Source organism: Micromys minutus (genome assembly GCF_963924665.1).
Source record: "Micromys minutus genome assembly, contig: SCAFFOLD_202, whole genome shotgun sequence".
Taxonomy (NCBI): Eukaryota; Metazoa; Chordata; class Mammalia; order Rodentia; family Muridae; genus Micromys; species Micromys minutus.
The window spans coordinates 215,873-287,961 of record NW_027667733.1 but is presented as its reverse complement, the minus strand read 5'-3'; the positions used below and the strand labels follow the sequence as shown (position 1 = coordinate 287,961).

General features: G+C 39.4%; 2 pseudogenes across 2 annotated transcripts; one reads left to right on the top strand and one right to left on the bottom strand.

Annotated features, from left to right (window-relative positions):
* Positions 1-7,635: 7,635 nt before the first annotated feature.
* LOC308416148 (serine/threonine-protein kinase NLK-like) lies at positions 7,636-16,693 on the bottom strand (annotated as a pseudogene). The gene is made up of 3 exons: positions 16,657-16,693; positions 10,782-11,108; positions 7,636-9,163 (listed from the first exon to the last, which is right to left on the bottom strand). The product of its transcript is annotated as a serine/threonine-protein kinase NLK-like (transcript).
* Positions 16,694-50,765: 34,072 nt separating this feature from the next.
* LOC308416147 (eukaryotic translation initiation factor 4E transporter-like) lies at positions 50,766-63,887 on the top strand (annotated as a pseudogene). The gene is made up of 4 exons: positions 50,766-50,880; positions 58,825-58,891; positions 61,264-62,369; positions 62,582-63,887. The product of its transcript is annotated as a eukaryotic translation initiation factor 4E transporter-like (transcript).
* Positions 63,888-72,089: the final 8,202 nt, after the last annotated feature.

Sequence of the window (72,089 nt, the reverse complement as noted above, 5' to 3'; positions counted from 1 at the left end):
GGATACAGATTTTTGCCAGTATTTATACATACATTTTACAGAATGACTAAGCCTTTCCCAATTAAATATGAGATTATATAAATAGTAACAAAGATATTACTAAAAGAAATTCTTCAATCATATGATTTTCCAAGTTTATAAACTGATGAAGGGATATTAACTTCAAATTTTTGCAAGACCGAATGTTGAACTTTGTCAGATATTACATTGGTGGCTTCTGTTCTCTCACCAGCTTCTCCTCTATAGTCTCTCATTTATTAGATACTCTCTCTGCCACTATTACTATGTTCCTCAGGCTCCTTTTTTCTAACCTCTCAACCTTCTGGGGGTATCTCTCATTATCTGGTGCTACCTGATTAATAAATTTAGATTGATTTCTGCATTTGCTTTTGATGATTCAGGGTTTGTGTGAGTGAAATGTCAAAATGCCTCCATGAGTCTCTCTAAAAAAGCTGCAGGGAGTTCCTTTACTCCCCAACTAATGACATACACTCTGACCAAATTGTAGGGCATTGTGGCCACCTTGTGACTTTTTAGAAGAGCATAAAGGTAGACCTTTTATTTTCAAGTGATATAATCTCAGCCTGGCTATATCAGGGTAAAGCAAACATATTTGGGAACTTCTGCATGGTGCCAGGAACTAGCTTCTTAGGTTCTTATGTGGTGAAATGGTCCATAAAATGTGGAAGATGCAGTCTGTCTTGTGTTAATGTCTATTAAGTCAAAGTTACTTTGTCAAAAGCATCAGTCAAAGTCATCTCATCAAAGTTTTCTTGTCAAGGTTTTCTTATCAAAGTCATTTTGTCAAACTCATTTTGTCAAATCATCATGTAATGAGAAATATAAAACAATCTATAACAACACAAATATAACCTTCCCTGTCTATGAAGCAAAAACAAGACACAAGCAGAAATTGGTACTCATGCAAAACCACTCTAAAGACACCCAAAACACAAGTCCAACTTTTTCTCTCTGTTAGGCAAAAACGAGAAATAACCAGAAAGTGGCACACACCTACAAGAAAAGTACCAGATTGGTGGGCATCTCTTAATTTTCCTGAGCTCATGCCCAACCCAGACAAAGACTTGGGATGTCTCCTGGCCACACTTTGGCCACAGATCTCAGACAAGTCTGTATTAAAAGCAACCAAACAAGGAAAAAAATTAAATGCCTTGTACGGAGAAGGATGTGGTGCCATTGTTAATCTGTGAACAGAAACAGAAAGCAACAACAACTAAAACCAGAAGAAAGTACACCCTATAATAACAAGAAACATCCAGACTGTGGTGTTCACAGAAGACAAATGTGGCACCACTCAGACCTGGAAAAGGATACAGCCCGCAGTAACAATAACCAACCAGAAGGTGGCAGGCATATATACATGATTAGTATCGGGACTGCACAAATGTTTACTCAGACCTTGAAAAATCACCATGGTATCATAAGTCACTTACCTTTTCACAAGTTTTTGTTAGGCTCTGTAGATCTCACACAAAGTTTCTAACATTCTGACAAATTAGCTGCCACATAAATAACAAGATTTTGTACTAATGCACAAGTACTCACCTGCTCAAACCACATAGAAAATTTCTGACCCTCATAGAAATTTCTCAGTGTAACTCAAAGCTAGAAGAGTTACAATGGCAAAAACAAGCCACCAGTTTCTGCACAAATAAATTGTTGTTTTGATATGCAGGTGAGGGAAGGCACAGACAAAGCAAGACAGTGAAAAAGTAAGGCAGGGACAAAGTTTTAGAAAGGCAGGAGAGATAGGAGAGGAGGGAGAAGAAGCCAAGATGGAGCAGGAAGAGAATGGTCTATCTCCTTGTGGCTTTGGATAGCCACAGGAGCAATAAATGTCGTGATATGGATGGATTATTATGGGCAATTTATCTTTTCTAGATAGGCAGATTGTATCATTTCAATTGGACCTGAGTTTATTGTGTAGACATTTTATGGAGTGAGAATTTACTGATATAAATCTGATTGGTGAATTACAAACTTCTAGAGTTTAGATTTGATGGGCTATTGGGAATTATGACAGTAACCACAGGCAGTGGTTATGGAAAATGTGAGCAGAGTCTTCTGCAGAGAGTCTCAGTAAGGTGGCCACCACTGAGATGAAAACATGCTGAAGATGCCATATGGCTCTATGATGCTGGCCATATCGTGGGTTGGAAGATCTTTTTTTAATATATACTGCAACAGGTGGCAAACCAACATTTTAGACAAGAGTCCACTAAAAATTTAAGATTACCAACCTGACAGTTAAAGGGTTTTTTTCTAAGTTAAAGAAGGGTGGTGCCATGATGAGTCACATGATGGCTCAAGTGCAGGAATCTTAAACAAAGAAACAGACAAACTCAGCTCACAAATAAACCAAGTAAAAGAAAAAACAACAACAAAGTCCAAATGGCAAAACAAATGAAATTCCTAAATGAAAACCTAAAGAGAGCTTTACATCCAGTGATATGGCTCAGAGGGAAATGGTACTTTCTCACAAGCCTGAATTCAGGAATGAGGCCCACAGGTATACTGAGAGAAACCACTTCAGGTTCTTCTCCTCTCACCTCTATTTGCATGCCCCCCTGCTGATAAACCAAAGTACAAATAAACTAGTACAGTTATCATGCAAAGAACAGCAGGGGAGTTGATCAGGGATGGTGGTGCAAGCTTCAGGGAACTGATAAAGAGTGGCCCCCAAACTGAGTCTTGCCTAGACAACATAATGCAGTTAGGTCTCATTCAACCAAATACCATTAATGGGAGCTGGGTGTTAAATAGGCAGCTTAGCCCCTTGTCCTGGGCTTCATGAATGAAAATAGCTAAAGTAAGGATTCCAAGCTCATTGTGTCAAAGGGTGGTGGTGGTGGGGGGGGCTTCAAAAGTGCTATGGATGTCTTTTGGGAAGAGTAAGGAGAAATCAATAGTGGAAAGAACAATTTTCAAAATTACATGGGACCAAGAGAAAAGAGATTTTGAGCTGGATGGGACACATGGGCAGGGAATTAGGGAGCCTAGGAGAGAGCGTTTACCTTGACAGGTTAATAGATACCTCAGTTATTAATGGAAAAGCCATGAGTACATCTGGCCATAAATAAAGAGAAGAACTCCATAATTAACAAGCATGAAACATTTCCAGTCTCAGATGGCATGGAGGTCTTTGTCTAAATACCTGATGGTAGGAAAAGGACCTTCTTCAGGTCCAGGCTTAAATGGGCTCAATAGGAGTGGATAGACCCCTGGTCCTGTTATATAGTTGAAAGCTTCTTTCTACAGTTTTTTTCTATAATTGGCCTATGCCCCTCTGAGAAGCTTGTCTAGGGTATTCTTGAGCAATTCCATGCTAAGTGTGGACCACAGTCGATGCTGCTGTTTGGGCAGCATAGTTTCACCACTGTGGTAGAAGCCTTGACCTGCTGATTTTGAACTTCTGTACCATGCTCTTCAGAGTAGGAAGATTGAGACTGGGAGGTTTTCTTCACCTTGTTGTTGCTTATTTGTTTGGTCATTTATTTGGTTTTGTGTCTTCTATCTTTAGTTGAGAGTTTTCTCAGGACATGTCTGAGGGTGAAATCACACAGTTAAGCCTTATTCTATGTCTGGCCATGAAACTTACAATTCCCTGGCTAGCCTGATGCTCAGAGATTTTATTCTGGTAGCTCACTGCACTCTACCACCTTGTGCAGGTGTAGCAGCAGCTTCAGAGTTGTGCCCTTAGTATTTAGCCATTCACATCTACCTACTCCATGCAATTCCTTTCTGGTTTCAATCCTGAGTCTGTAAAATAGGAACTGAGAAGAAACACAGTGAGCCTCAGAGAAACACCTGTTTGCAGCCCAAAGTCAGGAGTAGCAATTTCCTTTCTTGCTTGGCAGTTGTACTCAACTGGCAGAGGCATGGGACTAAAGATCTGGATTCCAAAGGAACTTCTGAGCTTGGCTTCTCCTTATTATCTCTACAGAAATTGGGCTGTTACAGGACACTGGCCACATCTAGGGTTGGTCTTCAATGTTTGCAAATCTTGAAACTCTCTGCCAGGTGTGCCTAGAAAGTAACCTCAAGGGTAACTTTAGCATTCCTTTTTCTCGAGGGACAGCATCAACCACACAATTCATAACACAAATCAGTTGCCTTCCAATCTAGGGCAAAACTTTGAATGACTTACCAACTACACATGTTTAAACAACCTTTCCTTAAGAAAAGTGGCTAACATTAAATTGGGGTGTTTCTTGTGTAAATATCTAATATTTTGTTGTATTTATAGGGTATTGTGCATATTGTGCATTTAAAACCTGAGATCCACAGGGGCCTGAAGAAATGGGCCTAGAACCTGAAGCCTGAGTTCCAATTGAGAGCCACTGATGATATTAGTTCTGAAACCAAACATTGGTCTTCTTGTACAACAACGTGTGTTCTTAGGGCACGAGGCATCTAAGTTCACCTATGGCTTGCTGGGCTTTTTTTATTTGTTTGTTTTCTCAAAAGCACAAAAGATGTTTATTGTGAGCAAACGTCCAGCAGGTTCACAGGTTACAATCAAAAAGGCCACAAGGCTGACTGGCAGAGAGGGAGACAGTGTATATGTGGGGGAACAAGGAGTGTGAGAGACATAAAGGTTGTTTCAATGATTCTTCTGTATGACAGACAACCTATATGTCCCTATGTGAAGCACCTTAACTAATAGCTTTCAATGATGACATGCCTGGCATCAATTTCTATATTTCAACTCTCTCAGGAGGGCATTTCTGGCAAATTCCTTAAACTTAGTCCCTTTATTCCACTCAGACAACAGTCATGACATCTAAAGAAAGTATCAAATGGATTTTCTCCCTTCATTTGCTTAATTATTACATAGTTTTGACTTTGGCACAGGACTGTGTCTTTCTGTGAAGCCAGGGTTGTTTTAGAACTCTAAGTTCTAGCAATCCTCTTGCCTCTGCATCCTTCTAATGCTAGGATTGAGGTCGTGAATCAATATAACTCATGGTTGTGTAACTCCATAATATTAGCAAACCTCAGAACATACTCAATACAACAAGGTATGCTGTGAGCTTGGCCCTGCCCTGAGAAAGTATGTGGGGGAGAAAAACAGGAATCTGAGAGACAGAAAAGTTGTTTTAATGTCTTTCTTTGTACCCCACATTAATCCATATGTCTAACTATCTGGGATTCTCAGAGATTGTGACTTCAGACACTGCTCAGATGGTTGGAAACAAAAGGATGTACAGTGACTGATATCTTGGAACTGGAGCTTGACATGGTAAACAGTCAGATGAGCTGTGGGAAGAGGGCTCTTATGGGGACAGAAGCACAACTTGGCAGTTTTGAGTGACTTCTGACAGAATAGTGTAAATAGGTGATTTTTCATCTTTATGCAGCCTCCTTCAGTTCCTTCTGTTCTTCCTTATCTTTTCCATTGAGGTCCCCAGCCTCAGTCAATAGTGAGTGTCTGTAATTGCCTTAGACAAATGTTGGCAGAGCCTCTCACAAGACAGCCATACCAGTCTCCTATATGTTGGCATCAGCAATAGTGTTGGGGTTTGATGTCAGCTGATAGAATGGAACCCAAGATAGGTGGTCTCTGGATGGCCTCTCCTTCACTCTCTACTACAATTTTTGTCCCTATTTTTTCTTCAGAGAGGGATAATTTTAAGTTAAAATTGTTGAGATGTGTGAGTAGCCCCTTCCTCAACTGGGAGACCTGCCTATGCAGAGGTCGTGGTCTCTTCAGGTTCTATGGCCCATCTATTGCACATTTTAGCTAGTGTCATCCCCAATGGGTCCCAGGAAATCTCTCCCATGTTAGTGTCTTTCTTTCAATAACATATAAAATATGTTAACCAAAAAACTATACAACCCTTTGAGTTAAAGAAAGGCTTCCATGACACCATTGAGGGTACCTGTCTTTCCAATTTAGGATGAAGAAATAAATTTATGTTTCTACAACTGCCAGAGCAGTTAAGTCAGAAGCTTAGTGGTTATGATGGCAAGGAAGGTTTTTGTTGTTGTTGTTTTGTTTTGTTTTTTTCTTCCATTTTTAAATGTCATGTTAAATGTTCTCACCACTGTACTTAAAATCTACATTGTACAAAGTGACCAGAAAGTGTGCCACTGTAATTGACCAACCTCAGAGTGTACCTTTTATACCAGTGTCTTCTCGGGCTCTTTTGGTACAAAACATGTTTCTCATTCAAGTGAATTGAAATGCTTCGGTTGAGTAGATGCTCAGGAGCCTCATAAACAATAACAACAACAACAAAGATATTGCACCATCTTTGTTTAGTAATTCAATGTTTGTTTCTTTCACAGCAAATAATTACTTCATTAAAGTTAAAACTTCCAAATATAACGTAATAGACTTCAAATTGAGTTCAGATCACTCAAGATGAAAATACTCTGCTAAATACTGATCACTTACAATAACTTTAACAGTTAATTGTCCGTAACAAACATCAAGCTTTTCCTAGACCAGTTTTAAGACAATCTGTTAGGACTCCTCATGCAGGTGAAAAACGCTCTTCAATTTTCTTGTCTTTTTATTTTTAATATAAAAGTTGGAAAGGACATTCAAGTTTCAAGTCTCCACATTGAACTTAAAAAAAAGTCATCATCAGCATGTGGAGGTAAACAAGTCAAGTTGTGTAACTCCAGAAGGTAGAGGCCTTTGATTGGTGCTCATAGTTACATATGCACAGAGTTCAGTAATAAGTTATTTACTACTGTGACTCCCACAGCTTTGCCTAAGGACACAAACACATTTGACATGGTCCTCTATGTGCCTTTGTGGCTGTAATTTTTTTAAATTGCTTTTTGTCTTTTATTTACTATTTTTCACTGTCCAATGTAGGAAAAGTCTCACAGAATTTCACAGACCAAAAATGTGCAAGCTAGTTCTTTATACAGCAGTGTTGGGATTCTTTTGAAATTAGCCCAGAAATGAATTATTTACACACATAAAAGATGCATGCTTGGGTCTTTTTTTCTTCTTTCTTTATGTAAGAAAGAGCAAGAAAACTTCTAATAAAAATAGATTATATATATTATTACATATATATTATATCGGAGATTAGGCAGCACACATCACCAGCATGGATTTAATGAGAAGCCAGTTACAGGGCTTGGTCATGAGGTAGCAAGCCCCTCCTGACCCATGGCACCACGCGGCCACGATCAGCTCACGTGGCTCCATGATTAGTCACTGGCAAGCTTTCTAAATTCTTTAGTTTTAGAAAAATTTTAATGTTTAGGAATGGCTCAAATATCAAAATGTATGATTGTCCTCTGTGTGTGAGTGTATACATGTGAACAATCTTGCTTCATTAAAAATATTAATAATAAAATAAAAACATAAACCCCAAATGCCCAAATCTGGTTCAATTTTCATTTGTTCTGAGGTGAGCCATAACATCTGCACTGAATTCTTTAACCATGTGCAACTCTGGGGAAAATATTTTTTCTTCTAAAAGTCTAGTAACATTTCTAAATAGTATTCATATCCTACAAGAATTGGTTGTTAATTTAAAACTCCATTAGTAAAATTAGAGTACAAGCATGATTAACCCTCCAGGATTGCACATCCCAGACTCCAGTGAAAGCTACATTACATCCTCAGTAGTACAGCATCTTCCACAGTCACTTCCACACCAGAGGAGACAGCGGCATCTCAGACGGCTGAGTACAGTGGAACTAATAAAGCTCTTAAAGGCAGCGGACTGCGGGTTGATGCAGAGAGGTACTCTGTTTCCTATCTGCTGTTCCAAAATGAACTGGTGGATACTTTCTTTAACTTGTCAGACATAGCTAAGGTTCTTCTCAAACCTGTCATTAAATTTGGGGTTGGTGACAGGCTCAAAATCACTGGTATAGACTCTTCCCATCGAGGTGGAAAAGCAGCATTTGCACATACACGAATGGCATCTCAGCTGCTCTTCATCTAGGTAGGAGTGGGCTAAGGCATCCTTAGTGGATATTCTTTTTGATGGATCAAATATCAACATCCTGGAAAGCAGGTGAATGGCTTCATGCATGGCCTGGCTGGATAGGGTGTAAAGTACAGGGTGAGATGACTGTTTATGAAGACCCCTGAGTATGTGTGCCTTAGCACCTTCACAAGCTCTTTGCTTCCAGTGATGGCGTGCCAACAGATCTGTGATCAAATCCAACTGCTGAATGGGACTCTGCACCTGAAACAATATTCTTCAGCCCAGTAGTTCTGCAAAGATGCACCCGACAGACCAGATGTCAAAAGCATTGCTATAATGGAAGCTGCCCGTCAGGATCTCTGGAGTCCGGTAATACTGAGTAACAACTTCTTGGGTCATATGACAGGATTCACCCAATTCTTCTACTCTAGCCAATTCAAAATCACAAATCTTTAGTACACAGTTGCTGTTCACAAGGAGATTCCCTGGTTTAATGTCTTGATGTAAAATGCCAACAGAATGGAGATATTTCAAATCTCGCAAAATCTGATAAAGAAAAACTTTGACATGATCTGAGCTGAGTGACTGAGGAGAGACGATAATTTTATGTAGGTCACTCTTCATCAATTCTGTGACAACATATATTTCTTCAAAATAGTCAATGTGTGGAGGCTGGAGTATGTCGAGGGCAGAGAGTACATTATCATGTTTAAAAAAAAAACACAACAGCTGCAATTTCTGGAAGACTCTTCTGCAAGAGACCAGATTCTGGAAGACATTGGGCATCTTTGTGAGTGTTACTCTCTTTCCATCTCTTGGATCTGTTACTAACCAGACAACACCAAAGGCTCCATGTCCAATAGGTCTATCTGGCTCAATGTCCAGCTGCTGTTGTGGATGATGCAAGTGCTGATGATGGTGCGCCTTAACCGTAACAGCTGCAGCAGCCTGTACCCAGCTGGGGCTGCTGCAGGGGATGGAAATATGGCTGCTGTTGCCCAGGGTTTAAACTGTCTGCGGCTGCCGCAGCTGTGGAAGATGTATGCTGCTGTACTGGGTGTATAGCAGCAGCCGACCCCTGATGAAGGTGGTGTTGAGGATGGTGGTGGTGGTGAAGGTGAGGAGGAGGAAGGTGTGGAATGTGGTGATGGTGGTGGTGGTGACCTGCTGCTGCTGCAGATGTTCCGCCGTTGTAAGCTGCTATCATTTTAAGTTGGCTCTTGTGCCACAAAGAGACACTCAAAAAAAAATGCCCTGTGATTGGAAAGCAAACTGGGTCAAGCTGTCATTTTGGCCATTTAAAAAAAAAGAAGAAAAACCACTCACTCCACTTCAAAAACCACAGAGCAGAACTGGTTTTATGTCTTCATCAGTCAATCCAGACAAGTTTGAAGATCTGGGGAGTTAGATTTTTTTTTTTTTTTTGGTGTGTGTGGAAGGGTGTGGGTTGTCAAAAAAAGTTAATAATATATAATAAGAAGAATAAAGAGAGGAAAAGAAAAAGGGAAAAGGGCTTCTTTTCCCCAGAATTCCTACCACAGGTGGATACTAAAACTCCATTCTTAATGGGGGCAGGGGGTGTAGGTTCCAACTTTAACTGTGGGAATAAAGGTCAAACCTCCTGAACCCCTGAACTTCACACACGAAAAGAATTTGCTAACATGCCACCCTTGGAACCTTGTGAGAGGGTTGACTCATCTACCCCTTCCATTCCCACATCCACATTTTTTTCTAAATGTAGGACCCCCTTTCAGGGACTCCCCACTCGAGTCTCAGAACACGGGGTTACCCAATGAAATGTGAGAGACCTTCTTGCTGCAAAAACACGAGATAGTTTAATGACGGAGCTCCGGGCCGATACATATCTCACACAGGAGACAGAGGCATCGACCCTGAACTCAATTAGGGGGACATATTTATAGGGAAAATTACATAAGCAGTTAGCAACAAGCACATAACAATTTCATTGGTTTATTCAAATTGGCACTCTCTGTTCTTGGATATAATTCAACTCTAGACCACTCTGTTTTGGGGCACACTGACCTTCATACTTTGTTTCTCTCAGGACTGCAAGGCCAGCCCAGACTTTATCAAGTCTAGCCGGTCTGGGTTTGGGCCATTTCTTTAAACAAGTTATTTTGTTCTTAGCCTTGAAGCATACTTGTCCTCAAAGCAGGGTTAGTGGGAGCTAACTTGAAACTTTAACTCTTTCACTAAACACTTCCCACCTCCTCAAAAACACATTTAAAAAAATTCCAACCACTCTAAATAAAAAAGATGAGGGAAAATTATCAGGGAAACCAGTTTCTAGCTTCCCTCCCCTCGAACTTTCAGGCCTTCCCACATCTTCCCCTACTCTGAATGACCTGATTTAGGGGGATTGGGGAGATGTACCAAACTTTCCTGGGAAGAATGAACCAGGGAAGGAGGCTGGAGGAAGAGAGTAAGGAGAGGAGGCCACAGGCAGGACAGAAGAGGAGAGGGAGAGAACCCCAGCAAAAGTGAAGGGAAGAAGGTGCAGGGAGGGAATGAAAGAGCACTCAGACACCCAGGTACAGGCAACCGCCCAGGATGAGGTTAGGGTCCCAGGGTCAAAGAATAGGAGCCCCGGAAAGTGGGTAGGGGGCTGTCGGAAGCAGGCTGACTCCTGCCCCCGTCACCGCAGGCTGCTTGTGCTGAGGAGGGTTGGGGAAGAAAGCAGGTGGGTCCCCTGTGCGACAGCCCTGCCGGGCTCAAGGCTGCTCCGTCTCCCCCCTCCCCCCATCCGGCTTCCGTGCCCATGGTTGTTTTCTCCACAGCCACTGTGACCGCTTTTTATTCAGCCGCCGGTGCCGGTGCCGCCTCGGCCGGACTCACCTACCCTAGCAAAGCCGGATAGAGGGTGAGGTTTTATAAACTTTGTCTTGAAAGTACAGTCTTTTCTGACTTGTTCTCCAGGAGCCTTCTGACTGGAGATGAGAGCCCACCAGCACTGCAGAAGCTGACAATTCAGATTCTGCTGAGATGAGGCTTTGCTCATGTCCTCTCTGCAGGAACTTCCCCCTGGGCTCTTCCCAGCACTGCTGAAGAAGGTCCACACTGGCAGATACAAAACGCTTGTGAAGGCAATGGTGGCCTCCTGGTCATTTTCCTGTCTGCCTGTGGGAGCACTGATGAAGACACCTAACCTGGAAACTTTGCAGACTGTGTTAGGTGGAGTAGAGATGTGACTAACAAGAGATTTTCACTCCAGGTATGCAACAACTAAGGACTATAGAAGGGAGAATGTGGAGTACACAGCAGAGAATTTCAGGGAGGTTGGCTTGGTTTTAATTGGATCAGATGCTTTCGATAGCATCATCGTACATGAATTCTTGAAATCCACCATTTACTTGTACTGAGGACAGTTGGATATAGATTAGAGTTGAATGTGTAATAAAGAAGATGTAGCCTCACAGTAGAACAGGCCTATACCTGACTGGAATCATAGAGGCTGAGCTTGACACGGGGACCAGTCAGATGAACTGTGGGAACAGGGGGCTTGTGGAGTCAGACAACTTGATAAATTTGAGGGAATCCTGCCAGGACAGATTACCTAAATGCTTTCTCCTGGTCTTGTAAAGTTTGTTCTTCATTGAAATCTTTAGTAATAAATATAACAGGTCTGTTTGTGGATGTCATTATTGTTATCTGAGTGGATTTAAGTGTCTAAATTTAAAGACTTTGGCAAAAAAGGCCCTCTGGAGAGACTCATAATGATCACTGCGATGCCAGGCCTGTCACAATCCAAAATATTGGATAGGTGGATAAAGTTATCAGCTAAGATGGTTTACATATGGACATGTAGTTTGTACCGTGGTACAGAAGTCATCAAAATAACCTCTATGTCTCTTACCCTCCTTTTCTTTAATCCCCAAAACCTTGTTTTCCTGTCTGCCTGTCAACTTAACTGGTCTCTTGCCTGGAACCTGTGAATATCCTGGCAATTTGGTCACAATAAACTTTTTTCAAGCTGTTAAAACAAATAAACAGAAAAATTATTATTCACATTTTAAGAGCATAAACTCCTTTAGAAAAAGACCACAGTTTGGTTTCAGAACTACATCTTTAGGTGGTTCTTGGCTGTAACTCAGGATTCAGTTTCTTCAGGCCCATTTCTTCAGGCCTTTGTGGATACCAGCTTTTACATGCACAATATGCATAGCACATATGCATATACACCTAATTGATTAAGACTTGGAAGAAAACCCTTCATTTCAAAATCTATTTATTTAAAATGGAGCTATTCAGTAGCAGGGTGCAAGCTTGACTTTTGTGTTGCTCCAATGTTATCCCCACACACCACACAGTCAAGAGAGTATGTGGAGATTTAGGTGTGTCCACTGAGCTACTTGGTGAGCAATAGCCTATTTTGCTCTGGGCTCCAGTTCCATCCTGCTCTATGGATGAGTGAGAGAATACTAGAAATTTTTAGTAGGACAATATCTTCTATTGATCTATCTATCTATCTATCTATCTATCTATCTATCTAGATGATCTATGAGGCCAGAATCATGAAGACATGACCACACAATGACTCAACAAAAAGATAAAGAGAAAATATCAAACCAAATTTTTATATAAATATCAATGGAAAATACTCAAAATAATACTGGTAAAACACATCTAAGAACACATCAAAAATATCATCAATTCTGAACTAGTAGGATTCATCCCAGTGATGCATGAATGGTTCAACATAAAAAAATACAGCAGTATAATGAACCATATAATCAAACAGAAAGAAAAAGGCCACATCTTCACTAAGCAGAGGAATATCATCACTCTGTCAAATACAGGGCTCATGTGGCTCTCCCATTCTTTAGGCTGTCATTGGCCTGCTTATGCACTCATTTACTCTATAGAAGCTTTTTAGTTTCATCAAGTCCCATTATTAATTACTCAATTTATTGCACGTGCTACAGGTTTCTGTTCAGGAAGTTATGTCCTGTGTCAACATGTTCAAGGCTAATCCCCTACTTTCTCTTTCACTAAATGTTGTGTATCCACTTCTATGGTGAGGTCTTTGACCAAGTGGAATTGAGAAATTAGAGCCTGATAAATATAGAACTTGCTTTCGTCTACATGTCGACGTTACTTTAGAGAGGCACCATTTGTTGATATTGCTTTTTGAACCCAATGTCTCTTTTGGCATCCCTGTTAAAAACTTTGTGTCCAAGGGTGATTGTTGTGTGGGCTTATTTCTGGGTCTTCAGTTGTATTCAATTGATCATCACATGTGTTTTTCTCCAAATACCATGCAGTTTTTATTATACAATGGCTATATAGTACAACTTGAGATCAGAGAGATATAGAAAGAGGTGTCAAACATGTTATCCTTCCTGAGAGAATTTTGGTTCTGAGGACTACTGTTGGTACAATGTAAAACAAGTGTGGTAGAAGATGTTTTGTAGTCACTGTGAATCTTTGCCCTAGAAATTTATTTGAAAATAGCTGAATATCAAATAATCTCAAATTATGCTTCTGGAAAATCACATCTGTTCATGATTCTCATGATTCTACTTCTTTCCAGAGTGAAGCCTTGCAATACAGTAACAAGGACCAAAAAAAAAAAAAAAAAAAACAACAACAGAAGAAAATAAAACAAGCAAAAAACCACACTCAGTTTATAGTTGCTAAGCCAATAACATTAAAAAAACACCAAAAATCAAAAAAAAACAAAAACCTCTATCTACTCATTAAGTCTGTATTTTACTAAACAGTAAAAAATGTACAGAAGAAATCTTTTTTTGTCATTATATTATATCCATAAAACAGGGTATAATTGATTTGAGGGCAGTTAAAGAGGAAAAAAAATGTAGATTACAACAAAGTTTTAAAATACAATTATTTGTTCCATTAGGTGATTTAGGATACTTAAAAAAATTCTGTCTTATGTTGAGGTCCTTCATATAACATTAATCACTGAGCATTTAGATACCCAGAAAAATGTGACCCATAGTCATGTGGCAGGCAGGATGGATGCAGCAGTCCATGTTTGTTATCTCAGCACTTAGGAAGTGGAGGCACAATCAATAAGAAAAACAAGAATTCTGGCCCATCAGGTTGTGGGGGATCAGCACTTTGGAACATTTGTTCCTCCTTCAGAAGAGAAAAGTTTTGTTTCTTGCCCCAGGCCAGACAGCTCCCAACTGTCTAACTCTACCCTAAGGACCTGACACCTCCAGCCTCCAATGCTTCTAGCACTTGCACTAGTATGATGCCCACTCTCATAGCTAAATGATGAAAAGAAAATTATACAACACTTTTCAAGAGTAATAGGTTACCTGGCAACTTGGAAAAGAAAGATACAAAGCAGAGTGAATCCTGTGACTTTATTCAGATACATTCCCCTTGCTCTGTGCTCCTTTCCTTTGACTTTGTTTGAAGCATACAAGGTGCCTCCAGGACTAAGCATCTTGAATTTGAATAGTTTGTAATTTCTAAAATCTCCTTCATAGGAGAGTGTGTCTCCATTATCACTTCAGTGTAACAATTCTGTACACAAAAACCACTGAAAAATTCGGTACTCAAGGTCCTGAACGGACACACATGAATGTAACAAATAACTAAAAGCAAAGGGTACATTCCAATTTTCTGAAAATAGAAGCAAAGTATGGTCTACTTGTCATGCACAATATTTCTTACATATTTTACAAGCTTCGTTAGCAAAGATTATCTTTTTGGGCTGCCCCACATGCCTGAGTGTATTCACGAACTAAAAAGAAATATATATGAGTATTTTTATGGACATATTCCATGTTATCATAGCAGTCCACAGGAAGAGGGAACAGCTCCATAATCATCTCCCTCTCCCTTAGGAACTCTGTGTTTTACATAACTTCACTCAAGGTATGCATAGAGATTTTTCTGGCTATAATCTGGAGGAAAACTGTCAGAACTTTCTGGAATGTGTCTCTATCATTTATATCCAGATTAGTAGAACATGCCTATATCAATTCCCACAGATTCAGAGCCTCAGTGAACTAAGACAGCAGGACATGAATTGTGTCCAATTCCTTTTACAAATGAGGCATCTTCAAGCATTCAGAGAATGTAGCAGATACTCTTCAGACACTGGACTTTCTGCTGTGTGAGAGAACAGACTCAGATCAATGGCCTCCCACCTGCCTTCAGCTAATCCTTATAAATAACCAATGTCAAATAACCAAGCTTCTCATGGAACCTTTTCCAATATTTGAACCTCTGATCCCCTTTCCACCTACCTAGTGCCTGCATGGGTATGTACCACTATTTCCATTTTTATGATATGTTCCTAAGGTTTTCTGTGTGCTACTTGATATATTGGGCTATATCCCCAGACCAACATCTTCAGTTCTGTTCTTTGAGCTTAGACTTATGTTGTAGCCCAGCCTGGCCTTGGAACTAATTCTAACTCAGCATCCTCAGTGATCTCATTCAAAGTTATATGCATAGAGAGCATGGGAGTGTACAGATTCTGTAAGACTGTAATTCCAGAACCTAGGAGGTAGAAGCAACAGTACAGGACAAGGAGGAACACGAGGCTCCTTGTATATGGCAAACTATAACATGAGTCCAGATAGTACTACATTGTATTTTTAGGACTTTGTTGCTAGACTGTGTCACATGAGAACATAAAATAATAAAAATAAAAAGGAAGCAAAAAAGAAAAATGGATATAGAAACCAATAAAAAAAAGAGGAGGAGAAGAATGAGAAGAAACTCAAAAATAATATGGGGGAATTGAAAGATGGCTCTGAGGTTAAGAGCACTAGCTGCTCTTCCAGAGGTCTTGAGTTCAATGCCCAGCAAGGTGGCTTATAACCATTATAATGAGACCTAGTGCACTCTTATGGCCTAATGTCTACATGCAGACAGAATGCTGTATACACAATATATAACATAGGAATGGATACAGAAAATGTGGTACAAGGATAAGTGAGTCAAGCTTATGGAAAGCTGAAAAAAAAAAAACATTGTAGCAGGCAATGAGGAAGACAACCAAAAGGCTAAGAAGATATATTGAGCCATTTGACCCTCCAGTGGCCAGTTACTATTCATCAAGAGCAGAAAAGAGACAGGAACCCTTGGCCAGCCTGCTCCTTACCACCTTGTTTGACAGTCCATTGCTTACCTGCAAAGAATTTATATACAGATGAATAGTTTTGCCTCCACAAATACTTGAAATCTAATGTTACAATGCTTTTTTTGTCCATCAATTCTAGGGACCTGTTTGGACATGCAAAATGATGGCCTGCTGTATTTGATGTTTGGTGGATGCACAGTGCAATGACAGAGTACTTTTTTACAATAAGTTTATGGCTGCCATCATTTAAGATGTTTCATGAGCAAGTGAACTTACAAATGAAAGAGTACATGCCTGCACACACACACACACACACACACACACACACACACACACACAAAAGCCTATACACACCCATAAAAAGATTGCTGTATTCCAACACCTTTCCTTCAGATGGAGGAAGAAAGACCTATAATGTGTACAAGGCTCTGAGACTCAGCCATGCTCTGCTGCCTAGTCCTATATTTTTTCCTCTTCAGGGCATTTTCTATGCAGAGACTCACTGGTCCTACAGTAACTTAGAAGGTCTACACAGCTAAGCTTGAAAACACAAAACCATCTTTGAAGTTTTGTGTTTTGAAGAGAGTTTGAAGAGAAGACTCTAGCAAGCTAAATTGACCATCATAGTCTCCTCCCCAAACCTACCTTGGCCAGGTAGCACCAGAGGAAGCCAGTAACCCATGATCATTATTCAGTAACTTTTTAAACACATTACAATACATATGATAGTGAAAGATCCCTAATGTCAAAGGAGGCTAGTGAATTAACCTGGAATAATTTTTCTGAAAAGCAGCATTGTGCACAACTATGAGAGAGAATCTGTCCAGAAACAAAGCCCATGATATCCTCAGCAGCACAGTGTCAGCAGAGGGTTGCACTGTAAGATCTTATGCATCCTTACAGTGAGGGCAATGAAATAAACCAGAAATTTCCAGGGGACTATCTTTGTGCAGGGAAAACAAAAAAGAAGTCTTGTTTTATTTTATAAAAGACCTGTGTGGCTTAACTTTTGTGTTGATTATAAACATGTTTATCACAAATCAACAAAAATGTAAAAAATGCAGAGAAAGCCACCATGTGCTTCCACTGTGAGCAGTTAGACATTGTAGCAATTAGTTGAGGCCAAACAAGACAGGGAGCTGTACCTAGGAGGACACAGGGGATGCAAAGTCTGCTGTCTAGCTAGCTTAACCAAAGCAGGGAATTTCAAGGTTAGTGAGAGGCCAGGGTTCTAAGGACTAAGCCAGAGAATAACTGGACCAAATTAAATGTCATTAACTGACCTCCAAACCCACCCACCAAAATACACATTGGCACATACATTTATATCACACATAAACACACACACACACTCACACACACAGAGAGAAATCATGAATGAATAGTAGACTGAAGAGACCAATCTGGTGAAGGAACACCTGAATTTAATGTGGAGAAGATGTGTAGAAAGAGCAACATTCCTCCACTGTTGGTGGTATTATAAACTGGTACAACCACTCTAGAAATAAGTCTGGAGGTTCCTCAGAAAACTGAACATAGTGATACTTGAGGACCCAGCTATACCACTCCTGGGCATATACCCCAAAGTAGCTCCAACATCTAACAAGAACACATTCTCAACCATGTTCATAGCATCCTTATTTATAATAGCCAGAAGCTTGAAAGAACCCAAACATCCCTCAACAGAAGAATGGATACAGAAATTGTGGTACATATACACAGTGGAGTGCTACTCGGCTATTAAAAACAACGAGTTCATTAAATTCCTAGGCAAATGGATGAAACTTGAAGCTATCATCCTGAGTGAGGTAGCCCAGTCACAAAAGAACACTCATGGTATGCACTCACTTATAAGCAGATACCACCCCCTTCCCAAAAATAAAGCTCAGAATACCCAAGAAACCATCCACAGAACTTATGAAGCTCAAAAAGAAGGAAGACCAAAACGTGGATGCCTCAGTTCTTTTTAGAAGGGAGAATAAAACAGGAGAAAATACAAGGTCAAATAGAGGAGCAGGGACTGAAGATCTACAGAGACTGCCTCACCTGGAGAACCACCCCATATGCAGCCACCAAACCCAAGCACTATTGCTGATGCCAAGAAGTGTTTACTGGCAGGAACCAAACACAAATGTTTCCTCAGAGGCTCTCTCAGAGACATAGATATAGATGGGGATGCTTGCAGCTAAACAGACTGAACATGGTGACCCCAATGAAAGAGCTAGAGAAAGTACTGAAAGAGCTGAAGGTTTTGCACCCTCATGGAAAGAGCAACATCATCAACAGTCGAGGCACTGAGGTGGAGAGAATGATTGGGAGAGAAGCACCTTCATAGAAGCAAGTTGAGGGGGAGGAGGAAGAGGAGTGGGAGGGAGAGGGTATAACATTTAAAATGTAAATACAGAGAATAACCAATAGAATTGGGAAAAAAATTTCTGAATGCTGACATTAAAAGTGTGTGCCAACTCTGACCAGCTTCATTGGTATTTCTAATGAACAAACAAAAATCTTGTAACAGTTCTAACAGTTGTAACAGAGTTTTGAAGTACTATGTGCTACTTCCTTTCACCAGAAACTCTGAGGCTTCTGGCCTGTACCAAGTGAGATGAAACTAAGGGAAGCCTAGTTGATCTTCCTGATGCCATGCCATGATTCTGCAGCAACCCTTTCCTAAATTAAAAGGAGCCTCTATGGAGTAGGCCCCTTGGTGATACATCCAGAATCTTTCAGACTAAGAAATAAGCCAGCTAACATTAGTGAAAGAGGAAAGGAAAAGTCACATTGAAAAATATGTGCCCTAATTGAAAAGAAATACCTCAACTTCTAAGATACCAACAATCCCCCTCTAATTTTTGAGCTTTACATAGTGATACTTGCAACTCCAGGTGGTATTCAAAAGCAGAGTTCTTCCCAGAAAAAACATACATGATTTTTCAATCTTACATCTGTGAGGTAGGTGGCATTATAGCACAGATTCAACCCACCCAGTATAAGGATGCAGAAGCCATAGATGGCAATGCCAAATAGACTCCTTCTTGAAGTTATGGACCCATTAAAATTGAGGTTAAAACTAAGCTCAGGCCACTCCACTCCCTTGCCCATTCTCCTGATTCTTATGTTTGCTATGAGGAGAGTATCTTGGGACAACTCCAACATCCTCATGTCTGGACTTGTGAGCTCATAAAGATAGATGTTGGAGAAGAGATGGCTATGTGGGTTCCTTGTAGTAACACACAGTCCAGGATGACCTTTGCTCACTGATGCCCACTTTTTAATTGACTGCTTATAGTTGAGAAAAGAAGGATGTCCAAGATGATATTTTAAAGAAGGAACAGAAAGTTTATAATTTTATATTTTTCCTGTAGTTGATCCCCTATGTGCTCAAGAAAAAGTTTTCATTGCAAAAAATAAACCATAGATTTTTCTAAAATACATAAATGTGTATATGGAAATAAGGAATACACATTAAGTAAATATTATCCATGTTTTATACAATTAAATTTATAGGAGAAAAATATTGGCCTCTAGGAAACGGAAAACCTGGGAAATTGCACTCTATGTCACATGCATTGTCTTGCGTGAACTTATTATTGAGAAAAGTTGTCCTCATCTATGGTCCCTAGAAATTTGGGTGCTAAAAGTCTCTTACTTATGTCAGGTTGCTAGCCAACTCTCCCCATGTAAAGCATTCATGACTTCCAATGAAGGGGAGAGGAATCTCTAGCTTTGGAAGGAAAGGTTGCCAAAGGGTATTCCCTGGGTCACACGTGAGGTTGTAGAAAAGGGTCCCACAAAATTGATCAATTCGAGGAGAGCTATTTAGTAGATAGGTCATAGCAGTTCCCAGTTACATCATCAGTAACCCCTTTCTTAGACATTCTCTTGTATCTAGGAGAGAACTAGAATCTTCTGTGATGTCACCAATGTTGTGGTGACACCAACAGCCTATGGAATATTCCTTCAGTGTCTTTTGTGTTCACAAGCAGGCATGTTTTCCTGGCTGCACAGGCTAGTTCAGAAGGAAGATCAAGGAGAGAACAGACAGAGGCAGAAGGAAGCTGGCCTCCTGTCTTATTGCAAAAACAAAAAAAAAAAAATGAAATCATTCTGAGGAAGGCACAGTGAGTCCTGGGCAGAGGTGGGGAACTTCCTGGAAGAGTTAGGCTTGAGCTGAGCTTTCCAGGAGTAGTCCTTACAGGATGGAGCCTTGGAATTTCTCCATGGCAGACCAAGTGTCAAGAATTTCTGATGATTAGTTTGACAGAGACCCAGAAACTGACAAGCCTGCAGCTACTTTTCTAGGAGCTCTTTAATTTCCTTTTGAGTGGCAAAGAATGCTAGGAGGAGGCAATGTGAGAATAACAACGTGTCCCTTCATAGTAGGGAGTTGAAGCACTTCATCCTCTAGATTACTGTAGGTTACATGAGTAAGTTCTGATGATGAGAACAGAAAAGGATGCTCCCCTGGTCATATATGGATGTCTCAAACACTTTGGGTTTGAACACACATGATTAGTGCTTGATGGTACTAAGCACTATGAACCCCAGGATTTACCTACACCACATTTGATATGAGATGACAATATCCGCAAATCTTTATGTCTGAGGCAGCTTATGGATTTCAAGGCAAGGTGGCTGTAATAGGGACAGTTGCATATGTATGCAGATGGTGTCCGGGAAGAGAAACATAGCTTAGCAGCCCAGCTTGAAGATACGTTTTTTAATTTCAGGGATTCACCCTAATTTTAGCTCTTTTTCTTCCTCTGCCCTCTTCTTAGAGCTCAGAATGGTCTTCTCTGCCCCTGGGCCATCAAATGTGCAAATTCACTTATGTTTATCTATCTACAAGGTCTGCAAGGAAGGCATCATCCCAAAATTACACCAGTAAGAAGGAGCAGTTGAGAAAATTGGAAGAACTGAAAGTAGCCATTCAGAAGATGACTTGTGAGAGGGATGAACTTTGTCAAATCCTTAGCCTCTACAATTATAATGATTTGAACAAAAGGTATTCATTTGTGCCCAGTATCCTGTTGACTGTATTGTACCCTCTCTATTAAAACAAGATGTCCTCACATCAAAGGAGTGTGTCACCTCTCATCTAGGATTTTAAGAAGCCTTGGCAGGCGATGGCTTGTGAAATAAACTAGGTGCTATGTTCAAACTCTTTTGCACTCAACCTTGAAGTGCTTGCAGTCTGGTTGGGTCTGTCACCAGCTGGAAGGACCTGGTCACACTTGCTGCCTCTCAGTGTGAGAATAAATGCCTGCAGGTCATGACCGCTCTATGCTGATTTTGTTCATGATACACTGATTCTATGGCACCTCCCTGGATTTTTTGGCATTGTTATTTTTTTATGTTTGTGCGTGTGTTGGTGTGTATGTACGTGAATATATTTGTGTGTGTTTTGTTCAGCATCCTGGGGCCTGGCACTTTTGTTGGGGCCTGTGGATTTGTCTGATGCACAGATGGCAAGTCATGATAGTGATGAGTCCATGGAGGCCTACATTGATCAACAGAGAGCTTTCTCCATGTGCTTACCTTAGTGGCACATAGGAGTCTTCTAGAGGATAAGGTATTATAAAGCCTCTTCCCTGTAAGACTAGTTATGTCCTCTGGAAATTCATGGAATAATAGGAACCAAGGATAAAGACATCCTGCAATAAAAACAAGAGAAATGTCATCAGAACTATCTGTTGGACCAAAGCCAGTGGCACAGAATGGTAGAAACTTCTTACAGAATTAGTCTCTTCTTTCAGGATTACCTGGGGAGTTCTTGAACTTCAGCTCCTTCCATTTGGTCCCCTGGCTCTGCTGTCCTGTGCCCTGGATAATAAGTTTAATCAGCACTAATAAGACTCAGTTTGATGGAGCAAGGGTGTGGCATATACTGGGCAGGGTTAGTAGAGGATACAACCTGATTTCACATAGTTCTTGAATCCTGAGTTCAGAGAGTTATTTGTTCCTTCACCCATGCCCTAATACAGGCTGAACACTGAATTCTACTTGCTTAAATCACAACCTGAGATGAAAATGATGGACATGGAGAAAATGACCCACTTGATAATTAATGCCATAAAGAAGTTCAAGGAGATAACAGAAGAGAACAATTTCTACCAGTGAGTCCTATAGAGCTGAGACCCCAGTACTAGGGAGGGAATGCTTCTGTCCTGTTAGACCTTTGAACTAACTATATCTATACTGTCTGCCTCTTAACAGGAAACCTGCCTGGAGGCACGGGCCTTTCATTTTTGCCTCTTGGACTCAGTTGACTTACGTGTGAAGAGTGTATAAGAACAATATTTATTCTTCAAAATTTAGGATCCTCTGGACAGAAAAGTTATGCATCATGATGGGAATATCAATCAACCCTGAACTTCTAGGGCTATAACAGGAGATTTAAAATTTTGAGATCCATGAGAAACACATGGAAAGATTATAACTTTTGAGTTTTCGCTCATCTCTCAGATGGGATTTGCCCTCTACCTGCTGATGGTTTTAGTATACCAGGATTACATGCTCCCATACAGTCTATTTCCTTTTCCTTTATGTACATAAACCTTCTTAGTGTCAGGATTTTCAGAATTACTTTGATTCATGTGTAATGGGGCTGGTCTCTGGATTTGACCAGCCTCTAATTGGTGCTGTGTCTCTAATTGGGGATGTCTGGGGATCATGTCCCTTGCAGGGATGATGGTACTTGGAAGATTAGCAGGCAAATGAATGCTGGCTGGGATTTCTTTGTTGTTCACCATGAGGCACTGCCACCTCCTACGTAAATGTACTCAAGTGAAGAACAAAGTAAGAACCTTGCTGAACGAGAACAGAAAACTGCTGCTGGAGCAGAGTGAACTGCAAGCAGCCATTGAGGAGGCAAGGAGGTTCTGTGAGGAGGCCAGAAAGAACACCTCTGTCCCAATTGCCAAGCAGCAGCAGGTAGGAATAAATATCAGGGGATTGCTAACCTCATGTCTAACCATAAACATACATAAATCCACTGTACTGACCTATGTCACACCTAACACTACATTAGGTTTGAAGCCTATGTGGGAGCCCCTCTTTAGAATAGCACAGAGCTTTGAAGGATGAAGTAAAGTAATTTTTTTTAACAGGGATCATGCAAGTTCAGGAAGAAAGTAGCTTGCAAGGATGAGAGCTAATGAAAATGCCAAATAAATGGTTCTCATTGTCCTCATTTGGTGGGTTTGTTCTTTCTCCCCTCTTTTCTCTGTATGTCAAGATGCTTTGTGTATCTTGGGCCGCTCTGACAGAGCCTGAGTAGCAGCTTGTTAGTCTTGTTATCTTGAATGCTACTGGAGAGTTGGTCTTGTTGTCTCTGAAGCTTGTCCCTCCTGTGGGCCTGTGAGCTTAGGAGTTAGAGTGCTCCTGGGTGCTCAGTTCTCTGGGGGCATGTTGTGGGTCCAAATGATAGTGGGACATTTCTAGCTATGGTTGCAATGGAGAACAAAAGGTATGTTATTTTCTTTTCTTTCCGCTGTAACTACTTTAAGTCTTTTAGCATTATCCCAATTATTATTATTAATTATAGTTACTATTTTTTAAGAACTCTTACTTGTGTAAGCAGGTTGTTAATTTCAGGTTTGTTATATTCATAGTTTATTTTCCCTTAGAATTTTAATGACCAATGAGAAGGATGCAGCGGGTACTGAGGGGATGGAGAAGGAGCAGGGCATTTACAAAGCTGGGATCCTGTTGTCTAGGCATTTCTTAGGCACTGCAGATATGGGCTCACAAATGCATCTTTGCATTCAGATGACATATACTGTTTGTAAAATCAGAATTACCTTTATTCTTGTTTTTTCTTTGAGATATGAAGTAGTTGTTCCTTCTTGGGGCAAACATTTTTTTTTCAGCACTTCACTTTTACTTTGAATTTTTTAAGATGACTTCCCTGTGATGTACAAATTGTGATTCCTTATGCTCATACTGAATCTCCTTTACAGTCTTGACAGCAGGTTGATTCAAACTTAGGGATCTCTGAGTGAGCGTGCAGTGAAACCACAAAACTGAACACATTCATGTGTAGAAAGAAGAAAACTCATGTGGAAGTTCAAAGCTGCCATGATCATATTTCACAGGACAGAGAGAATAGCAAATTTTCTTGCCTGTTATAGACAGAGTGGATGTAGCTGCTGGCAGGAGTATGTAAGCTGAGCAGATTGGTAGACTTACAGTAGCAGCGGGGAAGTGAGTAATGTCCAGAGAAGGGTCAAATACAAATAACTCAGGTATTCCAGAGTGATCAGGCAAAGGAGATCTGAAGAAATTTCTTGGTTTGGGACATGAGACAGCCACTGATTATTTGTAAGACCCCAGTTTAAGGTAATTATCATTTCATAAAAGATTAGTAATACAGGAAGTATGTATGACTCTCCAGAGGTAGAGGGTAAGGTGAGATGTAAAAAAGAAGTAAAGAAAAACTCGAGAATCATGTTTCTTGAAACCCAGCAAGAATTGTTTATATTCTGATGATGAAAACAGCAAAAGAGAGTGAGTGCAGGTGAAATGGAGAGGGATTAACAAGGAGGCCCCAACCATAAGACTGCTTAACGTTTTAGTACCAAAAGTTAGAACCATAACAGAATGCACTTCAAGATGTCCAGAGTATCCTTAAATAATTGTATAAAGTATACAGAAACAGTAGAAATAAAATATGAAAATGTGAAATATATAACAAAGTTACAATAAGATAAATATAAAACACATCAAAACAATAAAATTAGGAAGACAATATTTATAGATTTTCTTATGTAATATATATACATATATTATCACATACATTAATAACATTAATGAAAGTACAACAATCAAATTAGATTTTTGTGTTTGAAAAAATGAAATTAAAGACATCAACTTTTACTCACTGAGTAGAAACACAGTATATACACTATATGCATGATGGCAAGAAAAATAGGAGACTTTCTGGTCATCATTTATGGCAATGTAAAAGTAACTAATGCTTTACAAACCACAAATGCCAGATGTCCCAGCATCCTTCAAACTCTCAGGGTACTTTCTGAAGATGAAAAAAATTTAATGAAAAAAAAGGAGTAATCCCGCTTTAACATCCCGCATAAAAGGGTACTATTTTAAGATTAAATAAAACTTTGCAGTTAATGAAAACACACTTCACATTTTTAACCCTAAATTCTCTCTTGTTTGGCCCCTCAGTCTCTTCATTCCTTCTAGTTGAGAGGTCCTTCAATTCATAGGCATTCTCTTTCAGAGAAGTCTCAAATTTTCTGCCCTCCCTTCTAGAGTAAATTGTCCCTTATTATCTGTATTTAATCATGTGCTTTGTCTTCTTTCAGGACATTGTATAACTGTTTACGCAGCTTCAGAACCATGCATCCTAGTGCATTTATATCAGATTGAATGGGATTATCATTTCAACAACTGCAGATGATCTCCAGAGAACACTGAAATAAAATAACAAGGAAAAAGTTTAAGAACATGGATTCTGTGTCTGTTTTTTTTTAACAAAAAAAAAAAAAAAAAAAAAAAAAAAAGACCTGGAAAATCCCTAAGAATCTGAGTGTGATATGAGACATAGTATAAGGTCTATTGTCACAGAGTCTAATTGTGAAACAAATTAGAAAACTAACAAAGAGGAAACAAATCGAGTCCATCCTGAATCTGGGGAGTCAATAAACTATCCAGAGACCAATGGTGGGGTAAGAAAATGGAAGGGAAGAGTGGTAGTTTGTCAGATCTTGAAGTCAGCCTTTGCTCATACAGGGAAGGGGGAGATGGCTCTACAATTAAAGATCCTGAGAGCACACACTGAGCTGTCATCTTTAAACTCTCCATTATATTGTAGGAACAACTGCACTTGATTAAGTTGCTTACATGTACTTTACCCCTAACACTTCTCACTCTGCTACTGTGTGTCATGGTAGCAGATTTTCTCAGGGGTTCTTATTTTGAGCTGTCATGACACTGTCTTGCTTTTCTGCCTGGTTGTTATCATCTCAACTAAGTCACCCTCATCTACCACAAGACCCCTAGTCGAAATTTAAGCCTCATTGTGAGGTAGTAAGAGAGTGGAAACAATCTATGATGTTACAGATGAAGCTTTTGGAAGGCAATGTGGGTTGGATGATGTCATCAGAATAAATTCCAATGTGTCTATGGTATGATCTAGTCAAATTCCTGTCCATTCTTCCTTCTATAGTTTTGTGGGATGTTCTTTTTCTTGTAGTCATTAACTAAAATAAAATATAATGATCTACCCAGACATGGGACTAAAACCTAATGACTCCTAGTCTCTCTGTGGAAACCAGCTTCTTACTCTGGAGTCACTGGATCACCTCGAGACTGAAATTCAACTTTGTGAAGAATTGTACAGGACTTCTCACAGGGCTGTATCATTTACTACCACCAGCAAAATCTAAGGCCCAACTTTTCATGAAGCCAATTTTAACTCAATGTGAACCCATATGGAATAAAAGCAGTGACTGAATGCTGCAGGTACAGTGCATTAAACTGTCCTGGGCCTCACGTGGCTAAAATTGAACACACACACACACACACACACACACACACACACACACACACACATGCAAAAAAAACATACAGTTGTGTATATGAGCATACAGAGAAGCAAAAGAAGGGACACAGACTCACAATCACTCATAAAAGTATCCACAACCACAAAACCCCACATAGGCACATATATCTACACATACTTAACATGGGTACACACATGCTCTCCCACACCTGCACTTAAGCATGTATGTGCATGCATGTGCATTTATACACACAAAGCATATTGTACAAAGACCTACACACATGCCAGGCACGCAGGCATGTATACACACACACAAGCATATTCACATGTATATAAACACACATCGAGGGAGACTAACACCCACACACATAGTACCACAGAAATACACAAGAACACACCACAAATAAAAGCACAAACAGAAAGAACAAGACACACACAGAGACACAGCCACACAATCCCTCCATTACCCTGAAATGCCAGAGAGAAGACTGGCTTGTTGCAGCAACCTTCCTGCTGCAGGAGGAGGTACTGGGTCCTCTGATATGTCTACAAGGTTCTTAGACTGAGCCAGGCTCTGCTGCCCTGGTTTGAAAGTTATTTCCAAAATAAAAAGTTATGTCCAAAAAATAACGTCAGTCCAAGTACAGACAGAAAAAGGAAAACAGAAAGTAAAATTCTGATGCATCCCTGTCACGAATTCCCAAGTCCACACAGACACAACAATTATCGAAACAAAAACCTTAGGTGTCCCTGCCGTGACCACCCAAGGCCACAGAAAACAAACAAAACAAATAAAACCAAAACAAAATGTCCTACATGTTATTTCCACAAAAGACTGATACTTCCCATACCAGGCAGCAGCTCAAACCAAGCTGCCGCTGGGTTAAGAAGGACCATGCTCAATCCTGTTTCCCAGCTGGATTCTGGAGCATCCTCCAGATTCCCATGGCCTGTGAAGTCCCAGCACATCTGTTCATCACAACAACCACCTAGGGTCTCTCTGAGACCCTAAGACCTCTCACGAGGGACTCTAACCTCTTGATACTAGATATTATCACAAAGGGACTCAAACCCCTCAGACCTTGGTCTCCCAAAAAGACAGTGGAAGCAGACAACAAAGAACAGAGATAACAGAAAATACACAAATATACAAAATAAACAGACCTTTTCGAGCGAACCTCTGATCTCGCCAATTGAGGGTCTGGGAGAAGCGCTGTTCCCTGCCAATGCACCAAAAATGTAAGACCCCCAAGTCAAAGGGATACAAATCAGAAAGGAAGAAGTCAAAATATCACTATATTATAAATAGTATACTTAAGTGACCCCAAAAATTCCACCAGATAACTCCTACAGCTGATAAACAATTCAGCAAAGTATCTGGATATAAAATTAACTCAAACAAATCAGTAGCCTTCCTCTACTCAAAGGATAAAAAGGCTGAGAAAGAAATTAGAGAATCTATACCCTTCCCAAAAGTCACAAAGAATATAAAATATCTTGGTATTACCCTAACCAAGCAAGTGAATGATCTGTATAACAAGAATTTCAAGTCTCTGAAGAGGGAAGTTGAAGAAGACCTCAGAAGATGAAAAGATCTCCCATGCTCATTAACTGGAAGAATCAACAGTGTTAAAATGGCCATCTTGCCTAAAGCAATCTCCAGATTCAACGCAATCCCCATCAAAATTTCATCTCAATTCTTCATGGAGTTGTAAACATCAATTTGCAAATTCACATGAAATAACAAAAAAAAATTTAAAAAGATAGCAAAAACTATTCTCATCAATAAAAAATCTTCCAGGGGAATCACCATCCCTGACCTCAAAGTGTATTACAGATCAATTGTGATTAAAAACTGCACAGTATTGGTACAGAGACCAAAAGGTAGGTCAATGGAATAGAATTGAAGACCCAAAAAATGAACCCAAACACCTATGGTAACTTGTTCTTTGACAAAGGAGCTAAAAAAATTCAACGAAAAAAAGACAGCCTCTTCAACAAATGGTGCTGGTTCAAGTGAGAGTCAGCATGCAAAAAATAAAATTGATTCTTTCTTCACTCCGTGTACAAAGCTCAAGTCCAAGTGGATCAAAGACCTACACATAAAACCAGGTACACTGAGATTATTAGAAGAGAAAGTAGGGAAGAGCTTAGAACATATAGGCACAAGAAAAAACTTCCTAAACAGAACACCAATAGCTTATTCTCTAAGATCAAGAATCAATAAATGGGAACCCCATGCAATTGCAAAGTTTCTGTAAGGCTAAGGACACTGTCAAGAGGACAAAACAGCAACCAACTAATTGGGAAAAGATCTTTACCAGTCCTACATCTGATAGAAGGCTAGTATCATATATATATATATATATATAAAAAACTCATGAAGTTGAACACTAGAGAACCAAAAAACCTATTAAAATTTGGGTACAAAGCTAAACAAATAACTTTCAACTGAGGAATACCAAATGGCTGAGAAGCACCTAAAGAAATGCTCAACATCTCTAGTCGTCAGGGAAATGCAAATCAAAACAACTCACACCAGTCAAAATGTCTAAGATCAAAAACTCAGGTGATAGCTGATGATGGTGAGGATGTGGAGAAAGAAGAACACTGCTCCACTGTGGGTGGAGTTGTACACTGGTACAACCACTCTGGAAATCAGTCTGGTGGTTCCTCATAAACTTGTACATAGTACCACCTGAGGACCCATCTATACCACTCCTAAGTATATACTCAATAAATGCTCCAACATCTCACAAGGCCATATGTTCCACCATGTTCGTAGCATTCTTATTTATAATAGCCAGAAACTGGAAAGAATTCAGATGTTCTTCAACAGAGAAATGGATACATAAATTGTGGTTCATTTTCACAATGGAGTATTACTCAGCTATTAGAAACAATGACTTTATGAAATCCCTAGGCAAATTGAAGGAACTTGAAGCTATCATGCTGAGTGAGATAACCCAGTCACAAAAAACCACTCATGATATGTGGATACTAGCCCATAGGTCTCAAAATACCTATGAAACAATTTAAAGAAAATATGAAGCTAAAACAGAAGAAGACCAGAAGGTGCATGCCTCGGTCCTCCTAAAAGGGAGAACAAAATACTCATGGGAGGAAATAATTGAACAAATCGAGGAGCAGGGATTGGAGAAAAGATCGTCCAGAGACTACCTCACCTGCAAAACCATCCCATATGCAGCCATTAAACCCATGCACTATTGCTGATGCCAAGTAGTGCTTACTGGCAGGAATCTGATATGGATGCCTCCCCAGAGGCCTGAACCATACTGATAGAGAAGAGGATGCTTGCAGCTAACCATCAGACTGAAGATGGGGACCCAATGAAGGTTGATGAAGGAGCTAGAGAAAAGACTGAAGGAGCTTAAACTGTTTGCAACCTCATGGAAAGAACAAAATTATCAACTAACCAAAACCATCACAGCTCCCATAAACTAAAGCACCAACAAATGAGCTTGCATCAAGAGACTCATGGCCCCAGGTGCATATGCAGCAGAGGAGAGCATTGTCTGGCATCAGTGGGAGGAGAGGCCTTTCTTCTAGCAAAGGCTCATTTTCCCAGTGTAGGGAAAAGCGAAGTCATTGAAGGGTGGAGTGGGTAGTTGGGAGAGGGATCACCTACATGGAGGTAATGGGAGGGGGAGGGGAGATGGGATAAAGGGAAAAGGGATAACCTGAAATGTAAATACAGAAAACATCCAATTAACAAAAAAAAAACAGCTTTTAATTTCTTTTTATACCTGAAATAAATTAAAATGACAATGCCTAATATTATTATCATTGTTGTTATTATTTTTATTTTCGTTTTCACTGGAGGATCTATCATTAGGAACTATTATGTTACTTAAAATTATGTACACGGTAGTATAAATGAATGACTCAGGCTAAATATATTTTCTTTCATAATATGCATTTAATATCTGAAAATCATAGAACTGACCTGCAAGACTTAATCTTTCTAAAAATATATAAAAATTGACTATTCATTAAGAATTAGAAACCACTTACCTTTTCTATACCTGCCTTCATAACTACAAGAAGCAATTTCAGCTTTTGAAAGAATCAATTCAAATGTTTTGTCTAGAATCTAGATTCTCCCTTACTGATGAATCTGGTATGTCTTCATTAAAATAAGATTTGATCATTGTTATATCCTTAAATTTAATTAAAGACATGTGGTTTCTATTATTTTCGTTAGTAAATGTTTACGTTCCAAACACCTTATGAATTGCCATTATTTTTATATTTGGTACAAAAAACTAATAAAATTGTTTTTTACTCTTCAGCAATAGTCAGATAAAAACATGCCAAAAACTCAAAAACTATCCTATTCTAATAAATGTAAACCATCCTATTGCTTTGTAACACAGTCCCTGGTGTAGGCAAGAATGAAAGTGGTGAGAGAACTGAACGTAGGAGAGCTATGCAGCTCACTGTAATAGGAAAAATAGGAAACTAGTTTCTTAACATAATTTATTTTTATTTCCTAAAAAAACTTTCTATAGAACTTAAAACTAATATGTTAAAGAAATTTCAAGTTTCTGCAAGCCATTTGATTAAACAATATCTTATTAATCATCTTTAGAAACTTTATTTTTTGTTCTTCATATCCAGAAATTAAGCTGCTGTAACTAGATAATCTCATCTAGATACCATATCCAGATATACATGCACACACATATATGCACATTATGTAAATATTTTTATATACCATGAAACTTCATCTTAAAACTCAAGGGTTTTCTTTTATACACAGGTAAAAAACAGTCTAACAGTATTATTTTCTACTTGTCATGAAAGACATGCACCTTCAGCTAAAAACCTGAGCTCAATTATAATCAGTACTAAGTGCTTTACAGAACACAATCCCTGTATCAATAGAAAAACAGCTTACCGACATTTATAATATCCAAACCAAATTTGCAATCTCACCCAGATGTATAGAAGTGCCCGGCCTACAGAGTCAACTGGATACCTGACACCTGAACCATAAAGAGGTCGACTAATAATTGAAAAGTATATTAAAGTAAAATTTTAGTCATTGTCTTTGAATAATACTATTAGGTTAAAGATAATGTGTGCTTTTATACAACTTTTCCTTCTACACTTAAAAACATACTACATTCCTAAAACACAATCTCAGTCATGTCTCTACAAACAACACTGTTAGTTAAAGAAGACCCAAACCTATCACTTTAGCTGATTCCAAACAAAGCTATTCTGAGTGCACTGCAATAGCATACAGCTAAAAACAACAAAAAAAAAAAAAAAAAAAAAAAAAAAAAAAAAAAACAAAAACAAAAACAAAAACAAAAACAAAAAAAAAAAACTACACACTACCTCTTTTTCACTTAAGAGCCTCAATGCTCTATGAAAAACAGCCAAGTTAATACTGCACCACCAGAAAAACACAATACAATACCTAGCTTCAGTAAGTTGAGCATGAGACTCTTAATCTCAGGGTCATGGGCACTAATTGTAAAAGGAATTAAACACTCCGGGTAGCCCATATAGAACACACACAATCCAGGCATTTTACTAACAAGCTATAAGCCTAGATTGGGCAGGTTTGGAGCTATACTAACCTATTTCCCAGCCATAATGTCCCTTGTTACATACTGTTTTCCAGGCCACGTGCTCAGGGTCCATCTCCTCACATGGTGGCTTCCTCGTCCCTTGTTCCTCCTTTCCTCTCTCCTGAGACCTTCCACTCTATCCTCAAGTCCCGCCTTTCTCCCTCTACTGCCCAATCGCACGCTCTATTCATATACTGACCAGTTTTACCAGCAAGGTTCACACAGCGTCACCTGGGACACTTGAGGGTCTGCTCTTCAGGGGAAACTCTTGAAACCCTGGGAAACTGCTATGTGGGTAGCATTTAAATACAAGCATCACCAGACAAACCCCAACAACAACTGTTCCTTATCTTACCAGTAAACATTGACATCTTTACGTAATATACAACCTGTACAATTATTTTCAGATCCTAGCACCCATAGCTGTGGCTTTTGGTACAATGTATATGTCACATTCTTACAAACTCAAGACAGAAAGTGAGCAGATTAGCCAATGTTTCTCCAACAGTCCACATCTAATCTGTAACAATTTAAGGACTGTCAGTAACAGACCAACAGAGAATACCACTAAACAAAATCAAGGGCCAAAATATACTATATTCCAAAGTTACAACCATGAATTAAGCTTTAAAAGGAAGTCACATGACCTTTATATTTGAAATACTTTTAAAGTAAGAGTCTCATTTGGAAATTACACGAAGTTCACCTTGAAACTAAATTACCTGAGCATGGTCCATGTAATTCCAGTGCCCTCCCCTGAGAGGCAGCACCATAATTTTCCTCTTCACTGGGCTAGCTGTGTTCCACCGTGGAGGGGTTCTCCACCAGAGGAGTGAGCGACTCGATGTGAGATTCATGGAAATGCAGGGGTGCACTGTCCTCACTGGGGGATAAATGAGACAGGCACATAAAGAGAGAATGTGAAGGAATGGTTAGAAATCAGAGGCCAGGACACAAGACAGTGAAAAAGGAATCACTGAGAATAAGTCTATGACTAATACAGTTTTTAAACAGTTGCTCTGTGGAATGAAAACTAAAGTTGCTAACAGGATAGAAAACATCTGCATCCTGGGAATCCAGGAAGGGGTAGAAGGCCCCAACCACGTGCAGAGGTCAAATAAGTCTGAATGAAATCATCAAAGAGATGATTCCAGAAACAGCTCACAAAGCAAGTCACAGATGGATCAGATGCCCTGGTTACATTGACCTAATTTTTGAATATAAGGAACAAGAAATCAGTTTCCAAAAAGCACTAAAGATGCCTCATCTAACATTAAAAGTCAAAATATTAGATCTGATTTTTATAAAGCTTGTATGTAGAAGTCAACGATACTAACTTGTAAACTGATTCTTATGACTACATTTAATTTTGGTGCTATGTCTAATAATGTTCCACAGAATGAGATATTGGGAAATGTAGAAGAAAGGCATGGGAAAACAATTTCTAGACACAGGATTGGCTATAAACTTACTAAAAAATGATCTAGTCGTTTAATGTATAGCAAATATTCTTACAGGCTCCAAATGGGTAAAAAAAATCTTAAGTTATTCATAAAAATGAATGTCAAAATGTTAAGGCAAGAATATAGTATCAAGGCATTATAACCACTGTTTCTAAGGAAAGGAAAATCCCGTTTTGTTAGTTTTCAGTAACAAGTATAACTTAAACATTTCCTCTAATATTTGGCTTCTGGTGCACCAGAACTGAAATAAAGGAGATATGAATTATAAAAAGATATTAAATATTATAAAAATCCAGTGGCTACAAAGATGCAGGTAATTAGGTAAACAAAGAAAATACTCTGCTGCAAAACCATGTATGACCAGACAGTGATGGAAAGAAAGGAAATTAGTTCCCTGCTTCTTACAAAGAACTAGTGCCGACCAAGGTCAAAATTGAGACACAGACTGCTAAAACAAGCAGCTGACATAGACTCTACCCACCAGACTGAGCAACAAAGGGACTTAAAAACACTACCAAACATGCACATCTGGATTTATTTTCTCATTTTGTCAGATGTTCACTAAGTATTTGCTTAGTGTTCAACATGTGACAAGTACTGTATACTTCCTTCAGCCATACATTTCTTGCTTTCTAGAACTTTTTTAATCTTTTATCTTTTTAGGAATACAAATACAGAACGAAAAAGCAACCTCTTACAAAGGTATGCTTAAGAAACTAACCATAGACAATGAAACAAAGATTCAACAAGTTCAGGAATTTACCCTATGATCTACTGACACAAATCACTAAGTCTCAAATTTTTCTAAAGCCATTTAACAGCTAATAAAGGCCCTAGAAAACTTAAAAAACTGATATACATATAAAATATAAATGTATGTCTACAATTGCCCTTCCCAATGCATACTGTGTAAGCAGATGATTGTAACCAAGAAAGACTAATTCCAGAAAAGAATTCCAGATGACTAGACTCTGTTTTGCCTCATCAGAGTCTTTTGTAAAATAATCCCAGTGTTTTATATCTGACAAAACAGGGAACAGAAGTAACTGGGGTAAATCCAAAGTCTAGATCCTTCCTACTGGACTATATGTCTTTCATCTAGTTAATGTTTTTCTAAAGAATGTTTTTTTTAAAAAAAATGTTTATGGTTTTATAATTTATTCCACAAGGAAACCAATGAGAAAGACTTGCAAATTTCTTTGGAATTGTAATGCAGTGTAGTAAAAATAGATGAAGATCTTACTATTATAAAAAGACTGGTTTTCTAAGACAGCTATGAAAATACTTCTTTTAAGAAACAAGTTCACTCAAATGAGGCATTTCATAATCCTGGCATTTAGAGGTTGTGTCTTTCTTCAAATCAGGTTTTCCCTATTCTTCCCTCGAAAATACTATTCTCCTGGTGCATCTCCCAAAGGCTGGGATTAGGTACCACTGTGGCTACTTTTAATTTTAAATTCTTAAAAATACTGAAGAACATAAACTTCAGTGTCTTTTCTGTGACACAAACCAAATGGCTAACATCGAAACAAAAATACTCAATAAAATTCTTGCAAACCGAATCCAAAAACACACCAAAATGATCATTCATTATGATTAAGCAGGCTTCATCCCAGGGATGCAGGGATGGTTCGATATATGGAAATCCTTCAAAGTAATCTACTATATAAACAAACTCAAAGAAAAATACCACATGATAATCTCATTTGATACTGAGAAAGCATTTGACAAAATTCAATCCCCATCATGTTAATAGTTTTGGAAACATCGGGAATCTAAGGCCCATACCTCAACATAGTAAAAGCAATATACAGCAAACCAGTAGCCAACATCAAACTAAATGGAGGCAATCCCACTAAAATCAGAAACTAAACAAGGTTGCCTACTCTCCCCCTACCTGTTCAATAAAGTGCAGGAAGTCCTGGCCAGAACAATTAGACAGCAAAAGGAAATCAAAGGGATAAAATTAGAAAGAAAGAAGTCAAAATATCACTATTTGCAGATGATATGATAGTATACTTAAGTGACCCCAAAAATAACACCAGAGAATTCCTAAGGCTGATAAACAACTTCAGCAAAGTGGCTGGACATAAAATTAACAAGAAATCGGTAGCCTTCCTCTATTCAAAGGATAAAAAAGCTTGAGAAAAAATTAGGAAAATGACAACTGTAGGGACCTGTATTGGAGTTAAGCCCTAAATCTTCTAGCTAATAACTGACAAGACACCTCCGTCTGTGTGCTCACCCCAAATTCCATCCCCTTGTATAAAAGAAAGGACCTGTGTCAATTAAATGAGGCCTTGACAACAAAACCTTGCTTGGTCTTTTTTCTCCCTCCACCCCCTTGACCCTCAGGTAGCGCCTCTTCAGGACTCTGAATAACTGGACCTGCTGGCCGGGTCAAGTGGCGCCTGAACAGGGACCCCCGAAGCAAGGCCAACTACAGGACGACGGAGACAGGAGATCCGCGTAAATATTGAGGACTCTTCAAACCTCATCGCTCCTGCATCACTGGGGAGGGAGGTAAGACAGGGCCCCCCAAATAATTGTCGTCCCATTGTCATGGGGAAGGTATTGTTTTAGGAAGCTTGTTTCATAGGGGAAATCAAGTGTTCACTCAGGGAGAGAGGAATAAGAGTTAAGAAAAAAACATTTATTTAAGTTTTTTCAGCACGTGTCAGAAGTTTGTCCATGGGTTGTAGCCATGGACCAGATATGCACCCCACGACATGGAATAAGGTGAAATGAGAATTAATTAGTTTGCAGAAACAGGACCCTGAGTCTGTCCCTCGCCCTTGCCCTCTGTGGTGATCCCCATGCTCGATGATGTTTGCCCCAAAGACACAGCTCAATCTTTGTACCTTTCCCTTTCCTGAACAGCAGAGGTTTCCTGCTCTTTAGAGGCACTGCAGGAACCCCTTTTGGCTTTCCCACTTCTAAAAAGAAAAGGTGACAAAGATCCCTCTGTGGAGAGTGCTTTTGAGGAGGCTGCCAACACTGGGGCCGCCAGGGGGAGGGGCAGCCACAGCCAGAGATCTGCCACCTGCCTGCACTCAAGAGACTCACACAGGAGGCTGCTGCTGCTACTGCCAGGGGAGAGGCAGCACCATCTGCCTGCCCTCAGAGACTCACACAGCACTAGTCCTGCCAGTCTGCCCTGGCTGGCCCTCTTTTATCAGCTTGACAAAAAAAAAAGGCAAACTGTTTCAGGAGATGTCCTGTCTTTCTATTTCACACTGGAAAAATGTCTAGTTCTGGTTCTGGGTCCCTTAAAAAGAATATCAGGGTCCCTTCAACACTCGTAGTTCTCTTCTCTTGTGTGTTTGTCTTTTGGAGCGCCAAGCTGTCTGTCTGTCCACGAGTGCCAGTTTATGCCAATGTTTTCTTTGTTTAAATGTTACTCGTGTTTCTTGTTCAAAAGAGAATGTTAGGTGTTTGTCTCTTGATTCAGCTTTAACTCGAGTCTAAGAGGATAAAATTAAAGATAAAATTAAAAAAAAAAAAAACACAGGCATTTAGGGCCCTACACCTAAAGTTAATAGTTTAGCTCAGTTGAAGACCTGCTGGAAGCTGATTTTTAGGCTGCTCCTAGAAAACGGTGCAGGCAGCTTATTCACTTGGAGCTGTTCCATTGCTTCTCCTAGAAAAATCTGTGTTTGTGGAGCTCAACAGGAGACAAAGTTCCCATCTCTTAAAACTACAGCTACAAAAAAAGCAAAAAATTTATCTAGTTTAAATATATAAGATGTGTGGTTACTTCATGTCTGCTTTCGACTGGTTTTAAAAGGTATAAATATGCTCTGCATGTCTTGGTGGTAAATTATTTGCTCATAAGTAATTGGGTATGATTCAAAAATTGCAATATTAGTAACAAAAATTTTTTTAACTAGTAACTTGGTTAAAGTCACTCTAAACAACAACAGGTGGCATAAAACAACCCAGGAAAACAGGTTTCTAAAATACCTCTAAATTGGGTTATATTATATGTAATAAAAAAAAGATTTAAAACAGTATTGCTGCACTGTAGTGTGTTTGTGTGTGGAAAACTAGCAGCCAAATTTTGTAGCATAAAGCTGATGTGCTCTGATACACACTATGTGTTGATTTTGGAGAGACTAGATTGTTTAGGGGTTAAGTTTTGCTTTCTAAACTTTTTCAAGAGTTCGTTGATAGGCTAATTAAAATGTCTGAGAAAGTGTTCAGAGCTGCTAATGTTAGAATGCTTTTAGTAAAAATGGGGATGCAGGCTCTTTCTACTGGAAGAAGATTTGGCCTTTCAGTTGCTTATATTGGGTGCAAGCTATAAAAGCTGAAAGATGTGAGTTAGCCTTATAGGAGACCTTTATATAGACTGGGTGACTATGTTACACAATAAATATTTAACTGTGGTTACCTGCCTAATCAAGGTCTGGGAAAGTAAAATCAAAACTAAATTAGAGCTTGCTGCTGTTACCCCTAGAAAAGGAAAAACTGATCTAAGATATTTTTAATTGGCAAGCCTGCACACCATTCAGAAAAAATTATTTTAAAATGTAATGTCCCTATATGGGTTAATCAGCCTCAGAAAAAAATTTGGCCACTCAGTAGCTAGTGCAGGAGCAATTGCAAACTGGCCACATTAAGTAAGAATCAAACAGGTAAGAATTACTTCAGCTTTGTGAAGGGCTGAGGCTGTGAAATTTACAGCCTGGTTTATTGCTTCAGTTGCCATTCCAAAGAGTTATCATAGATTTTCAAAGATCATTTCCATATTATTCCTTTGCATCTGGCTTGTCTGATTGTAGTTTTGAAGAGCCCCTTGAGACAATGGGTGTCTTTGGAAACCTTTGCCTCAGAAATGGCTGATGGTCTTTTATTATTTTACTGCTACCTCAATGGCAGGAGGCTGAAACTTAAAACCCTCAATGTTTACTTGCCAAATAATTGGGTTATCAGTCTTCCTAGCCAGATTGTGGCACAGAAAGTTCATAAAGATAATTTACTTTTCAAAAATCATCAGATGTTGGCTGACTAAAAACCTCTCCTTAAACTCACCACATGAGATACCAAACCTTAGTTTGCTGTTCTCCAAAATTAAAAATTCTAGTCTCTCTGCAGTTAACTGAGAGGTGAAAAATTTTGCAGAGAATATAGAGAAAGCAGTTAGTTAACAGCAGATATTATATAGAGTTTAATCAATTATTGACTGTCTGTTTTTTTTGCCTCATACCTACAGCAGTCCTTTTGGCAAAAGAAACCATTAATATAAATTCATCTTTTTTCCTCTTTAGAAAGGTTTTAGCCTCCTGTTAGGAAACCTTTGCTGTGTTAATACAGAATTACATGATAAAATCGTAAAGATATATATATATATATATATATATATATATATATATATATATATATATATATATATATATATATTTTAAATATAATGTCTTAACCTAATAGAATATCTATTCCTCATTCCAAACAATTAAATAGATTATTCCTAAGTACTGATATTTGGCCTATTGAGTGTGCAAACTTTGTCAGGCTAAATTGACAACTGATAATCATTATCCAAAAGACCAGTTGTTAATCCTTTCCCTTATGCATGCTTTTTTATTTTCCTGTAAATTTATGCGTGGGGCCCATAGACAATGCAATTGCTATATTTATAGATGGTTCATCTATAAAAAATTATATATATATATATATATATATATATATATATATATATATATATATATATATAATTGGATCACATGTTCATTTTCTTGAGTTTCCCCCTGCTACAGCAGAGATTATTGGATTATGTGCTGTAGCCATTGTTTTGAAATGTTAAAAAATTAGTTAAACTTTAAATTTATATACTGATAGCCAATATATACATAGCTTATAGTTTGCAATTGCTTAAAATTATTTCATTTTTAGATACTGCTAATTCTTGAGTTTTACAATTGCTTATACAAATACAACTTAATTTAAAAGAACATACTATCCCATACTTAGATATTTAAGAGATACCAGGTTGCCTGGATCCCTTAACAAAGGCAATGCCACCACAAATTTGTATACCAGGTAGATTATAATCTCATTTTTTACCATCAAAATAGTAATGGCCTGAGACAACAATTTTAATATTTCTAGAAAATGTACATGGCAAATTATAAAGATTTGTCCTAAATATCCTCAGTCTCTTATGTTAATCCTCAAAGACTTAATTCTAACCAACTATGGCAAATATTTTTTTCTAACCTCTTTAAGCTTTCTAGTTACAATTACTTTAACAGAAAAAACAACTAAAGATATAATTTTTCATGGCCTATGTTATTTTCCTATGGTTGGTGCTCCAGATCAGACTATAACTGATAATGGAATTAGCTATTACAGTCAAGCATTTGAGATGCTTTGTTGACAAGTTAATATTACCTATATTATTAAAATTCTTTATAATTCATTTTACAAATACTGTAAAACTTTAAAACAATATTTTCATGAATGAATAGGGGAGAGTTACACCCCCATATATTTAAATCATACACCTTTCTATTTTAAGTAATTTTTAAATTTAGATACCAAAAATGTCTATAGCATACTCATAAGTTGTAACTGGGCAAACTTATGCCCAAGTGTAATGAAAGGATCCACATACTGGCATATGGTATTGTCCTGGTCAAGGGGACCAATTAATATGAAGAAAAGGTTTTGTTTGTTTTTTTCCACAGGATGCTGCAAGAGCATGCTACCTGCCAGGGTGGTTGGTGAGACATGCTGATGCTGAGACAAAGAATAATCCTGACCTGTGAGCTTCCTGAGTACCCTGACAATGGTGACCAAGAAGCTGCATTGGACATCTATTCCTGACCGACCTTTGCTTGCCTTTAACCCGGATTGGACAAGCAGCTTTGTCTCAAGTTTTTAGACCTTGTGGGACAGAAAACATGGGGACTGTAAAAACTGATTTAAAAAAAAAATTAGTCAATTACCAAAAAAAAGGTTATAATGACTTTTCTCTTAACTTTAATGAGACCAGTTCTTCTGACTCAAGCATGGACTGGTTTAGAAATTAACCTAATATTAGAAATAATAGTCTTCATTGGGAGCACAGATTCTGGACATTTTTAAAGACATTTAAAAATTCATAATTGCCTTCTGAAGCTATATTTACTTTGGATAAAATTGGGACTAGATCCAGACTTTAAATGTTAGGACATGTATTTAAGCTCCTAATCTTTTATTATTTGGTCATGTTAAAAATTATGTTTCTTTATTGATACTTATTGTAAGTTGTATTGTACACTTTCCAATTGTGTTAATGTTGAATTGTGATATGTCTGTAATGGCGGTTTATCAACAAGCTTTTGTTCTATTGCCAGTGAGTATTACAAGACCATGATATTCAAAAACAAGGTTTGCAGATACTAGAAGTTAGTCAGGCTTTATACAGAAGCAAGAGAGTATTGGGCTTGATTATTGTAGGCATAGTAGCCTTAATTGTATTAATAGCTAATATTATCTGCTTCTGCTATTGTCTTGACAGGAGTTTACACAGCTACTTTTGTTAAAAGGTTACTAAGGTCCTGAATACTCAAGGGGATTTAGATAGGCATTTAGAACAATGGATTTATATTCCTTATGCTATTAAAGTTATTAGAGAAGTGCTTCAAAGTCTGAGAATAAGAAGCCATTTCCAGTCATGCTAAGTACCAATAGAGTTGTGTTACATTTAAGCTTTACATGGATAGTCACATATCGGGAGAGGCTCAACTTCCATAATCTCCTAAAGTAATGTTATCCGGCCCCTACCCTTTTGTCCTTGGGTTCTTGGGAGGAATGGTAAACTAACTCAAGGTAGTCATACTGACGGGCAATTTCCTATAGCCTCTGACCAACCTAAGACACGGAGCCTTGAAGACAACAAGATAATCCTACGATGGGTAAGGCTTGGGTTCGAGAGGTCAGTCCTAAGACAGAGATGGCTACATCCTGTATTACAAGCCGGTCAAATACTCCTCTGCCCAGTTTCTCCCCAGCGGCCCTAGCGGCCTTTTAAGAAAAGAAAAAGGGGGAGATGTAGGGAGCCGTATTGGATTTGGGCCTGGCTGTTCTTGTGACTGTATAGCTCAGAGTGGCTATGTGACTCGGGGCTGCATAGCCACAGATACTCAGCTCTACGATGACTGCCATAAAGTCATGAGATTGTTTGACAAAAGCCTCTCCCGATATGTTGGCGGCACAGGAAGACTCCGAGAACAACCATGGAATGTCCCACTCCCCTCAATCACAAACTGCTCTAGCCTGAGCAAGCACCAGATATCCCCGCCAGATGATCTCCTCACCCCATTCCCCCTACGTGAGAGCATGGACTTTTCCCAGGGTCTTGGTGCCCACACAAGATAAGTTACAACTCTGCTAATGACTGTGAATTCCAGGGCTCCGCAATTGGTGGTGCCCAGATGTCCTGTGAAGGCAGTTAAGCCCTAAATCTTCTAGCTAACAACTGACAAGATAACTCTGGCTGTGTGCTCACCCCGAATTCCATTCCCTTTTATAAAAAAAAGAACCTGTGTCAATTAAATGAGACCTTGACAACAGAACCTTGCTTGGTCTCCTTTCTCCCTCCACTCCCTTGACCCTCAGGTAGCGCCTCTTCGGGACTCTGAATAACTGGACCTGCTGGACGGGTCAGACAACCTTCCCAATAGTCACAAACAATATGAAATACCTTGGTGTGACCCTATCCAAGCAAGTGAAAAATCTGTATGACAAGAACTTCAAGTTTCTGAAGAAAGAAATTAAAGAAGATCTCAGTAGATTGAAAGCTTTTTCATGCTCATGGATTAGAAAAATGAACATAGTAAAAATGGCCTTCTTGCCAAAGTAATCTACATATTCAATGCAATCCCTATCAAAATTCCAACTCAATTCTTCACAGAGTTAGAAAGACTAATTTGCAAATTTATTTGGAATAACAAAAACACCATGATAGTGAAAACTATTCTCAACAATAAAAGAACTTCCAGAGGAATCTCCATCACTAATCTCAAGCTGTATTACAGATCAATTATGATTTTTAAAAAAACCCATGGTATTTGTGTAGAGACCGGCGAGTAGATCAATAAAACAGAATTGAAGACCCAGAAATGAACCCACATACCTATGGTCACTTGATATTTAACAAAGGAGCTAAAACCATTGAATGCAAAAAGGACAGCATCCTCAACAAATAGTGCTGGTTCAAGTGGCAATCAGAATGCAGAAGAATGCAATGTGATCCTTTCTTATTCCCTTGAACAAAGCACAAGTCCAAGCAGATCAAAGATCTCCACATATAACCAAGTACACTGAACAGACTAATAGAAGAGAAAGTAGGGAAAAGCTTAAAACAATAGGTACAGGGTAAATTTCCTAATCAGAATACCAATAGCTTATGCTCTAAGTATCTACAAATGGAACCTCAATTGCAAAGATTATTAAGGCTAAGGACACTGTCAAGCAGAAAAAACTGCAAACAACAGTTGGACCTTTTACCATTCCTACATCTGACAGACAGCTAATATCCAATATATACAAAGAACTCAAGATGTTAGACTCCAGAGAATCAAATAATCCTATTAAAAAATGGGGACAGAGATAGACAAAGAATTCCCAACTGAAGAATATAGAATGGTTGAGAAGCACCTAAAGAAATGTTCAACATCTGTATTCATCAGGGAAATGCAAATCAAAACAACCATGAGAATTCACCTCACACCCATCAGAATGGCTAACATTAAAAGCTCAGGTGACAACAGATGCTGGTGAGGATGTAGAAAAAGAAGAAAACTTCTCCATTGTTGGTGGGATTGCAAGCTGGTATGACCACTCTTGTTATCAGTCTGGCAGCTCCTCAGATAAATGGACACAGTATTACTCAAGGACCCAGCTATACCACTGCTAGGCATATAAGGAAAAAAATACTCCAACATATAACAGAGATTCCACTATGTTCATAGCAGCCTTGTTTGTAATAGCCAGAAGGTAGAAAGAACCCATGTCCTTCAACATAGGAATGGATACAGAAAATGTGATACATTTACCCAATAGAGTACTACTCAGTTATTAAAAACAATGACTTTATGTAATTCTTAGGTAAATGGATGGAACTAAAAAATATCATCCTGAGTGAGGTAACCCATCCACAACAAAACACACATGGAATGCACTCACTTAAAAATGGATATTAGCCCAAACACTCAGATTACACAAGAAACAGTTCACAGACCACATGAAGCTCAAGAAGTTGGAAGACCAAAAAGGGGATGCTTCAGTTCTTCTTAGAAGGGTGAACAAAATACCCACAGGAGGAAATCCAGAGACCAAATTCAGAGCAGAGACGGAAGGAAACGCCATCCAGAGACTGAGGGGATCTATCCTATATACTGTCACCAAACTCATATAATAATGTGAATGCCAAAAAATGCATGCTGACAGGTTCCTGATATAGCTGTCTCCTGAGAGGCTCTGCCAGAGCCTGAGAAATACAGACATGAGGTGCTCTCCACCAACCACTGGACTGAGAATGGTGTCCCCAATGGAGGAGTTAAAAAAAAAGGAGTGAAGGAGCTGAAGGGGTTTGCAACCCCACAGGAAGAACAATACTATCAATCAACCAGAACCCCTAGATTTCCCAGAGACTAAACCACCTACCAAAGAATTCACATGGAGGAAACCATGGTTGCAGCAATATATGTAGCACAGGATGCCCTTATCAGGCATCAAGGAGAGGAGAGGTCTTTGGCCTGTGAAGGCTCAATATGCCAGTAGGGGAATGCCAGGACAGGGAAATGGTTGGGAGTGCGTGGTTGGGGGAAACACTTTAATGGGGGAAAGAAGATGGGAGGTGGGAAATGGGGATTGTAGGGTGGAAACTGGGAAAGGGGATAACATTTGAAATATAAGTAAAGAAAATATCCAATAAAAATGAAATGTAAATATAAGAAATATTCAAAAATTTAATAAATAAAAAAATAGGTGAGAAATTAAACAATAGTAATTCATTTGACTACTCATTTAAAAGCACCATGGTTTCTGCAGTGAAGAGGCAATAAGAAAATTTTTACTGATGGTGTAATGAAGAGGGTAGACAAGTACAACACTGAGAAAGAGGCAAAGAGTATGGGTATGGATCAGAACTGCAGCACTGGCCTATCATTCAAAAGGCTGTGGGTTTAGTGTCATTGCTGAAGGAAAAACACAATACTACGCAAAACCAAATTGTCCAAAGGCATAGAAGACACCTCCCAAGTAGTGGAAGTTAGTGAAGTATCAGAAGAGAACAAAATTTACAAAGATCTGCTACTTCTTGCCAAATGGGAGTCTGTTCCCTCTGAGAGCAATCTGTCTTTAGCCTCAAAACAAATTACAAATATGGTGGATCATGCCTGTTGTCCAGAAAACTGAGACTGGAGGAGAGCCAAAAGGTCGACGAAACGTTAGGTTGCATGGGGGCAGGGGGTCCAAGTTCAAGGCCAGCAAGGGCTACAGAATAAGAAATTATCTTTTTTATGGGAGGGGAGAGCAATGCAAATGAACTCAAGGTGAAGATTTTCAGCTACATAAGCAATGGGGCTTTCTTAAGCACAGAGTTATCAACGTGTCCCTGCTACTTGACAACTTCTACTATAAGGCCAAATACAGGGCAAGTGATAGAGACAAACACTATAAACATTTATCTGCACTTGCATTGATGCTCGTTGCCCTAATCAGGGTTATTATCACTGTGATGAAACACTGACTAGAAGCAAGTTGCAGAGAAAAGAGTTTATTTGCCTTATACTTCCACTTCATAGTCCACCATTGAAGGAACTTGGGACAAGAAGTCAAACAGGGCAGCAAGCTAGAAGCAGGAGCTGATGAAGAGGTCAGTGAGTACTTCTGCTTACTGGCTTCCTCAGCTTGTTTTTTTAAACAGCCCAGGACCAGCAGGCCAGGGTGGCCACACCCAAACAGCCCTCCTGTTATCAGTCACTAAAAAAAAAAGAAATACCCTATAAGCTTGATTGCAGTCTGAACTTATGGGGAGACATTTTCTCAACCGAGGTCTGCTCTTTATGATGACCGTAGCTTATGTTGAGGAGACATAAACCTGGATAGCACACTCAGATATACACATTCATATTTCACTAAGACCAACAAGAATCTGGCTTCATATACTCAAATGTTATAATTGAAATATATTAAATTTCCATTAACTATACATGTAATTGGGTAGTCAAGAGTGTTTCAGGCACCCAGGTCTACACAGTGAGAACCTGTTTCAAATTAAAAAAACAAAAACAAAAGACAAGCAAAATTAAAAAGGGAGGAGGGAGTCAAAGACTGAAATACTTCAGAGCATAAGAGAACATATTACTTTTGCAGAGGACTAGAGTTTGACAAAAGCAACCACGTCTAGCAGCTCATGGCCACCTCTAACACCAGCTCCAAAGCTCAGACACACTGTCTACGTGCCAGTGCCTTGATTCTCATGTATGCATACCCATCACCATCAAACAGCTGCCACATATACATGCATATTATTAGAATAAAAAAAATTTTAACAGAAAAAAATTCTGAAAATTTAGAATCAAACCCTGAATATATGGATCACAAAATTCTCAAAGACAAAAACCATCATTTTACCACACTGATAGCAACAAGAACCATGAAGTGTACTGGAATTAACTATGAAACATTTGTAATATCAGTAATATGGTATTAAATAAGAAGCCAAGTAAAACTCTATTATTATAATCTATAATGCATCATGACATAAAAGCTTAAATTTCTGAAAATCCATAATAATCACCAAAAAAGAAACAATTTGTCTCTTTGGTCTTATCTACAGAAAGGTTGTCCATTCAAAGAGACTGGTCTGTTTATTTAAATAAAACTATCTCACGGGGGGAGGGCAATAACCTGACAGAATAGTCCAAAAAATAATGAGCTGTTTGCTTCCTGTTCCAAGCAGCCTTTGCAATTAGAATGTGTCCTCTTTAATATGCTGATTCATTAGGAAGCAATGGCTCTGCATTGACAAGTCATCAATTATAAAGCTAGACTTGTAAGCAAAAGCAAACTTGTTTTGAGGTGACTGGGTTTACCAAGCTGATTCCATGGTGCTTGCTCATCTCAGGTAAAGTAAGAAACCGCTTCTAAAACTCAATATACAGAATTAATCAGCCTACAGCTTCACTGTATTCTGCAACAGTAACAGAAAATCTATCAATAATGATTTTAAAAAGTGAAGTTTAAAAATGAATAAGGCATGAACTCATAAATTTAAACACACTTATGCCCATTATTTGGGGAATATCCTTAAAAATTTTAGTGATTTATCACAGTATTCTACCCTGCCAGTTCATAGTGAAAAACCAAATTGGAAGAGACTTAGAATCCCTTTAAAAACTATACAAAACATAATGTTACTTGAAGCAAGCATTCAACCTCTAGGTAAAAACATCATGGCAAGAATTTACTAATGAAAGATCTCAGCTCAAATCCCAGTTAAAGAACTGACACATTAGTTCTGATACAGGGTATGTTCAAGAGCAGTGAGCCTCACATCTCTTCACCTGTATCTTCACAAAGAATGTGACTGACTAGTCCTCAGACAATTCCCATATGGGGCCATACATGGATATGAAGTAGAGATGCGACCAGAGTACAGAGACCTGGAGTTAAATATAGCAAGTGAGAAGGGTTCCATTCTTCAAACCTATCTTTAACAGTCCTTTTTCTTATTTAAGTTCTGAATAAAGAGTTTCCTTGAGGGTTTAAAAATAAAACATTTTGAAAAAATTACTGTCTTATACTAATCAGCAAAAAATAAGTCTAAGATTCCTCAGTTCTTACTTCTGGTTTCCACGTGACTCTATAAAGGGAACAGAAATGTCTCAACTACTGAAAGGTTCTATAAGCTAAAACTATATGGACATATTCAGGTAAAAATATTAAAGGCCAGCCAAATCAGTGACTCTAAAATATAACTATGGTCTGTCCCATTCAACGTGCCATAATAGGTAGCCAGGTGTAGAGCAGCGGGGATGTCAAATGTTTACAGTAGGCTCCTTACAGGATGACTAAAGCACGTGTCCTCCGTGCTTGCCACAGCAGTAGCAGCTCATTCTGGACTTCAATTTGCATGTTATGACACTGCTCACACCCCATAAAAAAACTTCCTTCTGTTTGCTTTCTGTGGTCACTGGTAAGTTGTACTTACTTTTGCTTACTTTGGTTTAGTTTGCTGACATAGTGTCTCTATAGCCGAGGATGGCCTGAAACTCACAGCTATCCTACTGACTCAGCCTGAGTCCTGGCATTAGCATCCACATATGATTCTTAATATTAATATTTATCAAATAAGCAATCTTCATTAGGAACAATCAGTTTGTGCAAAATTGGCATTTCACAAATTTATTAAAAAATAATTACAAATACCATAAATTATAAACAGTACATCACACACTGGCAAAATTCTACCAAATACAGTAATTGCTAATCAATATGACATCTGTAACTTCTAAATATATGAACTATTAATAAATGAAACCGAAGCTTGATGGTATACACCTGTAATTTCTACACTCAGAAGACTGCAGCTGAAGGATTATGACCAGTTTGGACTACCGAGTAGTAGTAATGGTAATGGGGTGGGGAGGAGATATGGGAAGAGCAAGCCAGGTACAGTAAGTCATACCTGTAATCATAGCACTCAGAAAGCTAAGGCAAGAAGATTCTAAGTTCAAGCCAGAGAGGATACATAGTTATGTAGCCAGACCCTATCCCAAAATAACCAATAGCCAAAACAAGCAATTGCAACTGCCTCTGACAGACTTTTAATCAGTCTCATTACTGTAGTCATATCCAGATGTAAAGTGCTACCTTACCTTCACTTAATAGTTATAAGAATATTTGTTAGGTAAAACAAATATACGGTGAGTTAACTGGTGGTGCACATTTTAGTCATATGACATAACTCACAATGTGACACAAATGCAGGGAAAGCAGCCTGTGGCTGCTCTAGGATAAGGTAAAATGACCTTGGTTCAGGCCCATTCCTAGCTCTCTTCTCAGTAGCTTTTCCCTTACCTAAGCCATCAGTTTTCTACTCAGGCTTTTACTTACAACTGAGGACATTAGTAAAGTGAAATCCAGGGACATCTGTATTTAAAGGGGTTTCTCCATAATAATGGGACACTCTATTAAATGACAAGAGCCAGTGACACTGTGATATCACTTGCAAAAGAAGGTGGACCATTAGCTTACACTATACTAAATATTAATTTAAACTAGATTTTTAAGGGGTTGGGAATTTAGCTTAGTAGTAAAGTGCTTGCCTAGCAAACCCTAGGTTTGGTCTGCAGCTCTGAAAAGAAAAAGAAAAAAAAAGACAAAATCGATTTTTAAATGAACTTAAACATAAGACCAAAACTATTAAACTCTAAAAAGAGAAAATAAGTGAATATTTTGACAGTGGATTTGGCAATAATTTCTTGGATATGATATGAAAGTATAATAACAACCAAGTAGATAAACTAGAAAATATTCAGATTGAATACTGTGAAAGCAGAAAGGGGTCCATGACAGATATCAACTGGAGCAAAGAAGTAGGCGATGGACTGTGATGTGAACTAATGATATAAGTGCATGAAAATTCTATAATAAATCCCATGATTCTTAATTAAACTTTGGGAGAAAAAGGGAAACTAGAGATGAAGAGATGGTTCAGCCGTTAAGAACACTTGCTTCTCTTGCACAAGACCAAGGTTTAGTATCCAGCATCCACAAGGCAACTTGGACCCATCAGCAACTCCAGTTTTAGGACATCCAGTAACATTTTCTGCCATCTACATGCACACTGTAAACATACATATATGTAGCCAAACACTCATATGCTGAATTAATAGTTATCACTAATCAAATCACCCTGCCAGTGGCAACAGCACACAATCTTCACTGCCCACCAAAATGCTCTGGATTCATGAATGAAACACACACACACACACACACACACACACACACAGACACACACACACACACACACACACACGTGCACACACACAGCCTTCTATTTAACATTCTTTAAACAGGACAATGGCAGGGCACATCCAAACCTCCTGGAAACTAACAGTGTCCGCTCCAATATTCCTGAATTATTACTTACTAAAACCTATGTTCCGTCCTGGCAGCCACGGACACAGGCCTGCAGCCCTCCTGTGCCGTGCTCTCTGACTCTTACATGTTGGCTGCAGCTCTGTCTCTCTGTCCTACACTTCACAGGCCAGGACCTTCTCTTTCCCTGGCAATGTTGATTCCCTTCCCCTGTGGTTCCCTTGCCTGGAAAACCTAAAGTCCTACTTCTGTCTCTCTGTCCAGCCATTAGCTGCTAACAACTTTATTTACCAATTAGAGCGAACTAGGGGTAGAGAATCTAAGAGACTTACAGGAATGTGTGAAGTTCCCGTGTGATTTTAGGAGCCAAATTAACACAAACAGCATTACAACCAATCCACAACACTCATACACATGAAAAATTTAAGTTAAAACTGCATCAAATCACATAGTAGTGAAAAGATAACCTACAAAATGGAAGAAAATTGTGAAATCATATATTCTATAAGAGATTAAATATAAACTACTGAAAACGAATTTTATCATTAATAACAAAATTAATCTAATTAAGACAGATTTGATGTATGGATCATGAAAACAAGCTGTCAGTTACCAATCATACAAAACCCTAAGGAGATGCCTCATCCCAAATGGGTGGCTACCAGGGTTCAGGGTGTCAGGGAGAGTCTAAGTATTGAATCCAGAGTCATGTGTACCGTAGGCAAGTGCTCTACAACTTAGCTAAATCTTCAGCCCTTGGTTTCCTTGAGTCAGACTCTATGTAACCCAGATATCCAAGAGCTCCTGATCTTCTGCTTTCATCTCCCAAGAGAGAAAATAGGTGAGAACATACTTCTACTGTGGGGAAGAGCATGGTAGAAATCCAAAGCATTACAGCAGCATTACATTATCTAAGTCCACTAATGAGGATATACCCAAACTCAAGCTAGATGTGGTTCTCCGTGAAAATGTGTCGAATTGGTTCCCCGGGTCTCTAGTCTGGAAGGAAATGGGCAAAGTGCTAACAGCTCTTATAAGGGAAGCAGGAAGGTTTGGGCGGATATGACAGGACAGGTAGCTGGGGTCTCATCTGCTACCATGGCAGCACCTATGTCAGTGGCAGACGCAGCAGCAGGCTTTGCTGATGACATGAGCCTGACTTACAGACCAGTCCAAAGTACAGTGAAAAAAGATTCTGATGAAGGCTTCTGGAGAGAAAACTCTTTTCCATGTGTTACAGCTCAGTCAAACAGACACTCAGATTAGGATAGGAAACTTACACTTTTTGAGGAGTGTACTTTACAAAAGCAATTTATAAAAATTACACAAAAGCAATTTACAAAAGCCATGTTTGGCACTCAGGAATGGTTAAATAAATAGAGTACAAACCCACAGGCCTGATACTGAGAGTGTCTGTACTGTTATTTTCTATCTTTTCTTCACATTTCCTACATCTTTAATAGGGTACAGAGTTGGCAACTGTAAATTACATTTCCTAGGTGCCGTTTAATTCAACAATATGCATGTGACTAAGTTCTGGCCAGTAACATAGAACAAAGACCACAGGCAAAATGTCTGCCATATCTTTATTTTTTTCCCTCCTAGAACTGAGAATCAAATTCCTATATTTTTAAAGAAAATTGCTTATTAATTATCAAGAATGAATTTGTAAAGTGTAAATGCCTAGTGTTGGAAATTGTCTTATTTTGGCTCCCAAAAAGCCATGCTTCCAGATCTGAGGAACCCTGAGGGCTTCAACTGATAATAAAGAGTTGCCTTACAGTCAATGGCCCAATGGCTGGCAGAAAGATAGAAAGACAGAGAAAGGGACTGGGAGAGAGTGGAGGAAGAAGAGAATCACCATGACCCGGAGTTAGAACTGGATATAGGAGCTGTAGGAAAGAAAGCATCCTACAATGTAGGTAGAAGGGAACAGGACCCTATTGGAGGAGTGGGAGTTTTCCCAGAAGATAATACAGATTTAAAAGGTGTCTGACCAGGGATACCAGAGGGAAATGTATGCTAGCTGTTGGGAGGATAAGAATTGTCCAGCCATTGAGCTTAATCAAGACATATCAGAATTAGTTGGTGTGTATGTGCGCTCGGGCAAGTGAGAGCACGTGTGAGTTTCACTCACAAATCCAGATTAATTAATTATCCAGCAGTTTAATAAATTCACGGCTACAATCTAGTATATTGAGGTCCCTAGTGAGGTTCCCATGATCCTGGACATGGGGTGTACACAACCCAGCCAGCCAATGCACAGTTTATTCAAAGATTCAACTTTTAAAGGCAAAACAGAATAAAAACTTTCAGTTTCTAGTTCTCGCCAGCTGCTGTTTCCCTAATAATAGCATATCTTGGTTCAAAGTGACCCAAACCTCCTGCAGACTGAGACATCTGTCAGCAGTCTATCTCTTAGCTGTGTCAGATGTGTTATCTAATTAAACTATAAACAAAGTTACTTTCTCATGAGAAAATGATCATGAAAGCCACTTTCTCGGGTTTGCAGCTTTCTTGACAGAACACCAAGATCCTCTGCTTGAGGAAATGTGCCTCCTCGGTATCTCAGTATGCTGAGAGTGACAGAAGCATCCTTGGGTGCCCTGCACCTCATCTCATGCCATTTCTCTACAGTAAAGTAAAATAGTTTCAACTGTAACTCCTAGAGAATAGCTAAGGAAACAGAGGAACCTGTGGCACTGAACAGCCAGAGAATGTTTCTCTCATTGGATTAGCTGCCTACCTTTGGACTATCACAGGCAAGAGAAAAGTCTCAATAATGTTTGCGCTGGGTCCACAGTCTTTTCCAATAGCTTGCCCTGTGCCCTGATAAACTTAAGAACTTAATAATTTTAGTATTAGTAATTTATTCCTCATTTCAGCTACATAATTCAGACTGTGCCTAAAAGGGGAACATGAAATGAAGTACATCCTTAGTAATCTCAGATGAAAGAATGATCAAGTTTAGAGTATTATACAAGTGTTGTATAATTGAACCCTCAAGAAGTTCCTCCTAAACCTTGAGTATGGTCAAGCAAGACTAAGCCAGAAAGCACCATTCTGGTTCACTTTTATACTAGACTCAAGTACAATCACAGAGAGTACATACATCAATCACAAACATTTTTGTCCTCTCCTCCTCACATGGAAAGCCATGGGGCCAGATACTCCGATGATAAACTTCAGTCCAACACAAGAAGCCAATTACAATAACAACAACAATAACAAAACCTGGTTTGGTGGCACACACTTGTGCTGGGGAGACAGAGACTCCATGTCCTCACTAGCCAAGCAGCCCAGCATACCTGTCTAATTCCAAGCCAATGAAAAATCCTGCTTTACAAAAACAGTGGATGAGCATCTGAAGAATGACACCGAAGGTTGTCCTCTGACCTCCACACATGCAAGCTCATATATACAGAGCCAAAGGACCAAACTACCCTGTAAAAGGTTTTTGATGAGCCAGTAAGATAGGTCAATGGGTAAAGGTTCTTGTGCAGCCAAGCCTGATGTAATCAGATCAATACCTGGGTCCTACACAGAACCTGACTCCCACCAGATGCCCCTGACCTCCACATGTTGAGGTTTGGTTTGTTGCTATGTATTGTAATGCTAACTGCAGGCCAAGGTCTGATTGTCCCAGAGACAAGAGTCCACATGTAGACCCAAGTGATGCCATATGACCTTGCCCCAAAATTGTTTCTGATTGGTGAATACAGATGCCAACAGTCAATAGTTGGGCAGAAAAGACATGAGAGAGTCCTGATCTGGAACTTCCCACCAGGCCTTAGGAAAGGTCCTTAGTCTCCCTCCCTATCCAGCCAATTATCCTACTACCTGGAGATATGGAGGGTCCTTGAGTCCCCCTTCCTGCCCAGACAATTAACATAGAGGTCACCAGGACCACCAATCATTACATGCCTAGTTACTGTTGCTATAATCTGCACTCAAAAATTATATAAATAGCTTATGAAAGAAAAAAAAGGGGTCACCTCTCCTTTGGGTGCAGGACACCCCATCGTGCTGTAACAATAAACCTCTTGCTTTTGCATGCTCTCACTTGGGGGGTCTCCTGGTAGCTAAGGCTCACTTTGAGTCTTACAGACACAGGCAGGGTTTAACATTCCAGGACTTCCAGCATCAGAGAAGAACCACAAGAGGGGAGGAAGATGAAGAAAGGAGGAAGCCACTATAGGTTAGGTGATTTATGAAATAATAACCATGTGGACTGGTTAATTGGAGTTAAGAGCAGCTCAGACACAGCAATGGAAATTATATAGTGAGATTATTGGCTGGGAAATAGACATAATAGCCAGAGGATCGATATCTGTCCAGCTCTTGTGCTAATTAAGGCTTATTGTAAATATGAAGGTTGTGTGTGTCTTTTATCTCAAAAGTAAATGGTCTAAGGCAGGGTAGAATCCCCAAGTTTAGATTAAATAATTTTTACAACATACATATATACAACTCCACTCCCACACACAAAAATAATAAACATAATTTTTTTAAAGGTGGTTAAAGCACTTGTCATAAAAAATGAGTATCCAAGTTTTATCGACAGAACACTTGTGGTAGGAGTACGACCTCCATATATACACACTAATACATACACACACATACAGAGTAAATTAGTGTAAATGTATATATTTTTTTCACATCATCTCTTCTTGGCCCAGACCCACTTTTGTCTTTGGTTTACTTAGCTCCCTTCCTCACATCTACCTCTCCTCCTCTTACGTCTGTCATGCTTGCAAGTGTGTTTCTCCTCCCTTAATGTTCGTGTTTAAATCTATACTAAACTCTTTATAAGCTACAGTTCTGGTGACTAGACAGAGAGTTCCCAGGTTATAAGAAACTTGCTATGCAATCATGAGGCCTGCAGTCCAAATCCCAGCATCCTGAAAACAGCAGTGACTACAGCTTCCAGGACTCAGACAACATCTTTTTACACACAAATAATGAAAAACAGCCAGTAATTTGGAGGAACATACATGTACAAATATATGGCAAAAAAATGGAAAACTTTGTCCTTTTAAAATGTAGCTCACAAAAGAGATAGGACCTAAGTCATGAATCCAAGGGAAGTAAGTAAAAATCACTGTTCCTTATGTACCATGTGACCTAACAAAATACTATTATCTCTACAAATATGTTTCTTTCTCAGTGTGTCAAATTTAAGTGGTGCTTTTAAATATTATATGCGAAATCACTTAGCAAAGAGTCCTGGAATGTAGTCCATATGGAGTAATTTACCAATAATGATTAAATTTTGGAACAAATGTTAAAAACACAAGCAGTGTTTCATGTTCATTTTTAAGTGTCAGGCACAAGGCTAAAAATCCTATGACTTAAAGTTGAGATGAAAATATAGTAGGAATTACAAAAAGCCATTTTGTCAAGGACAAATGGTAAGTAAAAATACCTAGTATTACCAAAATATAATTATCATAAACAGAGTCTTAAGATTGTGAGACTAACTCGACTCATTACTTCACAGTTTTTATTATTACAAAGATATGGTTTCGTTTTCAAAAATGATAAAGGAAGAAACAACACATTCAAAAAAGAAAGCAATAATGCATATGTTGAATATTTCTAGGTTGCTTTGTGCTCCAATTTGAGAACTAAAATGCAACATATAGAAAAAAACTCTTTGTACAAAATGGTAGAAAACATCACACTAAAGATAACAAGATGACTCTCCTTCCTGAAAACTTCAAAAAATAGACGGCCCTGAAATCTAGCAAGAAGCCCCAGTAAGTTCTTCCATTATCACAATCATATTTCTAGTAGAACATCAAAGCAAACCTAGGAAAGCCATTCGGGTGGCTTTCTCATTCTCAGCAATTTATTTTTATTTTATTCTAGACACACAGAGAAACTACTTCGAAAGTCAAATAAATTTTGATAGACAACAAAATTTCACTCAAAAAAAAACAAATAAGAACAAATTACTTTTTGATCTAATGACAAATCAAAATGTTGTCAGAAGACAAGCAATGGCAACACACCTTTAATCCCAGCACTCTGGAGAGAGGTAGGTAATCAGATCACTTGACTTTGAAACCAGACTGATCTATAGGCTACTCAGAAAAATACGGGGATTCAAAGAAAAACTCTGCCTCCACAAAAAAGGAAGAAAGAAGGGAAAACACAATTTTTACAGTTTGGTTTGTTTGTCGGTTGGTTGGTAAGGATCAGGCAGATGCTCAGTAGGTAAAGTGCCTGCTCCGCAAGCATGAGGACCTAGGTTCAGATCCGTATCCACATAAGATCTGTGCAGTGCTAAACCTTCCTCTCTAACTCCAACACTTTGTCTCACAAGAGACAGATTCTAGGAGTCAGCCAGTCCAGCCAAAATGGCAAGCTCCAAGTTCAGTGAAAAATTTCGACACAAGAACTAAGGAAAAGAGCAACTAGAAGACATCAAACAGACCTCTGGCCTCTACACAAAGCATAGAAAACGCAGACCTATGTTCTTTAGCATGCATTAACTCAATTACCCACTGTAATGCTACGAAGTAAGTAATACTATAGTCATCATATACAGCTGAATGAAATGAAGCATCAGAAGTCATTGACAAGTCCAGAATCGTGCAAACAGTAAACAGTCGCAGGCAGGACCTGGACTGAAGAAATCAAATGTTCAAATTAACTACAGCATTCACTTAGTTGACAATTTATAAAAAGAGTTTATAAGGTTCCAGGCACAGTTCTCAGTATTGGAGATAATATTATGAATAAAGCTAATATAATCTCTACCCTGATGTTAGGAAGAGCCAAAAAGTCGAATGAGAATAATTGACAAGTGAAAAGTGTATCATAATAAACACAAAAGAGTAAAAGAAAAATATTTAATTTAATACCAAATAAAAGAGTCAAACAACAGGAATAGAAAGACCTGCTTTTATTTTAGGAACCAGGAGAAATTCTCTCAAATACAGAACAGTAATAGAAGAACAACTACCATCAATCAGAAGAGGTGTCCAGCACATCTGTCTGGGTTGGATCCTGAAGCCCAGTAGTGAGAGTCATGGGGAAGGCTAAGGTTAAGTTTGCAGCTGCTCTGACGGCAGGGAGAAGGAGCTTAGATTCAGTTCTGCATGCACTCCAGAGCAATATGAGGATGTTGAGAACAAAAGGTTCAATCCAAGTTCTTTCTCAAAAGATTATTCTGATTGTTATATGAGGAACAGCAAGCAAAATAAGGACACCTGTGAGGACACTAATCAGTCTAAGGAGGATAACACTAGAACTTAACACTTGCATCTGAGCACAGTTTACAAGATGAGATACTTAAAGAACCTGCACTTGTTTCTCAATTATCACTCTTCTCATGCTCTCAAGCTCTGTTTAAAGAAAATTAATTTTTGAAATATCTATTAATATCCACATTAATGTTTCAGTTGGCACTGCTGTTACTAAAAAAAAAGTAAAAAGTGTTTTTGGTTGTGTGTGGTTCGATATCCTGTTTAACTTACCCTATGATTTATTTTGGTCTTCATTTATGATGGGTCTAACTAGACAACCCCTAACTGGTTGGCACCTCACTGTGTAGATCAGATTGTCTTTAAACTACCAGAGATCCCCCTGCCTCTGTCCCCTAGTGCTAAGAATAACCAACTGCTGTTTATACTATTATTGACAATCCCTTATATTGTAATAAAACACTAAGAATCACACCAGCCTTCAGGAGCAGGTTCCTTAGGTCCCCCTTGACTCGTGATATTCTCTCTAGTATACCAGGTACTGGTCAGTACACTACTACCAGAGTATGACACGGAAAATACATAGTACCTGTAGATTCACATTCTCATTAAACAATTTTCACTTAGGAACTAATTTATTAGTCAGCTACCCAAAACTGGAAAATGATGTCTTCAAAGTATGAATGAAAAGCTTAGTTAACTCTCTTCTTCACCCGTTTGCCTTGTGGGACTAAACAACTGCTAGACCCCTGGACTTCCATTCACAGCTGCTGCTGACCATTCTTGAGGAACTGGACTACAAAATTTTAAAGTCTTTGCAGATTTCTATTCAGTGCCGTGAAAGAGAAAACATGAGGAGCTAAAGCCTATGCCAATTGGCTAGTGAATGAAAACTTTTTGAAGCTGAAGAACTTCAGTTAAGAGACAAAATGAATCCTGGACTTCACTGTGGACCTCATCAACCTGCAAACATATACAACAGTTCCATGAACACAGTTGAGTGAACTCATGCTAGAGATGCCTCAGAGTTCAGGCCAAACTGAAGCAGAATTTTAAATCATAGACTAATAACCCAAATAAGACTCTTTGTGTTAAAGCTCTATGTTGGGACTCATTCATTTTGCAACGACTTTAGGTAACAGTACAACAAAGTTCTTGTTGTTGAAAATAAAAGATCATCTGCACAGGCAAGTCTTCAAGAAAAGAATATGCACTTAGCCAGTGAAGCAACTCGAAATAAATATATCCAGATTAAAATGAGTGAACACATCACGTCTCAGCCTATTGGCTACGATCAAGTGTAAAATGTATGAGCGCAGACCTGGAGAGAAGGCTCAGTAGTTAAGAGTACTAGCTGCTCTTTCTGGGCAAGTTCAATTCCCAGTACCCACAGGACAGCTCAGCACCGTCCACAACTCTAGTTCTAGGGCATATGATACCATTCACAGGACAGCTCAGCACCATCCACAACTCTAGTTCCAGGGCATATGATACCATTCACAGGACAGCTCAGCATCGTCCACAACTCCAGTTCTAGGGCATATGATACCATTTTCTGGCTTCTGCCGGCACCAGGCAAGCACATGTACACAGACATATGTGCAGCCAAAACATTTATACACATAGACTTAAATTAATAAGCGAAAATAAAACTAAAATATGTGACTATGCAGGCCAAGTGCAAAATAAAGTAACAATGATTATCATATCTAAATAACTATCCAGACTTACATTCTCATTCCAGCACACAATGAGGAGTTCCATTGCAAAGGATCTGTTCACAGTGTATGCCTGACTTAATGTTGGATCTTAAATCTCTGTGGTCTCTAAATCTAATTCTATCAAGTTAACTTGATTTTTGTGTTTCATTCAGAGCACTTCTGAATGTGAATGAAATTTCACATGTTTAGGAAATGCTAGGGAGATTGACTCAGAAAACAAAAAAGCCCTGAGAGATAAAAAACTAGTGGTGAGACAGTGAGATAGTGTATAGAAGCCCAGATGTCCACAGCCTACCTGCTCACCTGTAAGTTCTCTTTTATCTCATTTTCTTTGTAACTCTGGGCAAGAACCACAATTCCACATTAAAGATGGTAGTTAAGGGCAATCTGAGCTGGGCTTCGCTGACAGGATTTTGCCATATCACAAAGAACTGGATCATTCAAAAAAACTGGGGTACTTGGATCTACACTGGAAGAGAAGGCAGACATCTTTAGTTTCAAAAGTTGAGAATCTTTAGGAGGCTTCTGAACTCATAGAGTGCCTACTCAAAATAAGGGGTCATCAAAGAACCAGTAATATTTCCACCACTGAGATTTCCTAGAAAATGCAAATTCTATCATCTCTGTGCAAGTTCAAACTGAGCTTCTGAAAATCAAGTTTATAGTGCTGAAAAGATTTCACCAATACTGGTGTTTGAAGTAAACTCCCTACTGTCCTTCTTATCATCGCTTAGATGGTTGAGAACCAAAAACACAGTAGGCAACTAGAACAATGTCCTTTTACTTGCTTGTTGACAAGTTCAACAGCTTGCTCTGGTTCAGGTAGAGATGGCATTCCACCTGTAGATGGGCAAAGATATATGATTATATGAGATGCTAACGTTAATGGAACAGAGAAATGTTAAAGATGAATTAAAGAAGGGGTATTGTAGGAACTCCAATAACATACTCTGTAAAAATAAAGAATGCCTGCACTCAGAGGCACATTCCTATATTCTCCCATACCCTGGAGAATCTCCCTCCCTCACTTCCTCAGTTATCCCTCTTCCAACTACTCACCTCCTTCCCACAGGGCACAGATATCCACTGTGTCAAATAACATTTTCCCATGTTCATCACCTGGAAACAGATCTTCTCCCGGCTGGAATAGAAACAATGTGCTTGAGGGTCTGAATAAGAATGGGTGTGTCATAGAAATATCTCAAATTTGAACATTAAATATTCACTAAGGGGAGCACCATTCGGTGTATTTATATTTACAGAGTGATTTGCATATGAAATTATAAGGAATATTTTATGTGCTTGATTTAGTCTCTTGTATAAATGAAAAAAATATATAAAAGAAAAGCTTAGTAAAGGTCATACAACCAGCAGAAACAAAATCCAAACCCATATTAAAGATTTTTGTCTTTCCACTTCAAAAGCCATTGAAGACTGTATGTTTGACTTTATAGGAATATGTAGTCATTGGAATTTATTAGCAGTGATTGATTGTTAAAAACAGTGACCCACCCCACCCCCCATTTATAATGTTAGTTTTTAGTTGGGGTTAAGGGAATGAACTTATATATTTAAGCACATTAACTCTGAAAATTTGTATTTTTCAATTTGAGACAACATAGAAATTAATCTTCAAAGCGAATCACACTCTTTAAAAACTGAATAAATATGCATTAGTTACCATAAAACAGTGTAAAGTTACAAGACCATATACACAAAGTGGTACATACTGACCTAAAAGACACAGAGAAGAAAACAGAGCAATTCAGGAATAATGGCAAATAACTAGGCTAATCAGTAAGACGAGTGCACTCTAGTAGACTTAATTCCTGGATGGAGAGCTTCAGGTAAACTTCCAAATGTCCAGCACAAGTAGCCCTGGACAGCATTTCCCTGGGCAACGTCCTGTCAGTGTGAGATAGCAGACTCAAAGAATGGTAATTATGTTATACCTGACCCAAGAAAAATGGTAAAATCCTAGACAATCACTTGTGCTGTTTTGTAAACAATTAAGAACTTTGTACAGAGCAGGTTACTGTGTCTAAGGGGAGCCAGCCTGTGTGTGGGGGGGATTCGCCCCCCAAGCGCAAGCCAGGAACAGCCTGGAGCTGGTGCAGAGGCGGCCCTGCCCACTCATAGCAAGAGTGTGGCCAGATCGGGGCCTGGCCTGCCTGTGAGGATAGCGATCAGGTGGCAGATCAGGTGGCAGGGCGCGGGCAGGGGGCGGCAGAGGCAGGTGGCGCGCGGGCAGAGGGCAGACAGCAGACGCCAGCTCTAGGCAGCCTACCTGTGGACCTGCTCCTTGCTCCCTGAGGTCTGCCACCTCCATGAGTACTGTCCCTGCCCTTCTTCCAGAAGAGCCTGTAGTTCCAGATCTGGGTGAGGGGACCTGGGTTTCCCAGAGAAGGCCCGCACTGTCCCTCCCTCTCCATGGATGCCTTTCACATGGCCACAAGTGTGGCCTGCTGAGAGGTGCACTCTGGCCAGTTCCTCAGCCCCTTACAGGAGGATAAGGGGCAGTTGGTGCCATCCACTGACCAGTGACAGGCACTTTGTAGCAGCCTGAATTCCTAGACCCGCAGCCCAACCAGTCCTACCTCTACTCCGGGAAACTTAACCACCACCAAGGAGAAAGAGAAGTGGGGATGAAACAGAAAATAGAGATGCCTTCCTTGACCTGAAGAAACTGTCCTCCTCCAAACCCCCCCCCCCCATCGCTATACAAAAGAGGGACTCTTGGATATAAAAGACCGTTCATCCTCCAAACAGAAGCTACCATGCCTCTGAAAATATGTTAGTGATGGTGTCTGGGACCCAGCTTCAGAGCAGAGCTTACCAGTGGGAAAGCCTGAAGAGCCAGAATCAGATCGACCTTCCCTTGTGAGAAGAAAAGCAGATCCACGAGAGAGAGTGAAAAAAGATGACTTAGATGTTGTTCTCAGCCCACAGAGACAAAGCTTTGCAGGTGGCTGCCATGTGACAACTGCTGTGTCTCCCAACACTCTGGCAGTCCACTGGAGAAAGACAGTGCTGAGCTCCGTCTCTTTGGTGGATGAAGGATTGGCAAGGATAATTTCTGCTACATCCTTTGAAAAGGATCAGCATCTTAGTGGTAAGGACCTGCGTGACTTGAGAGACCGAGACAAAGACAAGTGTTTCAGGAGGGAGTTTAGAGATAGTAAGCGTGTCTTTGGTGAGTACAGGAGAAACGATTCGTACACTGAGGAAGAACCAGAATGGTTTTCAGCTGTCAGTCTGAAACCATAGAGCTGACTGGCTTTGATGATAAGATTGTAGAGGAGGATCACAAAGGACAAAAAGAACAATGGACTGCCTCTCTGAAAAGAGGCATACTGGAGTGCAATGGAGGGGTGGCTGAATAGGATGAAGTGGAAGTTCCAAGGGATGTAATCCTACCTGAGCAGTCCCCAGGAGAATTTGACTATAATAAATTCTTTAACCTTGATAAGGTGCCATGCATGGCTTCAATGATAGAAGATGTTCTGAGAGAAGAAACAGTCTCTGCCAGCCACTTCAGTAGGTGGTTCTCTAACCCGAGCTGGTCAGGGAGAAAATCCAGTAGACTTGGACCCACACACCTTGAAGAACTTGAAAGGCTGGTAGCTTAGGAGCAAGCCGTTCTCCCTCCTGGACAGAACTCGGAGACTTATTTTGCTCCTATGCCATCAGAAGACCATGCTGAAAATAAAATAGACATCTTAGAAATGCTACAGAAAAACTGGAGAGATGGTTCAGTGGTTAAGAAGACTGACTGCTCCTCCAGAGGTTCTGAGTTCAATTCCCAGTAACTACATGGTGTCTCAAAACCATCTGTAATGGAATCCAATGCCTTCTTCTAGTGTCTGAAGACAGCTACAGTGTATTCATAGACATAAAATTAAATTTTTAAATTTTTAAAAAACATTTAAAAAAAGGAATGCTACAGAAAGCCAAAGTTGATTTAAAACCTCTTCTTTCTAGCCTTTCTGCAAATAAAGAAAAACTTAAAGAGTGCTCACGTTCAGGGGTTGTACTTTCAGTGGAAGAGGTAGAAGCTGGGTTGAAGGGCTTGAAGGTGGACCAGAAAATGAAGAATTCAACTCCCTTCATGGCAGAACATTTAGGAGACTCTGAGTGCTGTGATTAGCAATCAACAGCTGAAGAAAGATGGTGATACGACTGCATTCAACAAACTAGCAAAGGCAAGTGAGACTTTGCCTACCCAGCCCAAAGTCAGTTGGCCCCTGCAAGTTGCTTTGGAGGAGCTGGCTCTACCACCTGACCTTGCAGTACAGACAGCACCCTCCTACCAGCCTGGTTTTAGCAAACCCCAAGTGGACAGAACCAGAGTTGGGCTCAGAAACAGGCAACAGTGAATGTGAAAGTCACCAGCCCCCATGCACCAAGGAAATTCCTCTTCCCCAGCTCCTGCTGCCTCCATCATGAGCACGCTTTCTCCTTCCTTCACCCCTACATGTGATCCACAACATGTATGAAAGCAGAGAGAAGAGCAAGGAGGAAATAGCACTGGGAACAGTCATCCCTGGTGATGGTAAAGAGGATACTCAGAAGGCCAACGAAGAGAACCTGCTGTCATCCAATCCCATACCCAATACTGATCAAGACTCTTCTATGACAAATCTTAAACTTTCCACATTACAGCGGTCTTCATGTTCCACTCTGCTGTCCCAGACCAACCATTATAACAAAAAACAAGATTATCAACCTAAAGCAACTGGGCGGATAACACCTACCCTGGCATCCCCAATCCCAGGAACACCTTTTTTCCGCCCTACCCACCAAGTTCCCCTCGGCACTCACGTTCCTCTTGTTCAACCTGTGCACCAGCTTTACCCGGGATTAGTCCAAAGGTTGAAAGCCCAAGTGGTATATCCACAGCATCTTCCAAGTTTTCTCCAAGCTGGTGTGCTTCCTCCTGGGATAGACTTCTTTACAGGGACTATCTGACCCACTCCTGGGTCAACCCTTGTACCCTTTGGTCTGCTGCTAGTCACCCTCTCTTAAAACCTGGGGCCCCTCTGCATTTGGCAATATTGCAGCAGCAGCTACAGTACTCAGTTCTGCATCCTCCAGGATCTAGTTCCCAGGCAGCAGCTACCAACGTTCAGACTTCTCAGAATGTACCCAGCTGGTCGGGCCTGCCCCATATGCACGTCCAGCTAGACCATAGTACCGACCAAAGAAGCATCTTCCCTGTGGGCCTTGCCAAATGGTTTGGATATACATTATGACTGAAGGTTGTTAAATAATCGAATAGAGCCTACACAGTTCAAATACAAGATTGTCATTCCTGGAAATTTTTCTTTTATAAAATGTGAGTGAAGTGTTGGTGTTTTCTAGAAGTGACACCTAAGGGTTCTGAGAAGATAAAATGTATAGACCCTATGTAAAGACCTGTGTATAAACTTTTGTACATAGAAATAGAACAGCACACACAAGTATGAACAGAGCACATATTGAGACACGCGGGAGACGGGGGGGGGGGGGGGGGGGCGCGAACAAGTGCTCTGCATACAAAAGGGACAGGTAAGTAACAAAGGAAAAAGAGTGAGGAAAGCATTGCCTCGGGATACTAACACCCGAGAGCAAGGTTGAGAGCGCGGCAGGAGAACCGCGGTGCGGGTCCCTGAAGCCCCTGCGGTGATCTGCAAAAACTGAGAAGCAGAGGCTCGAACGCTCAGGGAAAGAATGGCCCAGAACCTGAGCTGGAGGAAGGACTGAGGTGCTAAGCCGGCGGCGGGACTCAGGGACAGGGCTGTGGGCACACAGGTCAGCGAAAGACGGAGTGCAGATGGCTGAGCCGGGATGGCCGTGCAGTGGTGGAAGGGGAACCCAGGTCACGAATTACTTAATTCAGGGAAATGGGGTACAAAAGGAAGCGCAGCGGAATGAGACCTCCAGGCTCAGCGCCATTTCCAAACCCGCCAGCCAAGGGGTCGCTCACCCTCCGCGCTGCCTTTAGACACAATTTCTGGGCCTCGCCGTAGCCACTCAGTGCCCTCAACGCGGCCGGAAGGAAAATGGGACAAGGTAGCCAGGCAGCAGGACTCCTAGCAGCACAATGCAGCATCCCCTGCTTCCTCAGCAGGGGGACCAGCCTCCCGCCTCCAAGATGGCTTCGCCCCACTTCTTGCCTCCAGGCCCCTCTAGCTCGCCCTGCCCCCATCCTACATGTGACCAGGCTCACTGCACAGGGGCTGCTATCTCAGAGAGCTAGGTGACCGCGGCCCCGCCCTCTTCCGGAGTTGGGGGTGGCATAGCCTTGGTGGCACATTGCTGGCTGGCAAAGGAGGCCTCTGTGGTATTCAATCTGAGACTCTATTATCTTTATTGTTGCAGGACTCAAACATGAAGCCAACAACTGTCTCCCAAAGTTCAACACTTTCGTTCCTTCACGTTAGATATTTGAAAAGTTTGCAAACACTTAAACAATCTGTAATCTTTTCAAAACTAACTTTACAAACCTGAGGTTTCTTTCCCCAAGAAAGACAGGAGATATTCAAATAAAATCGCTCTCATCATCCCTCTTTCTCGCTCTCCTTCATGAATTCAACTTCGGTATTCCGTCCCTATAACTAGAAAGTTGCTTGTTTCTATTGACCCACAATTGAAAAGAGATCCAGCTTAATTTCAGGACTTACAGAAAGAGCTCCAAACTAGACCACCAGCAGGTCATGTCCTGAAATGCCACAGGGAAGACAACAAGAGAGAAAGAAAGAAACTGAAGATTTGGAGAAATGTTATTTTGAAAATTGTCTCTACGCCGCAGTTATTTCCACTAAGAAAAATGACAAAACCTTATATTTTAGACTAAAAAAATGCACATGTTCCAACACAGTTCACAAAATTCATTGTAACTCGATAATTAGTCATACATTCTGTCCACAACTCACGATACCACATCTTTTGTGCCATTGGACAAACACATTGACTTCTTGTGTTCAACATGCATTTAGTATGGTGAGAAGGTCAACAGCTGTAGGATAGGTTTAGAGCTACCATCTGAGGGAAACCTTTGGGGCACATAGCTGGAACATGGCAAGGAAGTAATAATATGGGATGAATAATTAAGTTGGGGACACCAGAACAGCATGTGCACGGGCAGAGAATGGAGGTTGGGGAACACTCTAGGAACTGTGAAGCATGAAGCAGAGGGTGACATAGGCTGTAGGGACCAATATATCCAGACAGAGAAAGCTGGGGAGGCAAATGGAGAATGAGAGAATGAAGGTCCTGTAAAGTCTGTTTTATCTATGCTCCGGATGACAAATCAATGAAAGGGTTAAACAATAAAAGTAACTTTAGAAATTTACTTTGTCTGTAGTCATGAGAGATAATAAAATGTAGGAAAGGGACATTCTACAGGATAAGTTCAAAAATATCAAAGTTTAGAGCATCTGAAAGGCTAGATGAACTGCAGTCAGCATGGACTAACAGCCCCTTCTAAAGCTGCTCTCAAAACAAGTCTCTGGAAACAGCATCAGTTGAGGCAGGATCAGGCAGGAAGCTGGAACATTGGTCATTTCAGCATCCCTGAAGATGAATCTATTCAGAGCACTGACTGTTCTTCCAGCGGCCCTGAGTTCAATTCCCATCAACCACATGATGGCTCACATCCATCTAAGATTCAGTGCCCTCAGAGCAACAATATACTCATATATAACATAAATAAACAAATCTTTAAAAAATATTTTATGGAATGTGGAAGGAACACAGAACAGTTAAGGATGAAATTTGCTCCTTGCTTGAGCAGGTAAAAGACAATATCTTTTTCTAAGTTAGCTTGATAAATAACCAAATGGTGATACATCTTTATACATGCCATATCAAAGAATGACAGAGATGAATTTTGAGGATTTTGTGGCCAACATGATTTATAGGCTATTTTCTGAGTTCTGAGTTCTGGCTATTTTTAGACAGACAGCATATTATCCTTAAAGTCACGTAAATGTTAATAGAAGTTATTATTAATAATAATAGAAGATAACTGAAGAATAACAGAGGAAAAAATGTGATCACTGAAATTTGAAGCACTCTGTACAAATGATGCTGTCAAAATGATGAAGGATCAGCAGACTTAGAAGGATGAACTGTCAGAGAAGTAGAAAACAGGAAGAAAAAAAAAACACCACAGTTGTATAAAAGAAGGTAATGTTTAAAGGATGAAAGGCCAACAGAGTCACATGCTACAGTTAACTCAAAGTAAAGACTAGAAATGGCTGAAGCACTTGACAATGCAAGGTAACTAATTGAATAGGTCTTGTAGAGAAGTAGAACAAATTCTGGATTAAAGCAATAGAAAATGAAAAACAAAGAAGTAAATTCAGGTGATTATATGAATCTTTCTTCAGGGCATGCCCCATTCCCAAGAGTAGTTGGGCAACACAAAACTAACTTAATGGTATTATTATAGACTTTTTGGTTTTATTTTGAATTGTTTGAGCAACGTTGGCTATTTGGACTTCCATTTGTGTATGTTGGTTTTTGTGGTTTTATTTACATGTGTGTTTACACTTGATCTTAGCCAAAAGGCTGAGAAGCGATTACATGTGTGTTTAAAGAGAAAGAAATAACATAAGGTAAGTAGGTAGAGATATCCAGAAGGAATTGACAGACAGGAAAAACATGGTCAAAATATATCATGTTTACAAAGAAATTTTAAATAATTAAAAAATGAATAAAGCCAGGTGAGAAGTAATAGTGTAACTCTCTAGGCATTAAGGTTGATAGGACTAGACACATTTTGAAGATGACTCTAAAACAGAGTCAATACAGTTTGCTAATTAGCCACTTATAGTGTTTTAGGTGGATAAAGGATTACAGGCTTATGGCATAAACAACCAGAAAAAGGGGGTGGGGGCTGGTCTGCATACAGACGGGGCAGAAAGAACAGAACACACATTCAGCTGGTTCCTGTTTCTAATCTCACCCACCCCATGTGATGACAAAAGCTGAGGAGCAGATGAACACACAGGGATGGAATGGCCCTGGATGCACCAGCACTGGAGGAAGGAGTCAGGTGCTGCAGCAGGACTCAGAGGCAGGGCTGTGGGCACACTCATGGGAACTTCTGGATGTTGAACAAGCTTACATACTAAAATGATGACTGTGAAAAAAAAGTGTATTTCAAGAGTTATAATAACACCCGGAGGAAAAATTTATATAAGCTATTTTTGGGACCATTACTAATTTCTATAGAAGGAGAAAAGCTAGTATATAATACTAAATTGTAGGATGGACAGTACAGCAACCATGTTCCTTCACTTATCACTAATTTCCAAGAAGTTCAGTGCTATGTGTTAGCATTTTTAATGTCCAAACCTTTCATTTTTGAAGAATTCGTGATAACAATATCTTGTAGGAAATCAATGTTAACATAAGCAACACACTGATGTTGAAAAGAGAAATTTGTGAGTGGGTTTATAACAAAATTCAGTGATGGGAGCTTGATAGTATGCAACAAATGCCTGCTCTATGCTAGGGACTGGTGGAGTATAACAGGATCCTTAGTCCTGTCCTCAAGCAGGTAACAATGTTCTCTGAAGTGACTAGACATCAGAAGATGAATGTAGAAGAGATTTTTCCAGGAACAAATTCAATGTAGCATGCTGTTGTGTGTACTTTTGAAATGCACACCTTTGCTCTGCGAAGTGGCTACACTACCAGCCCTAACTGGCTTCCCTTGAATCCATGGATAAAACACACATACACAATTGTTTCTTTTCAACTTGCCTTTGGACACTATTGCTGGTCTGTGCTATCTTTGGCATGGAAAACATGCCCTTATCATTACTTATAGCTCTGCTCCTGCCACCTGCCCTAAACTTCGTGGAAAGTCCCATCTAGCCCCTGCCAAACATCCCTGATCACCCATCTATAGCAGAGGGCACTATATGTCCTCCCAAGACATCACAGAGCTGCTGGGTATTTTTCCCTCCAAAACATGGCAAAAACTCCTTCTTTCCTTCCTGTGTCTCTCTTTTTCTCCAGGGACCAGGAAGTCCTACCTGTAATTTCTGCCCAGCAGTTGGCCCGTGACTTGCTTTTCTGATAGATCAAGAACAAATTGGGAAACAGGATCTTAGCATCAAAAACCACCCCTACACCTCACCTTTTCTGTGCAAAAACAACAACAATAACAAAACATGTTATAGCTAGATAAAGCACTTTACCATCATCTCTAACTGAAAGAATTATGATTCTATCTCTAGATTATGTTCAGGTTTTATGCCATCTGTAAACCATGTCCTCCACTTTATAACCTCTCTCTCAATGTTAAAAAACTTGAGTTTGATTATGAGAATAAAACTAGTCTTCAACCCCATCAGATATCATAAAATTACTTAAACATTACCTAGAAATATAGAAAGCACCAAACGCAGCTTCTCAATCTTAAATAAATGTAGACAGCTGGCTACCTGGACAAGCCCCTAATTCCTCAAAATGTTCGAGCATCAATCTTCAGCATTCTGGCCCAGGTTCATCTGACAAATCTTTGCAGAGAAGAATTATTAATTACTGCTTATCCTGTCTCTGCAGAGCCTACAACCAACTATTCTACATAATGTGAGCTTTTCCTGGGCAGTATCCTGTGTGCACATGAATTAGGCAATTTCTGCCCAGTTGCCACCCTGTTACAAAAAGCAACCTTGCCTGAAAATGAAAATGTTCAATACCTTGTTTGACCCAAGGAGGGGGAGCTGTCAGGAGCAGATATCTCTCATTGTCAAATGATTAAATAACATTAAATGTCACATTCTGTGATTTCTGATGCTTTTGAAAAATATGTGTATATTAATCTGAACTGTTAAATCTTGAGTACTCTTAGCTATTTCTAATTCTAATTGAAATACATCAAAAACACCCTTTTATAATTAAATCAAAATCTAACATAAAAATTAGTTATTATCTGGTTCTTATTAGTTATTATTTAATTATCTAATTATTATTGAATTAGTTGTTACCTAACTCATATTGGTTAATCATCTAAAAACAGTTTGTAAAAGCAGTTATTAGATGGACTGGTTCTAAGCTCTGTATTCTTAAATAAGTTACATAGGTACAATGTCTATCTAAGAGAAATAATATTCATCTCAAATTTTGTATCAATATAAGAAATTCATACCAGTAAAAATCTTAAATCTGTATCAAAATAAATTCTGTGCCAAAGTAAGATGATTTTTAAAAATTAAGGTTAGGACTACACAAACTGTCTCACCTATTTCCTCCTGGTTCAAAATTATGACCATTCCCAAGTTATCCCTTAAAATTACATTTTTATAATTTGTGAAATAACCATTACCAAATGCCCGAACCCAGGAAAAACTCTCCACAATTTCTTCTAGCTGAACAGGGGCAATGAAAAATTCTTTAAAGGGATAGGGAGGGGTAGGAAAACTAGAAAATATGGTTATACTTCAGAAAGCAACACATTAGCAACTGTTATCCTGTCTCTGTGTGCTTAAAAGGCTTAGGGCCTGATTGTAGTTCTGACTAGATCAGTTTGAAAGGTTGAATGAGGCAAGACAACCTGGAATCCATGCAGGTCAGGCTGAGGATGAATCTCACCAAAGCTGTGCATCCTGTAATGTACAAATCTCAAAACCAAAATTTTAGTGCCATTAAGATATCCACAGATACGTTAAGGATGATATTCTGCTCCTTGCTTGAGCATGTGAAAGACAGCTGTCTTTCTTAAGAGTTAATTTTATTAATAACCAATTATAACAAGTCTTCATGCCATGTGAAGGATGGTACAAAGAATCTTCCCCTCTCCTGCTTGATTCTCTTAAACTTTTCTAGTGTTTCAGGGAGTCTTCTCCCTCCCCCCCCCACCGCACATCTCATCCATACCACTCTGGAAGGGATACAGAGCCTATTCTACTTTTCTGTCAACACAAATGCAGAGCTTTTTCTCCCCAGATAGCATGTGCTTGGTACAGTAACCTGAAATCATCAAACGTTTAGCTTGATGTTTCTCTCAGAGAAAATTAAATATAACTCATCAAAATTATGCTCATGTTGATAATTGAACAATTCAAAGCAAATAAAGTAATCTAGACAAATAACGTCTGTTGAGAGAATGCTTACACCCTTGCCCCCACCTTCACGAGATCAAGGCCTAAGTTATTTATCTAATACCTGTTTACTTACTGTATGAGCCTAGTTCCAGGATCTCTTTTTATATAATTCTCAAGGCCTAAATTTCTACTGTGTGAGATAGGCTAGGTATCCTATCCCCTGCCTTTGATCTAATTTTTTCAACATGAATACCTCAGTATTTTAGTAATTATGACTAAATTCCCTCTGCTTACTATATAAACCTATTATTAGGGTTCTAATCTGTAGTGCCAGGAATCAATCCCAGAATTCCCATGGAGCATACTTGAGTATGTTCTGGCAAGACCTTTTCAAATCTTTTCTGAAGTGTTTTTTCACTCAATCTCTCTCCCATGGAACTCAATATCTCTGTATACTTAAAGAATTGCCATTGTACTCCCTCTGTTCCTAAAAACAACAATCTTTTGTCTGCTTTTTGGAGGCCAGAAACCTTTTACTGTCTGTCTCTGCCTTCCCCCAACAGTCAATCTTTCTCTGCACAGCAAGGGCTACCAAGCACCTGTAAGCCAAACCACAGGAAGATTCCCCACTTGCCTCAGGCAAAATTTGTATTTCCCTTCTATCTTTAAGAACAATTAAACCAAACTTGAGAATCCTGTCCTTTGTTTACCTGCTTATAAGAAACCTGGCAGCTTTAGCTTTTATAGTTTGCCTCAGAGCAACCATTCTGTCTCTTTTCACAGCAGGGGCGCCTACCACCTGTGAGCTGAGCCTGCCACTGTGCTCCTTTGTTTATGTTTGCCCATGACCTGGAGCCATCAGGTGACTCACTCCACTCCTCTTGCTGAGCAACCAATTTTCACTCTTCCTAGACTTATCACTGTGTGTATGTGATCAGTCCAAGAATTCCTAAATTGGTAGTGGATTCTCACATTCTGACATCCCACTCCTTCCTGAGCCATGTTCCAGTTGCTTCTAGAAATTCACTCTAGGCTCATGGGGAAGTAAATATTCCTCAATAGTTCAAATGTGTTTCAAACTACTTAAGGTGATAAACAGGTTTAACCATCACAGGGGTACCATCCTAGAATTAGCTTCTAAGGTAACACATTTGGTAACCTGGGGTTTAAGCAGATGACAGGGTATTTTTTTATCTATTTAGAAAACAAGAGAATTGGGTTAAAATTAGAAAACATAGGGGAGATGCTTTGTGCACACTGTATGTAATTGTATCACTGTTTCAGTGGCTCAGCTTTCATCCTACTCTAAGCCACGGCATTCACCAGACTTATCAGATACAGAAAGCCTGTTGATTAAAATGTAATATATGTACACAGTGTGAAGAAAAAAAAAAGATGAAGAGAGTGGGGGGG